A 66,629-nucleotide genomic window follows, 5' to 3' on the forward strand; every position below is an offset into this window, starting at 1 on the left:
AACTTGGGATGTCAACAGGACTGTACATGTTCTGGGAACTCTAGGGGGCAGACTGTTTCCTTGGCCTTTCCAGTTTCTAGAAGTTGCCAACTCTCCTTGGCTCATGGCCTCTTCCTTCATCTTCAAAGCCAATATCATAATATCTTCAGCTCTCTTGTTTTGCTTTTACTTGTACATCTCCTCCGATTCTGAACCACCTGATCTTCCTTTTATAAAGATACTTGTGATGACATTGAACTCATCTAGGTAATGCAAGGTAATCCTCCTATCTCAACATCCTTAATTTCATCATATCTGCAAAGTCCTTTATTCCATGTCAGGTAACATATCCACAGTTCAAGAGGATTAGGGCATAAAAGTTTTGGGGGTCATTTCTCTTTTGACTCCACCTTGTAAGAATAAAATGATCCCAGAGATTCATTTGGAGCCAAGTCTCTAGACAGACCTGGGCTGGACCCAATGCAGAGAAGATGATGGGGTGAAGGGTGATCCTGTTATCAGGCTTTGTAGGCAGTTCAGAACAGCTCTTACATCCTAAACCTACATTTCCTTCAAAGGCACAGGGAGTGAGTTTGGGATAACTTTGTCCATATTTAATGCAAACATGATAAAGCAGCAATTGCCCTTACTCCTTATTCATAAACAAAGGTGACCTATGGCTAACCCTCAATAAAATTCTCCTGATCCCTGTTTTTCAGGTCCTTAAGGCTCAATTGCATATTATCCTGCATCTATATTTATTTGTGTTTAATCTTAGTGCTTGTCATTTTCTGAAATGATCTGGTTTTTGTTTGCTTTCTAAATTGTCTGTCTTCTTTCAACCATTGCCTAATTCAACAAATATGCACTGAAGAGATGGTGGACGGATGGGTGGGTGGATGGATGGATGGCTGGCTGGAAGGGTGGGTGGATGGATGGATGTCTAGATATGTTATATCCATGACCTGATATCCAGAACCATGCATATTATTAATACCTTATATGGCAAAAGATGTGGGGCCTAGAACCTTCACAACGTGAGATGGTTGGATGGCATCACTGACTCAATGGACACAAGTTTGAGCAAACTGCAGGAAATAGTGAAGGACAGGGAAGCCTGGCATGCTGCAGTTTATGGGAGGGCAGAGAGTTGGACATTACTCAGTGAACGAACAGTAATAAAATGGCAAAATACGTCATTGTTGCTGTCCCCAGCTGCTCAGTTGCGGCCAGTTGTGTCCAACTCTTTGTGACCCCACGTACTGTACTTGGCAAGGCTCCTCTGTCACTGGAATATTCCAGGCAAGGATGCTGGAGTGGGTTGCCATTTCCTTCTGCAGGGGATCTTCCCAATCCAGGGAATGAATGTGCATCTCTGGTGTCTCCTGCATTGGCAGGCCGATTCTTTACCACTGAACCACATGGGAAGCCCAAAAGATGAGAGACAGTTAAGCTACAGAAGGAAGCTGAATTTAAGCGCCATCACGTATATCCTCATGAGAGAAGGCAGGGGGAGTCTTAACACCCAAGAGGAAAGGCTGTGACCACAGAGGAGACCGAGTGATGCAGTCCTAAGCCAAGGATGCCAGGAGCCACCAGAAACTGGAAGAGGCCAGGAAGGATCCTCCTCGGAGACTGGAGGGTGCCTGCCCAGCAACACCTTTATTTCAGACTCCTGGCCTGCATAACTGTGAAAAAATTAAGTTCTATTGTTTTAAGCCTCAAGTTTGCAGTGATCTGTTAGAGCAGCCAGAAGAAACTAATACACTTCAAGATTCCTCTGACTTTAAGTAACCTGGCGAATTTAGGATAGGTCTGGGTAGATGGGGACAAGGAGGTGTCAAGAGCCTGTATACATTATTTCTGGACAGAGGCTGGGGCTGGATGGAAGGACTCGGAGAGGATCTGTGCCTCTTCTCACCTTCCCCTTCGCCTGCAGGTCAGGGAGCAGACCCAGCGCACGGCAGGCCTCTTCCTCCTCCCTTGAGTTGAGACGACTGGTTCAGCCCTGAACTTCTGTGCTGTGTGACTCCAAAATATCTCCCTTACTTCTCTGATTTTATCCTCCAAAACCAATGAGACCAAAATAAAGTTCTGTTCTTTCTGACCAATGGCTATTTGTGTTTCCTTGCACACTCTCTGTCTCTCTCTCTCTCTCTTTTATGCAAAATTTACACACTGTCAAATTAACCATAGCCATTTTGAGGTGTACATTTCAATGGCATTTAGCATACTCATAATGTTGTGTAACCATCAACTATATCTATTCCAAAATATTTTCACCACCCTGTAAAAACTTCATCCCATTAAGACATCAGGCCTCAGTTCTCTCCTCCCACCAGTCCCTGACCACCATTAGTATACTTTTGTATAAATTTACCTATTCTGGAGATTTCATATAAATAGCATCTTATAGCTAAAAAGAAGAGAATAAGTCTGGGTTTTTTTTTAAATTAAAAATCACCCATTTTAACATATAAGTGTAAAAAGAGACATGTTTACAAAGAATTATAAACATAATTTTAAGCATTTCAAAAAGTTTTTATATAAAATACATATATAAGCACCTATTTCTGAGGTCTATGCTTCTCCTTAAAATTAGTTACAATGTGTTAGCAGAGTATGTTCTTCAAAATGAGATAAATGACTTCTGTAAAAGTCATCCTCAAGCCTGACTTGTCTCTGTCTCAGGCATATGTCCCACAAATTATTCAGATCCAGAGTTACTTTTTTAGTAAGTGGGATATTACTATTTATTGAGAGGACCACATTACATCCCAGGGAACTCAGGGTATTTTATGGAGAAGCTCTTCCCAAAGGACCCCAAATAAAGACTACAGATACTCAACTCCCAAAACTGAAACAAAAGTAGGGGATTAAGCTCTTGGTAGGGAGCATGTGACCAGCACTATCTGCTCAAAATTTAATGCACCATCAACCTTAATATGATGAGACGTCACAGGATAGGTGGCAGGTTCTGCAAGGAAATTAGGCAGCTGCAGACATGGGAGTTTGAGTTCCCTTGAAGTTCTACTCAGGGGAAATACCTAAATGTATAAAACTCAAAGCCAACCTCCAGCTTCCTTTATTCTACTAATTTGAAACAGCGGAGAGAATTCAATTCACCCACAGAACTGAAGCCCTGCCTCCTAGTGGACTGGATAAAATGAGTGATCCCACTGAATCAATAAAACCTAACCTCCTTTGGAAGGCTTGGTCCAAAAGGAACTTTGAAGAATTTCTCAAATATTTGCCAAGTGCTAGAAGTCACAAGGAATTTAAAGAATGGTGATGACAAAGATGTAAAGATAACAATGGTGGTAATGATGGAATGGAGGTAATGAGGGGGACTATGGTGGTTCTGATGATGTAAAATGATGAAGATGATAATGGCAGCAATGTAAAGATGAGGGAGGTGACTTTTGGTGGTGATGTAAAGGTGATGGAGATGAATTCTAAAATTTAATTGCTTCTGATGACAGGGTTTTATTAGGTCTTTGGTTCAGTTGAGACAAACCTAACCTGAATTATGTCCAACTTTCAAACTGACGATTTTATCCAATAAGCATTTAGCAAATGCCAGCAAAATCCTAGGTATTACCCTAAGCCTCCAGAGCAAATTTTAATGAAATATTGTCTCAAGGAAATCACAATCTGGGAGTAAATACGCAAGAGTAACATGGAATTATTCCAGAGTTTAGGAAGGCCTACAACACTCTGAGAGAGGGGCAAGACTTAGTAGAGACCTGTGAAGAACACGTAAGTGAGCCTACTTATCGATGGGAGTCTATGGAGAGGAGACTGCCATATGCCCTCTGCTCCAGATGACTAGGAAGAACTACCCTTGCCATAGGAAAGAGAAAGTGAGGCATGGGCTGAGAAAGAGTATGCTCCAGTCTATCCCTTAGAGTGGAGGCTTCCCAGACGGCTCAGTTGTAAAGAACCCAGCTGCTGATGCAGGAGACACAGGAGCCCTGAGTGCAATCCCTGGGTCGGAAAAATCCCCTGGAGGAGAAAATGGCAACCCACTCAAGTGTCCTTACCTGGAAAATCCCAAGCAGAGTGGAGCCTTGTGGGTTACAGTCCATGGGGTTACAAAGAGTCTGACATGACCAAGCGACTAACCATGATGGGCAGTAGAACAGTAGGACAGGAATAAGATGTATGTGTGTGTGTGTCTGTGTGTGTCTGGGGAATGGAGGAGAGGATGTTGAAAACTTAAATTAATTCAAAAGGTTTATATGTTGTAAGAGCTGCTCAAACATCAGGATGGTGGAGTAGAAGGACGTGTGCTCATCTTCTCTTGTGAGAACTCCAAAATTAACTCACTTCTGAACAGCTGTCTACAGAAGAATGCTGAATCACACCAAAAAAAGATACCCCATGTCCAAGGGCAAAGGAGAAGACCCAGTAAGATGGTAGGAGGGGCGGAATCATGTTTAGAATCAAACCCCATACCCACCAGAGATACTTAGAGGGCTCAAACAAACCTTGTGTGCACCAAGACCCAGAGACTCCACAGAGATGAGCCAAAAGTGTGTCTGAGTGTCCCCTGCAGAAGTACAGGTCAGCAGGGGCAGGGGCTCTGGGTGCAGCAAACCTGGATATGGCATAAGCCCTCATGCAGGAGGTCGCCATTAACCCCACCATAGAGCGTCCAAACCTTACACAGGACCGCGGAAACAGACTTTTGGAGGGCACAGACAAAACCCTGTGTGCACCAAGACCCAAGAAAAAAGAGCAGTGTCCACACAAGAGACTGACTCAGACTCTCCTGTGAGTGTCTAGGAGTCTTAGGCAGAGGCGTGGGTTGGTGGTGGCCTGATGAAGGGTCGGGGGCATTGAGTGCAGCAGTGCCTGTACGGGACCTTTGGAAGGAGGTCAACATTATCCTAACTACCTCCACCATAGTTTGGCCTCAGATCAAATAACAGGGAGGGAACACAGTTCAGAAAATCGGATTGAAGATTTACTGAGCATGGCACTACCCATCAGAACAAGACCCAGTTTCCCCCTCAATCAATCAGTCTCTCCCAACAGGAAGATTCCATAAACCTCTTATCCTTAGCCATCAGAGGGCAGACAGAATGAAAACCACAATCACAGAAAACTTACCAAACTGGTCACATGGACCATAGCCTCGTCTAATTCGATGAAACTATGAGCCATGATGTGTAGGGCCACCCAAGACGGCTGGGTCATGGTTGAGAGTTCTGACAAAATGTGGTCCACTGGAGATGGGAATAGCAAACCACTTCAGTATTCTTGCTCGGAGAACCCTATGAACAGTATGAGAAGGCAAAAAGATAGGATACTGAAAGATGGACTCCCCAGGTCAGTAGGTGCACAATATGCTACTGGAGATCAGTGGAGAAATAACTCCAGAAAGAATGAGGAGATGAAGCCAAAGCAAAAACACTCAGTAGTGGATGTGACTGGTGATGGAAGTAAAGACCAATGCTGTAAAGAGCAATGATGCATAGGAACCTGGAATGTTAGATCCACGGATCAAGGCAAACTGGAAATGGTCAAACAGAAGATAACAAGAGTGAACATCAACATTTTAGGAATCAGTGAGCTAAAATGGACTGGAATGGGTGAATTTAACTCAGATGACCATTATACCTACTACTATGGGCAAGAATCCCTTAGAAGAAATGGAGTAGCCATCACAGTCAACAAGAGAGTCTGAAATGCAATACTTGGATCCAATCTCAAAAAGGAAAGAATGAACTCTGTTAATTTCCAAGGCAAACCATTCAATATCACAGTAATCCAAGTCTATGCCCCAACCACTAATGCTGAAGAAGCTGACGTTGCATGATTCAATGAAGACCTACAAGACCTTCTAGGACTAACACCCCCAAAAGATGTCCTTCTCATTTTAGGGGACTGGAATGCAAAAGTAGGAAGCCAAGAAATACCTGGAGTAACAGGCAAATTTGGCCTTGGAGTACAAAACAAAGCAAGTCAAAGGCTAACAGAGTTTTGCCAAGAGGACACAATGGTCATAGTAAACACCCTCTTCCAGCAACACAAGGGATAACTCTATATATGGACATCACCAGATGGTCAATAGCAAAATCAGATTGACTATATTCTTTTCAGCCAAAGATGGAGAAACTCTATACAATCAGCAAAAACAAGACTGGGAGCTGACTCTGGCTCAGATCATGAACTCCTAATTGCAAAATTAACACTTAAATTGACGAAAGTAGGGAAAACCACTAGACTGTTCAGGTATGACCTAAAACAAATCCCTTACAATTACGCAGTGGAAGTGAGAAATAGATTCAATGGATTAGATCTGATAGAGTGCCTGAAGAACTATGGATGGAGGTTCATGACACTGTACAAGAGGTAGTGATCAAGACCACCCCCAAGTAAAAGAAATGCAAAAAGATAAAATGGTTGTCTGAGGAGGCCTTATAAATAACTGAGAAAAGAAGAGAAGCTAACGGCAAAGGCGAAAAAGATAAATATACCCATCTGAATGCAGAGTTCCAAAGAATAGCAAGGAGAGACAAGAAAGCCTTCCTTAGTGATCAATGCAAAGAAATAGAGGAAAACAATAGAATGGGAAAGACTAGAGATCTCTTCAAGAAAATTAGAGATACCAAGGGAACATTTCATGCAAACTGGGCACAATAAAGGACAGAAATGGTATGGACCTATCAAAAGCAGATGATATTAAGAAGAGGTGGCAAGAATACACAGAAGAACTATACAAAAAAAGATCTTCATGACCCAGATAACCACGATGGTGTGATTACTCACCTAGAGCCAGATATCCAGGAATGTGAAGTCAAGTGGGATTTAGGAAGCATCACTTTGAACAAAGCTAGAGGAGGTGATGAAATTCCAGCTGAGCTATTTGAAATCCTAAAAGGTGATGCTGTGAAAGAGCTGCACTCAATATGCCAGCAAATCTGGAAAACTCAGCAGTGGCCACAGGGCTGGAAAAGGTCAGTTTTCATTCCAATCCCAAAGAAAGGCAATGCCAAAGAATGCTCAAACTACCACACAATTGCACTCATCTCACACACTAGCAAAGTAATGCTCAAAATCCTCCAAGTCAGGCTTTAACAGTACATGAACTATGAACTTTAAGCTGTTCAAGCTGGATTTAGAAAAGGCAGAGGAACCAGAGATCAAATTGTCAACATCTGTTGGATCATCAAAAAAGCACAGGAGTTCCAGAAAAACATCTACCTCTCCTTTATTGACTATGCCAAGGCCTTTGACTGCGTGGAAAATTCTTAAAAAGATGGAAATAACATATCACCTTACCTGCCTCCTAAGAAATCTGTATACAGGTCAAGATGCAACAGTTAGAATTGGACATGGAACAACAGACTGGTTCCAAATTGGGAAATGAATACGTCAAGTGTGTATATTGTCACCCTGCTTATTTAACTTATATGCAGAGTACACATGGGAAATGTCAGGATGGATGAAGCACAAGCTGGAATCAAGATTGCTGGGAGAAATATCAATAACCTCAGATATGCAAATGACACTATCCTTATGGCAGAAAGCAAAGAACTAAAGAGCTTCTTAATGAAAGTGAAAGAAGAGAGTGAAAAAGTTGGCTTAAAACTTAACATTCAGAAAACTAAGATCATGGCATCTGGTCCCATCACTTCATGACAAATAGATGGGGAAATAATGGAAACAGTGACACATTCTATTTCTTTAGGCTCCAAAATCATTGCAGATGGTGACTGTATCCATGAAATTAAAAGATGCTTGCTCCTTGGGAGAAAAGCTATAACAAACCTAGACAGCATATTAAAAAGCAGAGACATTGTTTTGCCAACAAAATTCCATTTAGTCAAAGCTATGGTTTTTCCAGTAGTCATGTATAGATGTGAAAGTTGTACTATAAAGAAAGCTGAGCACCAAGGAATTGATGCTTTTGAACCGCGGTGTTGGAGAAGACTCTTGAAAGTCCCTTGGACTGCAAGAAGATTCAACCAGGCCTTCCAAAAGGAAATCAGTCCTGAATATTCACTGGAAAGAAGGATGCTGAAACCGAAACTCCAATATTTTGGCCCCTGATGTGACAAACTGACTTATTGAAAAAGACCCTGATGCTGGGAAAGATTGAAGGTAGGAGGAGAAGGGTACGACAGAGGATGAGATGGTTGGATGTTGTCACTGACTCAATGGACATTAATGTGAACAAGCTCCAGGAGTTGGTGATGGACAGTGAGGCCTGGCGTGCTGCAGTCCGTGGGATTGCAAAGAGTTGAACACGACTGAGCTACTGACCTGAACTGAACTGAAGATTCACAAGTCTGAGTTTTCCTGAACTTGGTTAATAGTTAGAATTTTTAGAATCTTTAAGGGAATAATAGATCGAATGGTGTGTTAGGAAATAGAAAGCATTCATGACTTTTTGTGCTTCCCTAGTGGTGCAGTTGGAAAAAATATGACTGCAGTGCAGGAGACCTGGATCCGATCCCTGGGTTGGGAAGACCCCCTGGAGAAGGAAAGCGCAACCCACTCCAGTACTCTTGCCTTGAGAATTCATGGACAGAGGAGGAGTCAGGCAGGCTATAGTCCTTGGGACGGCAAAGAGTAGGACACGACCTGGGACTAACTTTTATCTTTCTTTTTTTTCCATGACTTTTTACAGCTTGCCATGCCTAGTGCCTTGATGCATAGATAATCTCATTGGTCTTTCTCAGAACACCCTTATGACTTGATTTTATTATTACCCCCATTTTGTAGATGAGGAAACTGAGACACAGAGAACTGCAGTGACCTAGCTAGATTCATTAGTTAGTGTTAAGTCTTAGCCTCAGTGGTCTTAACCATCAGGCCCTACTGTTCTTGAACGACTTTGTAGATTCCCACATGTATAAATGAAGTGATCTGGGCCTGGGGGCCCCCTGGACACACAAAAGCATCTGAGTTTGGTTGTGTTTGTCTCTGAGTCAGGGGGAAAATTCACTTTGTCAGCTTTTGCTCAGCCATTCTGTGTTAATAGTTTAGTAGCATTTATTAAATAAATACCGCCTGGGCTCAAAGATGCAAGATGGCAAGCCTGGGCTGGAAGATGGGTGGTGTTCCCCGAGTCAGGCTGGTGGAGACTGGAAGCTGGAATACCTTTATTGTTTGCAAATTGGGCTCCTCTTTGCATCTCTAACCTCCTTCCTCTTTTGCAAAGTGCAGACTTCACAGAGATTAGCATATGTAAAACTCCTGGGGTCTTCCCAGAGCATACTAGGTGTTTGATAAGTAATACTTGCTATCATTCCTATGCAAAATGTCTACCTGATGGGGATTTAATAATTCTCTTTCTTTCAAATAGACTTCCTCTCTTCCTGAAGCTTCTAAACATCCTTAGGTCTTTAAAGCATTCTTTGTGCCAATCCATCCTTCTCCTGATAAATGGACCACTTCTATGAAGCCTGGGCTTCCCTTGTGGCTCACCTGGTAAAGAATCCACCTTCAGTGAGGGAGACCTGGGTTCGATCCCTGGATTGGGAAGATGCCCTGGAGAAGGGAAAGGCTATTCTGGCCTGGAGAATTCCATGGACTGTATAGTCCTTGGAGTCGCAAAGAGTTGGACACAACTGAGCGACTTTCACTTTCAGTTTCTGTGAAGCCTAGTCTGCATCTCCACGTTGGGCTGCAGTTCCATAAATTTCTCCTGCATTCTTGCTGCCCAGTGAGCTTATTTTGGACAGAGGGCACCTGGGCAGATGGGCACATGTTCCCTAGACTCTGCTCACCTGTCTTCCTGCTAGAGAAGCAGCTCTCTGACCCACCCCATGGCCTTGCAGCCACCCCTGCCCACCACCACCAACCCCACCCCCATACTGGAACAGATATGTCCTCTTCCTAGATAGTTCTGGTTAGTGTGTTTTCCTTGTCTGGTCTTTGCACAGATGTAGACTCTCAGTGAAGCATTCCCAAGCACCCCACCCTGACACACACCTGGCTCTTTGTACCCCTAACAGGATTTATTTTTCTCCAAGAGACTCTGACCATCTAAATAGTGATGCATCTTACTTTGGCAGTTTATTGCTGCTAGCTTCAACACCACATTGCTAGCATCTGCAACCGTGGATTTCACCTCATAGGTACTAAAATAATACTCCTCCATTGAAAAGTCTCACCCAGGAGGCCAAACATGCAGGTGATTTCAATAACTAACAACCCAACTAACTCTGATAGATAGAAAATAGACCTGAGTTATTCCTCTGACAGCTGCCCTGGACAGCCTGACAATTACCTACAATGACATAGACCTGAATCTCTCTTTTCATCACTATAAAAGCACTATTCAGTGAGTCCTGTTCCCTTCAGAGGGGGATCAATTTCCCTGGCATCGTTCTGTGAGAATACAGTGGAGTCTGGTTACCCTAAACCAAAATGGTTCCAAAAATCTCTGTTTTGCCGATTGCAAGAGCAAGTTTCAAATTTATGCAACATCAAATTCTGATGTGATTCTTGTAATGAATAATAACTCCCGGGCCTCCAGTTGGGAGGTTTATTATGCCAGAGGCCTCAGAAGAGGCACTGGAATGCGTATTTTTTACAAGTATCCCTCAATGGTTCTAAGCATTTGGTCCAGGGTTGAGGCTTTGAGAACCCAGACACCACCCACTGCTCATCTATTAAAACAGCAGACAAGAGTAGGACTTGGGTCTCTGTTCAACACAGGTAGCCGTTTGTGGTTTTCTCTGTGTGTGAGAGAGAGGAGGGAAAGGGCAGGATGAACAGGGAAGGTGAAATTGACTGGGGGATTTTATTATTTTATTCTTCCCCGCCCCCCAGGTATTTATAGCTCAAATGATGCTCCAAAGAGACCCCTTGACTCTAAACTCATAAAATGCCTACTTGGGAGTCAGGCTGTAATTTACTTTTCTAAAGATGCCTCAATTATATCCAAGGAAAAGCCTGGTTACATTTTTAAAACTCAGGAGCAGCAGCTTTTAAATTTATTCAGACTAATGAGCACGTATAAATTTGGCGAATGCTAATTCACGGGAGTCGGCTGTGGCGATGGGAGAAACACAGCAAGAGTGTCACTGCTGGAGAACAAAGTGAGTGGGTGATGTGAGTGACAGTAGAGATTTCTTTTAACATCACTAAAAGGCGGCTGAAGTGACAGGTGAGAGGACAGTCGCAGAATTCTGCAGCACTCGGAGAATTTGTGTACTATCAAGAAGGGACACATTGACTTGATACCAACTTAATAAGTTCAGCAGAGAATAAGAGCAGGGGGCTGGGGGAGCAGATCTGATGGCAAAAGGGCTTCCACCCCGCTTGTTTCCTACGGAGGCAGAGGATGCTGATCACACAGCCTGAAGGGTGCAACTCATCATTGGACTGCAGACCTCCATCGCCCCACCCCTTGCAGATTTCACAGGAACCAGCCACATGGTTTTAATCTGTTTCCATCGCTCTCCACAATGAACTTAGCATCTCCTGGAGACAGCTTCCACTACGGATCTTCTCAAAGGGAAAGGAATCCTAAATCAAACCCCACCGGTGTACACCTGGATTTCAAGAGTCACTCCCCAATCAAATGTGCAGGTTTCCGAAGTCAGAAACCTCCGGCTCAGGGAGAAGTCAGTGGGAGGCCAAACTTTGAAACCTTGATAAGTGTGGCTTTGTGACCCACTGTTGTGCTTTCTGGGAGCAGGGGTGTCTGAGTGGAGCACAAAGGCCAAAGTGGCTCAGATCTCCTTACTGATTTACTTCTGAGAGAGGTGGGCACCTTCTCCCACCTGGTGCTCTTCATGCTTATGTGGACCCAGGGACCACCCTGAGCTGAGTGCACCCCTGCCTACCCCACCCTCTTCTGTCCACAGGCCTCATGAGTGTCAGCTGTATGCACTTAGACATCATGGATTGGGTTGGCCAATTTTCACAAGATGTTATGGAAACCCAGAACGACATTTTTGCCAGCCCCATATTTTGGGATGAAATGTTTTCCTTCAAGATTCATAGTTTGAAGTCCTGACCTTCAATATGACTGTATTTGGAGATAAGACCTTAAAAATAATTTAGGTGAAATGCTTTCATAATGGAGGATCCCTGACCCAATGAGACCAGTGTCCTTAGAAGGCGAGGAAGATGCCACGGCACCCTGCTCTCTGCAAACACAGGGGAGGGGACTTGTGAAGACACGGAGAATGTCTGCAAGGCAAAACGAGAGTTCTCACCAGAAACCAACCCTGCTGGCATCCTGATTGTGAACTTCCAACTTGCAAAATTCTGAGAAAATAAATGCTGTTTAAGGTTCTCAGGCTAAGGTGCTTGATTACAACAGCTCCAGCTGACTAGTACACTATTCTGTGAAAGATCCTGTGCTTTAAGCTGGGTGTCTATTGTCTCTCTGGATTGCCTTTCTCATATTACCCACCTGATGATTCTCAGATCCTCAGCTCACGTACCTGGCTGGTTCTCCTGGATTTTCCTAGATTGTAGAGGGTGTCCCCATTCTGGGGACTCACTTAGCATTCCATGCTCTTTCTCTTGTAAAGTTGAGCACACGGTCTTGAAAATACGGTTTTATCTGATTTTTCTCACAGCTAATCTTTAAATACTTAGAGACCATTGGCTTGGATTTACATCGTGGTGTCTGCAGGACGGAGCATCTGTATTGAATCTCTTTACAGCTTGTAGAGTAAATTGATGAATAAACAGATGAAATGGATAAATAAACAAACAACTGGATGGACAGAAGCAGATGAATGAAAGGTTGGATGGATGGATGCATGGATAGAACAGGTGATGGAGTGGCTGGCTGGCTGACTGCATAGATGAAGGTTTAATATTTTTCCTGGTCTCGAGCTCCCCACGGTGCAGAGGACAGGTAAGGGTTGAGGTTGGGATGCCAGAGTGTTTTTTCTCAATACACATTGCTCTTTTCATCAAACCTTTGTATTGAAAATTTCCCTTTCTTGTTCCCTCACCACTCAAGGCACTGGCTGCTAAATCTCTGCTGTATCAGATGGATGGCCCTAAATCTTTGCCTACAAGCTGACTGGACTCTTTCTTTATAGGGTACACTGTCACATCCCATCGAGGAGCTGATTTCATTTCAAAGCAGAGTCTGCTGAATAATGTGGTGTAATAATAACTATGGACCAGGCATTTTGACAGACTACCATCTCATTTAATCCTCACAAATAAATTCCTGAAAGTTGATAACATTAACCTCCTGTTATGGCTGAAAACCAAGAGGCTCAGCCAATTGAGGGCAAAGACAAGATTCAAAGTGCATCTCTGCAGCACCAGTCCAAAACCACAAGACGGATGAGCAGCCCTGCTGCCCCGCGTCTTCTTGAAAGATGGACACCCAGCGCTATCTGGGATTGCACCTGCATTTTCTGCAAGAAGAATTAGGCTGGGAGACATATTTCTCTGTGAAATAATTTTACTGAGGGAAATTTCCCACTGTGCTGAAAGCTGACCTCTTGGACAAACACACTGTCATAAAAATGTGCTATTTGCTACGAGTGCATTGGGAGTTTTAAATCATCAAACTAAAGTACCCCAGGCTCTGACAGTAAAATTTTCATTCAAAGAAGGACTCAGCTTCACAACATAATAAATTATATATGACGGGGACATATAAAACATTTAAAGATATACAGAATTTCTCTGCATTTGTGTTCAGTGGATGAGTTCAGCGCTTGAAGTACTTTTTTATGTCAATCCTGCCTATTCATAAGAAGAAAAGACACTCGTCTTTCCTCCCCCCTAAATTGGGCAGCAACAAAACAAGTTGCCTATCGCCTGTGTCCTGAAGTTGAGATTTAAGGTTTTCTTTTTTTTTCTTTTTTTTTTTCCAAGCGTGTGTCAGAATAAAACCATGCCATAGCGGATAGCAAGTAGTTAGAGACACTGTAAGCAGAGCCTTGGGTGACCTCTGAAGCCAGAATAATTAAATATAGACAGCACAGACCCACACCAGGCAGACTTAAGCAAACTATCCAAGACAGGTCAAGGCGAAGTTTGGGGGGATAGTGGTAAAAAGTGGAGCTTATACAAACAAAGTCTGTGATTACTGGAACCACTTTTTTAAAGACACTGAATTTAGGAAGACACCCTATTGTTGTTGTTCAGTCATTCAGTCCTGTCCGACTCTTTGAGACCCCATGGACTGCAGCAGGCCAGGCTTCCCTATCCTTCACCATCTCCTGGAGTTTGCGCAAACTCATGCCCATGGAGTCAGTGATGCCATCCAACCATCTCATCCTCTGTCACCTCCTTCTTCTCCTGCCCTCAATCTTTCCCAGCATCATGGTCTTTTCCAATTAGTTGGCTCTTTACATCAATTGACCAAAATATTGGAGCTTCTGCTTCAGCAGAATTCCTAGATGGAGGTTTACAACATGGTAGCTCCTAAATATGTGATAGAGTTCTTTGCCTTTCTGGACTGAAAGATGATCTTTGTGTAATGCTAACACACAGCTGTTAGCCAGCAATTATTGCATTGATGCTTTATAACCAGGTAACTGCCCCCAAAATTAATGACTTATAGCTTAAACACTCTCTCACATATGGGTCCATAGGTCATCTGTAGTTTGGCTGAACTAGATGAACCTTAGCTGAGCAGCTTTGATTCTAGATGCTGGTCAGCTGGACTTGCACCCAGACTAACCATCAGAGCAATGTGCTTCCTCCTTCTCTTTAGATGGGAGCTGTTTGAGGCATGTTCTACTCAAGGCAGATGGCAGGAATCCCAGAGTGTCAACAAAAACAGACACTGTCTCTTGAGGTCTCGGTTGGGAGCTGACTCACTCTCCTTCCACCATGTTGCATTGGCCCAAACAAGTCACATGGCTGAGTGAGAGATCAGTAGGGCAGGGAAATTCCACTTGGGTAGGTGGTTTTGTAAATCCACATGACCAAAGTCACGAATATATAATTTATTTACTTTTTTTTTTCCATTTATTTTTATTAGTTGGAGGCTAATTACTTTACAACATTGCAGTGGTTTTTGTCATACATTGAAATGAATTAGCCATGGATTTACATGTATTCCCCGTCCCGGTCCCCCCTCCCACCTCCCTCTCCACCCGATCCAATCCAGGAAGATTGTGAAGAACTGCAAATAATCATTTTTTCTACCTCCCCAGGGTTTGATCTCTGCCCTTGGTCTTAAAATGCTGTGAAACTTGGAGGAAATGATTTCTCTATCCCAGTCCAGTGGTAATCGAATGTCCCAGATCAAGAGCATCAGCCTCATGTTGGAATTTGCTAGACTTGCAGACTCTCCTGCCCCACCCAGACCTACGAATCAGAAACCAAACCTCAGTGAAAGTAAGCCACATAAGCACACAGAACACCAAGTCATGGTCTGACCCCAAAGCCTCTTTCCTTTTCTCAGATTTCCCTATCAATCCGGAAGAGGGAAGGGGGAACCAGTGAGTGGAATTGACTAGAAGTATCTTTTAAATGAAAATGAGAGTTAAAAGCATTTCCCAAGGATGCAGACAGATTCGTTCATGTGCCTCTCACCTCTCGCCAAGCCCACATTCCAGCAAAGGCATTCGATTAATCACTGTTTGTGCAGAAACTTGATCCAAAGCCTCAGGTCACTTCACTGTGACTGAGTCTATTTTTGTTTTCTGAAATCCCAAGAGTTTCACAGGTGACTTCCAGATCTGCCCAGCCTTGGAAAGGGAGTGGGAGGTCTCCCCACAGGGAAAATCTTCTTGTCTTCAAATAGAGACTCAGCCTGAGGGTCCCACCACAGTCAGGACACTCAAGGTTCACAGCCCCTGGGAACCCTGGTGAGTGCTGGAAGCATGCAGGGCATAGGCAGCCTTGTGAACGGGTCAGAGATCCTCGTGTGATTACATGGGAGCCCTGTGGATGGGGAGGGTCAGGGCTCATGGCACCAAAGCCAGGGGAGGGGCCTGGACTAAGGGCCAAGAGTGGTTCTGGTACAAACTCTGACCCTCCTGAGATCTGTGTTATTAGACAGTGTTCCTGGGCTTCAGAGGGCTCTATTACCAACATCTGTGATTTGTAATTATTTATTATGTCACATTATCATGTTAATATCGATATACGAAAGGACTTCCCAGGTGACTAGTGGTAAGGAATCTGCCTGCCACTGCAGGTGATGAGAGTTTGATCTCTGGGTTGGGAAGATTCCCTGGAGGAGGAAATGGCAACCCACACCAGCATTCTTGTCTGGAACATCCCATGGACAGAGGAGCCTGGCGGGCTACAGTCTGAGAGGGTCTGGGGGCGGTCAGAGGTTGTAGCATGTGAGTTTCAGGTTCCAATTCAGCAACTGAGGACCCTCAGGCACGTCTCATAAGCTGTTCAAGACTTTCCTAATCTGTATAAAAAAGATCTTAGCCTCCATCTCATGGTCTCATTGGGAGATTGTGACAAAGCTTGCAAAGCACTTGACTCTCAGTTGATCCCCAATACATGATGATTTTTAATGAGCAGCTCTGCTTTCCTGGAGCGAGAACCGGTTACACTGAAGATAGCGGGAAGGACCACGCAGCCTTGTTTTGACGCTCAAAACTGAAGACTCACCCTTTTCTCCATTTCCTAGGACGGTGGGGTGGGTGTCTGCTGAAGGTACCCTGTGCTGCATGATGCCAGGAAGGACAAGAGGCTGCAGCCTGTAAGTTTGTACACAACTCTCCATGCACTCACACTCTCACACTTCAGCATCCTCAGCCACCCAGCATCCCACAGCTGAAAGCCTAGCCTGCGGACTCCACCAGTGAAGCCCCATGGATCTGACGAAGCTCGTCTCCACGGACCTTCGCTCTCTAACCATTCATTTGACAAACATTTATCGTTCATGCATTGCCTCCTCACTCTCAATTCTCCGAGCAGCATAGTGGCTTGCTTATCAACCTTCCCATAGCACTTGTCACGTAGCCTTACAAAGGTGTTCCCTTGAAGCGTTCAATTCTACTTGGCTGGTCTAGAGTGGTGAGTGTGTGTGCTTAGTCACTTCAGTCGAGTCTGACTCTTTACAACCTTATGGACTCTAGCCCTGCCAAGCTCCTCTGTCCCTGGGATTTTCCCAGCAAGAATACTGGGACGGGTTGCTATTTCCTCCTAGGGATCTTCCTGGTCCAGGGATCAAATATGTGTCTCCTGCATCTCTTGCATTGCAGGCAGATTTCTTTATCACTGAGCCACCAGGGAAGCCCAGTATACATGGGGGCCTGGCTAAAGAAGCATGTGCTATGCTTAGTCGCTCAGTCATGTCTGACTCTTTGCAACCCCATAGAGTGTAGCATACCAGACTCCTCTGTCCATGGAATTCTCCAGGCAAGAATACTGGAGTGGGTTGCCATGCCCTCTTCCAGGGGATCTTTCCAACCCAGGGACTGAACCCAGGTCTCCCACATTGCAGGCAGATTCTTTACCATCTGAGCCACCGGGGAAGCCCTAAAGAAACATTGCCAGATGAAAAAGAATGTCTGTGTAAGTGGGCTTGAAATGTATTATATGCACATATAATTAGAAGCAAAATGTGAATAGTCAGTAACCACCTGTGGCTACTTACTTTGACCATCCCTTGCAAAGATCTGACTCATTGGAAAAGACCTTGATGCTGGGCAAGACTGAAGACTCAAGGAGAAAGGAGTGGCAGAGGATGAGATGGTGAGCATTGCCAACTCAATGGACATGAATTTGAGCAAACTCCAGAAGATGGTGAAGGACAGGGGAGACTGGCATGCTGCAATCCATGGGGTCACAAAGAGCTGAACATGAGTTAGTGATTGAATAACAGCAACAACCTGTGGTTACTTAAATTCCAATGAGTCCAAAGGAAACAAGATTAAAAATCAGATGTTAGGTCTCACTGGCCACATTTCAAGTGCTCAGTTGTCACATACAGCTAGTGGTTACTATATCTAACAGTGCGGACAGAACATGTCTATCTTTGCAGAATATTCTATTGGGCAACACTGCTCAAGAAGCTCTGTCCCCTTGGGACCTCTGCTATTCTCGTTCACTCTGTTCATTCTCTTTTATATCTTGTTTGTTTAATGGTGGTTTCCCCCAGTTAGACTGGCAGATCACCGGGAATAAGGATGAAGCTCATCTCTTTCACCACTTCATCCCCAGCAGTTAGAACAGGAATGGCACATAGGAGGTACTGTAAACATATTGTTGAAACGAATGCCTGGGAGAATGAACCTCTGTATTCCATTGGCCCGACTTTTGAGTCTCTTATGCATTGATTTGCCATTTGGTGGGATGAATCTGCTAGACTGTCATAGCTCTCCAAGGATACCACTTATCATCTTGGCAACTGTATCCTTCTCCCACTGATACTCCGTTGACACACCCTGCTCTGGCCACCGGGATCTAGCCGGGTCTTACTTCCCTCTTCATTGTCTTTGCTCATTTAGGATCTCAGGCCCCTGGGACTTCTTCCTACATCCATGCCTGAGGGACTGGAATCTGACCCAGACATCCAGGATCAAGTAAAACACCACCTTCTCCAGGAAGACGCTTGAATTTTCTTCTCTTTCAAACCTTACAGTTCTCAGGACACTTCTCACCTGTCACCTTGTCTGTGACTGTCTTCACACATTTTTGTTCACATTTCTTACCCATTCTTTGAGAGCAGGATTTATGTCTAGTTGAAAGCCATGTTCCCAGGCTCTGAGCAAAGTACTTAACACACAGGAGATGCTTAAAAATATTATTTGAATGTACATGAGTAAATAAATGGTTACTTTTTAAGGCTCTGGGGCTTCCCTGGTGGCTCAGATGGTAAAGAAGCTGCCTGCAATGCAGGAGACCCAAGTTCAATCCCTGGGTTGGCAGATCCCCTGGAGAAAGGAATGGCTACCCAATCCAGTATTCTTGCCTGGAGAATTCCATGGACAGAGAAGCCTGGTGGGCTATAATCTGTAGGGTCACAAAGAGTCAGACATGACTGAGCAACTAACATTCTCACTTTCACTTTTAAAGCTATGATTCTGCTTTTTTTTTTTTCTATTTATAAACAATCATTGCCACTGAAAGTTTAATTCTCCTGAAGTTTTATTTCATGACTCTTTAAATTTTTATTTTTCAAAAAATTATGTTAAACTGTAAAGCATTAAGTTCTATAGTATGTGTAATTTGTAAAGTCAAATTCTAAAATTAAGAATTTATTACAGATAACAATTCAAGGACCTAGGTCTCCACAAAGCAAATTTCCAAAATTTAAATATTTCTTGATGATGGAGGCACATTCATTCTGATTTTGCAACAAAATAAATTAGTTCAAGTGGGGAAAATGTGAACCATTGATATATTTTACTTGTATACTACATCCTTATTGAAATGTATATGTTTTAGACCAATATTTCAATAAAGAAGCTACAAATAGAGGACCAACCCTCCATCCCCATTATCCCCTTTTAGTCTATATTCCAAAGAAGAAGGACAAGATTTCTCTGTGCTTAAGGCTGAGTTTGTGCAAGCATTGTCACTGTTGCATGCAATGATTACATCGGCCCTACATTTGGGGACTTTTATCTTGTAAAATGCTGGCCCCAAATTATCACTAACACAACCTATTACAACAAAATTCTAGGTCTCATAGTTGTTTTTCAGTCGCTAAGCTGTATCTGACTCTTTGCGACCTCATGGACTGTATGTAGCACACTAGGCTCATCTGTCCACTATCTCCTGGAGTTTGTTCAAATTCGTGTCCATCGAGTGATGCTATCTAACCATCTCATCCTCTGCTACTTTCTTCTCTTCGTGCCATAAATCTTTCCCAGGATCAAGGTCTTTCCCAATGAGTCAATGCTTACTAAAGTAATGGAGAAGTTGGAGAGAGTTTAGGCAGTGCTGGTGAGGTAAGGAGGCGAGGCTGGAACTGTTTTAGGATTAGGAATTTGGGTTAAGCAGGTCTTCCAATGTGGAGGCCTTGGTTGAGATTTGGTAAAGATCATATACAATAATCAAGACTGGATGAAAAGAGAAAAGTGAGGCTCTTTGAAGCAAGAGATTAAAGGGATGTGAGAGGACAAATTATCTGCTGCTGTTTTACCTTGAAGAAGAGTCAGTGGTTCTTCCAAGAAGTCACTGAAGTGACCAGAGAAGACTCTCCTGGCATAGCCTAAATATGCTAAGCAAGCCCGCAGACGTCAAGGCATGCTAGTAGGGATTGTAAATCGGGTCAGCAGAGAGAGCTTCAGGCCTCAGAGGTCTGATCCTGCTGTGTGGTTGCATGTTTTCCATAATCAAACCTCACTGGACAGAGAATAACCATGCCTTCTTGAAATAGGATACTGTTTCCATTTTCCATATGATTACATACCTTTAAAACGAGTGCCTGTCTTGTTCTTGAACTCCAGAGTGTGAAGTAAAGACCCCCTCCCCATCCACAGAGAGCCCACCCCCCGTGAGGAAAAGAGGGTTGTAGAGAGCTGTTTCCCACCCCCGAGTCTGTAACAGTATATGCAAATAAGACTTTGAGTCCTTTTTTAAAAACTCGGGTTGATTTCTGATCTATTAAACTGTGTATAAATACACATCGATCAGTATTGTATTCAATTGTCTTTCCCCCTTTGAGCCACCTTCCAGGCAGGTGGCTATCGAGAGTGTTCGGAATTGTAAATGCCTGTTTGCAGCTAGTACTTAGTGAGTTAATTTTATTCCGGTGAAATATGGAAGACACGTGGAAAGGTGCTATTCTCTTTCAGGGAAGTAATCCGTGGGATGAAGGCTAGGCTATGGATGAGGACTAATGGAACCTGTTAATAACATACCAAGTTAACACTGCCGGTTGCTTGTAACAAGGCTGCTGAGAGCTGGGGCAGCAAAGCCCTGGTAGCAAGGATCCCCTTGGGTCCCCACTCCCCCGAAACAACAGAAACATCGTGTCCTGAGTCCATCGCAGTCACGGCACAGCAGGCAACACACCACCCTGCCTTCTCCTTTTTACGCTCTACCTGCTTCTCCTTTGCAAGGGGTTTTAAACTCTCTCCTGCATTCTGTACAAAGAATAGGACCCTCTTCTCTGGGTTGTGATCAAAGCTCCTTTAGAAAAATGGTTCTGATGAACCCATTTGCCAGGAAGGAATGGAGATGTGGATGTGAAGAACAGACTTGTGGACACAGTGGGGGAGGGAGAAAGATGCATCCACATAAATACTCTACCATGTGTAAAGTCGACAGCTGCTGAGAAGTTGCCAAATAACACAGGGAACCCTGCTGGGGGCTCTGTGATGACCTAGAAGAGAGGGATGGGGGGAAGCAGGGAAGCTCAAGAGGGAGGTGATATGTGTATACTTATGGCGGATTCACGTTGTTGTATGGCAGAAACCGACACAATATGGTGAAGTAATTTTCCTCCAATTAAAAAAAGAAAAGAAAAGAAAAGCATGAGAAACAGAATTCTAAATTATGAATGTCAGCAAAGGCTGGAGATGATGTCCCCTAGGGGAGATGCCAGAGGGGAGGCGGCCCCAGGAGAGCCATTCAGCCTCGTGAGCACCAGGGCCCATCATGAAGACAAGGTCTCTGTCTAAACACCACCTTCCTACCCCATGCTATCCTGATGCTCTCCCTGGTGTGGTGAAGACCCCTTCCCTGTCTGCAGGAAGCCCACTTCCAGAAGGAAAGAACAGGTGTGGAAGGCAGTTTTACCCTGTAAGTATGAATTGACCTGGATTTACGTCTTTCTGGATATGACTGTAACACATGTTCTGGATAAATCTGGATTTGGCAAAATAGCATATGACCTGCTCTTTAATATTATGCTCTAGTTTCTTGGTGTTTGGAGAAACCACTTTTATCTATATCCATAGCTGTATTCCTCCTTCCGGGCTTTCCAGGTGGCGCTAGTGACAAAGAACCTGCCTGCCAATGCAGGAGACGTAAGAGATGCAGCTTAGATTCCTGGGTTGGGAAGATGACCTGGAGGAAGGTATGGGAACATGCTCCAGTATTCTTGCCTGGATAATCCCATGGACAGAGGAGCCTGGTGGGCTATAGCTGGTAGGATCGCAAAGAGTCAGACATGACTGAAGCGATCTAGCATGCACGCATGCACTCCTACTTACACCTGTGTTTATCCATGTGTATCTAGGTAATGCGGCAACTAAGTAGATCCTGAAAATGAGCCTGGTGGATAAAAGTCATGAGCTCCGTGTACTGGATTCAGAAGAAGCAGGTTTGAGTGCCAGCTTAGCCATAAGCAGCTGCTGACACAGGCAACAGCGGAACTCTCCCTTCGACTCAATCGGCTTATCTGAGGATGAATCTGACAATCCTGTCTAACAGGAACGTCACATGCAGTCATGTATGTTAAAGAACTTCGTAAATGATAGAACTTAGAGGGCAGCATAATGAATATTATACACCAACAGTGGATTCGTCTGAGTTATGGGATTATGTCTCATTTTAATTTTATTCTTTACAGGTCATTTGGCCCCAAGCCACAGGCTTTTTCCTCACCTAGGAATAAACATCTTAATAAGAGAAATGTGTATGTTTGTATGCACTTATATGTGTGTTTCCTGGGAGGGCATGGCAACCCACTCCAGTATTCTTGCCTGTAGCATCGCATGGACAGAGGAGCCCCGAGGGGCACAGCCCATAGGGTCACAAAGAATTGAACACGACTGAAGTGATATAACACACACGCATGAATGTGTGTGTGTATGTGTGTGTTAGTTGTACTTGTATGTGTGTCTTTCTATGTGAATACATGTGCACACATGTATGCAAATATTGTGCACATGTGTCTATGCATAGGATGTATGCATGCATGTGTATATGTATATATGTGTGTGTATATATCTGTATATGTGTGTAAAGGAAAATTTAATGATGGCATAGTCATTCCAACTAGTTAGTGTTTTACATCTATCACTAGCTGGCATGTCTGTAGCCCACACAGCTCATGGAGAGCAGTGGATCCTTGCCCACTGGGGGCACCATCCTCCCAAGAGCCGGCAGCCATGGAGGAGACCTGCAGAGGCAAGTAAGCTTGGGGCTTCGGGCAAGGAATTCTAGGAAGCAGGTAGAAGAAATAGGCTCTGGAAGGGTTCAGCCCATTGGCCCCAGGAAATTTTCATGCACATTGAGGCTGGAGGAGGGCTCAGGAGAACCTTCTAAAGATCAGGGTCCAAAGCTGGCGCCTGCTAAGTCACTTCAGTCAGGTCCAACCCTTTGCGGCCCCATGGACTGCAGCCCACCAGGCTCCTCTGTCCATGAGACTCTCCAGGCAAGCGTACTGGGATGGGTTTCCATGCCCTCCTCCCGGGGATGTTCTCAACCCAAGGATCAAACCCGCATCTTCATGTCTCCTGCATTGGCAGGCAGGTTCTTTACCATTCATGCCACCCAAAGCTGGGACCTGACACTATCTGCGGGTGACCCTATGCTGGTGTCTACTATGGTCCGTGTCTGAGATGTACCAGTAAACTTCGACTAAATAAATGAAGCCACGAAGTGGATTACCAGGTGGCCTTCATGGTTCTAAGAATGACTCAAAAACTGAAAGTGAAAATATAGGTGAACTTCCCTATAGTTATTCTAGAGCTGAGAAAATTGAAGTTTGGAGGTGCCCCATTTTAAGCAGCCCTGTTAACTCTAGAGGGCCTCCCTGGTTGCTCAGCTGGTAGAGAATCCACCTGCAATGCAGCAGACCCTAGTTGATTGCTGGGTTGGGAAGATCCCCTGGAGAAGGGATAGCCTTCCCACTCCAGTATTCTTGGGCTTCCTTTGTGGCTCAGATGGTAAAGAATCCACCTGCAATGCAGGAGACCTGGGTTTGATCCCTGGTTTGGGAAAATCCCCTGGAGGAAGGCATGGCAATAGAAACCAGATTTCCTATCTTCCCAAAGGATATTTTGATTCATATGTCTTCCTTCGAACAAATATCCATCATGATATATGGATATGTGGCCCTATTCCACAATCACTCTGTGATCAGAGGTATGTGTGTCCTAATCAGAATTTAATCACACAGAAGTTGAAGTAGGATGATACGTAGACATCTCAATGCTGCAAAATTTGGTAGAATAAAGTAGAGAGGGGGAAAAAAAGACATTTTGGAATGCTGTATTTTTTTTTTCCAGCTTCATAAGTTATGAGGGACGAGTGGGCCTAGGAAGGAAACACTTTGTCACACTCAGCGTCCTAGGACAGATATTTATCACCTGATACACTCAGCCTTGTAGAATGAAAGCAGGAGCCATAAACTGTGCAGAGAGGAAGGTGCAAACTGTTGCATTCTCTGAATTCATTGAAGATGACGTGAAAAAGTTGTTTGGATGCTTTATTATGTGTGGAAGGGTCATAAAAACCAGGCTGATCCACCAGGAAGAAAGTGCGGTCAGAGATAAGAGTGAGCATGAAGAGGATGACGCTGCAATTAAACTTGAAAACCTCTCTTTATAGACGCATTAAAAATCGTACTCAAACCAATAGAATGAATAAGCAGCCTCACTGTATCAAGATCCCACAGCTATGAACACACACCCTTGGAAAATAAGATCTGCAATGTTTGCTCTCTCTCTCTGTCTCATTTATGGAGTGATGGTGTGCCAACTCTATTTAAATACCATGCAAATGCCAGATAGGCATTTATTTATCCCTTTAACTAATAATTATTAAGTGCCACCTATATGCCAAGCTTTGTACAAGAGGCTAGAGATATAAAAATGTAAATTCACGGCCCCCATTCTGGAGACGCTGTAGGATGAGAAAGAATGAGGAATGACCAGCGTGGCAGAGGAATGGATGGAAAGGTGTCCCTGACTTGGTATTTTTAGTTTGGAGTGGGATAAGCCCTAGCTGGGCTTCCGTGGTGGCTCAGGCAATAAAGAATCTGCCTGCAGTGTGGCAGACCTGGGTTCGATCCCTGGGTTGGGAAGATCTCCTGGAGGAGGGCATGGCTACCCAGTATGCTTGCCTGGAGAATCCCCATGGACAGAGAGCCTGGCAGATTACAGTCCATGGGGTCACAAAAAGTCAGACACAAATGAGTGACTAAGCATAGTATGGCACAATCAGCTTGTTATAAGTTCTACACACACTCTTTAAATTATAATTATTATTAGTCATACATAATATTCATGGGGTTCTTGAGGCAAGAATATTGGAGTGGTTTGCCATTCCCTCCTCCAGTGAACCACATTTTGTCAGAACTCTCCACTGTGACTCTTTCATCTTGGGTGGCCCTACATGACATGGCTCATAGCTTCATTGAGTTATACAAGTCCCTTATCCATGTATAGTCAAAGTTATGGTTTTTCCAGTAGTCATGTAGAGATGTGAGAGTTGGACCATAGAAAAAGGCTGAGCGCCTGCTGAAGAACTGATGCTTTCAAACTAGGGTGCTGGAGAAGACTCTTGAGAGACACATGGACTACAAGGTTATCAAACCAGTCAATCCTGAAGGAAACCAACCCTGAGTATTCATTGGAAGGATTGATGCTGAAGCTGAAGCTCTAATACTTCTCCACCTGATGCAATGAGTCAACTCATTGGAAAAGACCCTGATGCTGGGAAAGATTGAAGGCAAGAGGAGAAGGGGGCGGCAGAGACTGAGATGGTTGGATGGCATCACTGAGTCAACGGACATGAATTTGAGCAAACTCCTGGAGATAGTGAAGGGAAGAAGAGCCTGGTATGCTGCAGTCCATGGGATCACAAAGAGTTGGACACGACTGAGTGACTGAACAGCAAGTATCCTAGAAGCCCAAGAAAGAAAGGATGCAAAGTTCAGACAAATAATAAGAAAAGCAAAAACAGCCTTACTGCTTACGAACAATAAGTTATGTTATATTACATTTCCTTCTGATGTTATGCACATATTTTGACTCTTTTATTTTTTATTTTATATTGGCATATAGCTGGCTTCCTTGGTAGCTCAGATGGTAAGGAATCTGCCTGAAATACAGGTAACCTGGATTCTATCCCTGGATCGGGAATATCCCCTGGGGAAGGAAATGACCACCCGCTCCAGTATTCTTGCCTGGAGAATTCCATGAGCAGAGGAGCCTGGTGAGTTACAGTCCACAGGGTCACAAAGAGTTGGACACAGCTGAGCAACTAACATCTTCACTTTCAATAGTTTCAGGTGGACAGCAAAGCTACTCAGTCATACATATGCATCCATTCTTTCTCCCCTAAACTTCCCTTCCATCCAAGCTGCCATATAACATTGAGCAGAGTTCCCTGTATTTTGACAGTGTTGATGTTTGAGCCTTGTATATGTTTTACCAAAGCTCAGTAACATTATTTTTATGGTTTTAAACACATATAATATTTGGGATGTGGCAATTGAGATGAGGGGAAGGGAGCTGGCAAAACTCGGGTACCTGATACTGCCCCTCTTCCCACCACAACCTGATCAATTTATTCAGAGTCTCTGGGATGGAATGCAAGTATCAGTATTTTTTAGTTCTTTACTGACTTATGTGCAACCAGTACTAAGAAGCTGTGTGTTTTCTTTATTATTCCACAATTGAATGCATAATGAGAAGATTATGACATGGTTTTATTGTCACAGACAAGGTCTGACTAACAGACAACTATCTCTATAATCTAACTGTTATCAGACCACCTTACCTGCCTTCTGAGAAATCTCTATGCAGGTCAAGAAGCTACAGTTAGAACTGGACATAGAACAAAGGACTGGTTCCAAATTGGGAAAGGAGTACATCAAAAATGTATATTGTCACCCTGTTTATTTAACTTCTATGTAGAGTACATCATGTGAAATGCTAGGCTGGATGAAGCACAAGCTGGAATCAAGATTGCCGGGAGAAATATCAATAACTTTAGATATGCAGGTGACACCACCCTTATGGCAGAAAGTGAAGAGGAACTAAAGAGCCTCTTGATGAAAGTGAAAGAGGAGAGTGAAAATGTTGGCTTAAAATTCAACATTCAGAAAACTAAGGTCATGGCATCTGGTCCCTTCACTTCATGGCAAATAGATGGGGAAACAGTGGAAACAATGAGAGACTTCATTTTTGGGGGCTCTAAAATCACTGCAGATGGTGACTGCAGCCATGAAATTAAAAGATGCTTGCTCCTTGGAAGAAAAGCTGTGACCAATTTAGCCAGCATATTAAAAAGCAGAGACATTACTTTGCCTACTAAGGCCCATATAATCAAAGCTAGGTTATTTTCAGCAGTCATATATGGATGAGCTGGACCATAAAGAAAGCTGAGTGATGAAGAATTGATGACTTGAACTCCAGTGTTGGAGAGGACTCTTGAGAGTCCCTTGGACTGCAAGGAGAGCAAACCAGTCCATCCTAAAGGCGATCAGTCCTGGGTGTTCATTGGAAGGACTGATGTTGAAGCTGAAACTCCAGTACTTTGGCCACCTGATGCGAAGAACTGACTGACTCATTGGAGAAGACCCTCATGCTGGGAAAGATTGAAGGCAGGAAGAGAAGGATATGACAGAGGGTGAGATGGTTGGATGGCATCACCGACTCAATGGACATGACTTTGAACAAGCTCTGGGAGTTGGTGATGGACAGGGAAGCCTGGTGTGCTGCAGTCCATGGGGTCACAGGGAGTTGGATACCACTGAACGACTGAACCAAACTGAATTATTACCAGAAAGAAAAAATATTAGAATAAAAAACAAAAATCCAGTCCATCACTTTATTATTACATTCACTTTACAGTTGAAGAAGTTCCGGTGAAGAATTTCCAGTTAATAAATTAAAGTAACTTTGTCCCTGGGATGTATATATGGCAAGCCTGACTCCCAGATTAGAAGTTGTTCTACTCTGCTTTGATCTGGAAAAAAAAAAAATCCTGGGAAAATTATTAAAAATGTAGGATCCCCCAAAGATTCTGATTCCACAGGCCAAAAAGTTCTAGGAACCTGTATTTTTAAAAATTTTATATATATTCATTCATTTATTTTTGGCTGTGCCAAGGCTTTGTTACTGTGCAGACTTTTCTCTAGTTGTGACAAGTGCAGGCTACTCTCTATCTGTGGTGCACAGGCTTCTCATTGCGGTGGCTTCTCTTGTGGAGCATGGGCTTAGAGCACAGACTCAGTAGTTGTCACGCATGGGCTTAGCTGCTCTGTGGCATGTGGCATCTTCCCGGATCAGGGATGGAACCCAAGTCTCCTGCACTGGTAGATGGATTATTTACCCCTGAACCTCCAGGGAAGCCTGGAATCTGCATTTTTTATACGTAACACAAAGTTCTGATCCAGCAGCTCTGGGGGCCTCCTTCACCTGGTTGTCCTCTACTTACGTCCTGCTGCCTTCAGATGTGTGGTAGTCGTGTAAGGAGTTTCTCAGATCTCCTTTCAAGATGAACCTTCTGCAAGGGGTGTAATGAGCTGACACGCTCCAGGGGCCACACTTTCTGGGTCCAGGATTCTGCATGGTGCTCACACCAAGGTCATCTCTTTCTCAGCTGCTTTCAGCCAATGACCAGAAGTCATGGAGGACTTCAGAAGTGGGACACTTCTGCCTCTAACAGAAGTCCACTCATGGGGAATCTTGGCTCGGGAGCTCCACCAGCCTGAGCAAGACTTGCTCAGAGCTGCGCTGCAGTCTGACGAGGGTTCTTGCCCACCCTCCTTGCTCCTTCCGCTCTATTTGCAAGTGTCTGACCCTCATCGCAGCTGGAAGGCTCTCTCCTTTGGCTCCAGCTCCTCCTCTCCTTTATCGTCCATGATCATTTCCCCTGATCCATCTCTCCCAGTTTAGATTCAGTTTTGCTGATTGATTCCTAGAGGACGCTCAAAGTAACACAAGGTGCTCCCAGGAAAGTGAAGTAAAGAAGCCCCAAAACAGTGGCAGGCTAGAGGCCATGCATACCACACACAGGGTCATGACAGCCACTTGGGTAAAATTCTTACCAAATCCGTGTTCGGCCACACCCCACTGATGGCTTGAAACTGGTCGTGGTGGAAATGTTTACACTACAGAAATTGGAAAATGCTGCAGATCAAAACTAACTTTTTTCCTCTTAGAGCCCCTGTTGTTAAATGTTTCCTGGCACACCATCGTCCCCAGTGTCACAGCAGCTAGGATTCTTAGACATTCTGGTCCACAAATAACATTTCCCTCCTTTGAGGCAGTAGCAATGCATACAGCCAAAACCTGTCCTCTTGTTATTTATATCCCATTGACTTCTCTCCTGATGTAGGATAAAAATCCCTGTGACTTTATATCCCAAGAGTTCATCATGTAAACACTTGTCTCCACCTGCTTGCTGGTGGAGTTTATCTGTTCAAGTGCTTCTTGTTACCTGCAAGCTCAAAATTCTCTAGTAGCCAACAACACTCCATAATTTTGTAATCAATAAGAAATTGTACCTGCAAGAAGACAATTATTGGTACTATGCATCAAATTCAAAATGATACGCTCCAGATGTAATTCCTCTCCTCTTTTTTTTTTTTTTCAGTTCAAGCAAGTACATCTCAAAAGACTGGAACAGAGCATTTGTATTCATAATGAATACAAATGTTCAGGAATCTGTGATTTAGTTGCATCTTGGTGTGAAATGAATCAACAGTCAAAGGAGTGAGATTGGCCTAAAATAAATAAATAAATAAACTAATACACACACACATGCATTGGTTTCAAAAGAGAACATTCCTTCTAGACAGGGAGAGAGGAAAAAAATTTTCCTCAGGGCGCTTGATAGAAATACAAATCAAAAAATCATACTAGAGGATTTTAACTTAAGTTTTATTAGCAAAATGTAGGCATCGGTTTTCTTAAAAGCAAATTAAGTTTTATACCAATGTGAGAGTGTTTGTTTGTGGGCTCAGTAACATTATGCACATGTGTGATGTGTTTCCTATGTGTATTTGTGTATGTGTGTATGTATGTATGTATGTATACATGTCTATGTGTGTTTGTGTACTTGTATGTATATGTGGATGCATGTGCATTCTGTGTTTGTGTGTCGTGTGTATCTAGGTGGGTGTGATGTGTACATAGTACTAAGTCACTTAGTAAGTGTTCAATAAAAGCAAATCTATTTCCTGCTTCTTTTTTAGTTATGAGAGTCTGGAGAGTAAGGCACCCACGTTGCCTTGCCAAGTGTATTCATTATTAAAGAAGAGAGATTGCTTTCTGGTGTTTCTGTAAGTGAACGTTAATGCATTAAAAGTTGAAAATAAATAAAACAAGCAGACAAAAAGACAAGGCAGAATTCGTAGTGAAAACAGCTCTATTAAACCTTGCACAACTGGAATGTGGCCATGAGGAAGCAGCAGGGAGTTGTTTGTCAATTACACCAGGAGATGCAAGATGTCAGAGTGTGCAGGACGCCTCCCAGGACAAGTGTGCGAGGGCACCATCACGGAGTAGCTAGCTTTACACACAATCAAGATCTTCCAAATACTTGCTCTGACTTTGTGCTACAGATCTGGGCACAAATACTGAGCAAGATCCAAGTGGTACACGGCGTCCTGGTATTAGCGCCTTCCATCAAAATTGAATTAGGACAGGGGTGTAAAGATGGGGAAGTTGCTTGACCAATTGCCTTGGATTTATTTTTCATCATTTACATTATATTACATAATATTGGAATGCAACTTAATGGATGGACAGTCTAACAATTTACATTTTTAATATAATTTCTGCTACAGGCAAAAACAGTACTAGGTAAAGCATTCATATCTTAATGATAGGTAAATAATCCTTTAGTGTCACCGCGAACGTGCAACCAGCCAACATTGTCTATATATGAAAACACCTTTATTTTTGTTCCTCGTTACAGCAGAAATATTACTACATTGGTAGCTATAACCCCACACTGCTAGAATAAACAATTCACACACACACACTTACTCAGGCGCACGCACACACACACACACACACACTAGCAAGATGAGCAGTATAGTCACACAGTAATCCCCTCCCACCCCGCCTCCCAGAAGCTAGGGGCTTCCCAGGTGGCACAGTTGGTAAATTATCTGCATAACAATGCAGGAGACACAGGAGATGCAGGTTCAATCCCTGGGTCAGGAAGATCTGCTAGAAAAGGAAATGGCAACTCACTCCAGTATTCTTGCCTGGAAAGTTCCATGGACAGAGGAATCTGGTGGTCTACACTCCATTGGGTCACAAAGAGCTAGACACAACTGAGTGGCTGAACAACAATAAGAAGCTAGAGAATTTCTGCCTAATTAAAATATATATATATTTAAGAATGCTAGAACGTATTCTAGTGTGCTTTGCATGCTAGAAAGAATTCTTGGGATCAGAGTGCAACTCTGAGGTGCTCTCCTGACTAGCTGTGTGACCTTGGATGTTGTTCTACAAGCTGTGTTGTGCTCATGAATCACTCAAGGTTCCTGTTAAAATGCAGAGTTTGTTTCTCAAGGTCTGGGGGCAGAGAGGGTCCCTGAGACCTTGCTTTTCTCACAAATTCCCCTGTACCTGGGCTCAGGATGGTGATTCTTGGACTTGACTTTGAATCTCAGTTTCTTCATCTGCAAAATGTAGAAGCTGATGTTTAATAAGGCAGTGAGGACTGTGCCAAACAACGCTTACAGAAGTCCCGGCCGAGAGGCTGGCACACACTGTGTTCCATCAGTGGACACAGTTACCACTATTATGAATGACGTGTTCACGGAACCAGGGCAGACATTAGCCACCTGAAGATAGCAAGGTGATGTCAATTAGATGCGTGTGGTCCTCTCGCCGTTTTCATCCTACAGCTAATGGCAACGTTGCAGATTTACTTAGCCCTGTAAATTCTGACTCCAAGGCATTGTGTATTCCGCCATCTTCCCCAAAATAATAAGAAAACTGGGAAAAAAATAAAAGAGAAAATCTGTTTGCCTTAGAAAGTTTCCACGGCTCAGCAGAGCCCTGCATGTACTCGACGGTAACTTCATTTCCCAGGGTCTGGCAGAGGCTGTAATCCATGAAAATGGAACACAAGTCCTTGCATGATGTACTTTGCAGTAAGCCGCTAAGATTCACTTGCAGCTCTGCGTGAGACCCCTGGGTTCTCTTTGATAAGTTGCCCAACCTGAGGAAGCTGAAAATGTGTCTATTATTGTGGGGGGCTGTAGGGAGGAGACAGCATTAGAAGTGGAGAGGGTGGTGGATCACGGACCCCAGGGTGCGCAGCCTGCCTCCTGACCTCATATGTAGGACAAAGAGAGCCTGAGTTGGTTTTACAAAGCACTCAGAGTGCTGGCGAGGCACAGTAAGAGGTGTTTGGGGTTGCCTTCCATCAAATGCATGTGGATGAGGTGATCAGGGTGTTAGGGAAGATTTTAGCACCTGTGTAAATGGTGGGGGGGGGGGGGGCAGCCCCAGGCAACTCTGTCCCTCCCCTACAGAGGAAAGAGCACCCTGGTGTTTACATTGCAAAGCTGGGAAAGAATAATGTGTAGCGCAGGCAAGGCCGTGGGGGGCTAACCCTCTCAGCCCCGGCCTGGGAGAGGATAAAGTATTTCTGCTTTTCTGGAGGCAATTTGGCATTCCTTTTCAAAACCTTTAAAACTGTACATACATTTGGACCCCGCAGACCTACATCTGGAAAATTATCCCAAGGAAACAACATAAATGTGTGGAATATTTTAGCTTTAGGGTGTCATGCCTGGAACTGGGACGTGGGATTTTTTTTTTCTGTAACCTTGATGGATAGGGATACATGAAAACAAAACAAGCAAACCAAAAAACCAAACCAACAATGACAGCAATACAGAGACAAAGAAAGTTAACTCGTTTCAAAGCTGCAGGAAGCTTTCTCTCCCAGAGAGCTGGAGTATGAAGCTGGCCTTTGGTGGAATCTGCTCTACTGCTTGGAAGCAATCCCCTTACATGGGGAAGAATATTAAGCAAATACTCTCCCCAGTATTCCCAGGCAAATCTGAGAATGCAGGTGTGTTAGACTCAGTGGTTAAATGCCCTGCATCATTATGGAAATTGTTAAGTGCTGTTTTTATCCAGACTTGGATGCTCTTTTGTACAGAGCTCAGTTTCTCTACTCAATAAGGTTTCAAACTGATTGCAATTTGCCTGGAAAGAGAGAGCATTCAGGGCCTTCCCCAGTGGCTCAGCGGTAAAGAATCCACCTGCAATGCAGAAGACATGGGAGACACAGTTTTGATCCTTGGTTTGGGAAGATCCCCTAGAGGAGGGCACGGCAGCTCTCTCCAGTTTTCTTGCCTGGAGAATTCCATGGATGGAGGAGCCTGGTGGGCTATAATCCACGGGGTCACAAAGAGTCAGACATGACTGAAGTGAGTGAATGGGTAACATATGCAGGGATCTTTCAGGCATGCTATATTCATGTGGTGCTAGGCAAGCCAGGGCTGCATAGATAGGCTGAGAACCTGCCGTCGACTTGCTCATATTCTAATAGACTGGTAATGAACACACATATGAGTAAGCAAACAGATGTGAGCAGAAATAATAATTATATGTTCTATGTAAAGGAAAGTATAGTAACAGTAGAGAGTATTGGAGATAAGCTATTTATTTAGAATGGTTTCTGAGGGAACAGATAAGGAGGTAATGAATCAGTGAACAGGAACACAATGTCCGTCACTACACAGAAAGAAAGCTCTTTGCAGGAGGTGTTGCTGTGAACACCTATAGAAAAAGGCCCTGACATTTAGAGGGAATGTGGAGGCATGGGAGATTTCATTTTGGATGAATATCTGACGGCAGATCTTTTGGCTTATGAGAATGATGTAGTAGACAGGGAGAGGGTGATAAAAAATATCTGGAGGAATGCAGTCCTTGAGAAAGCAAGGGGTAGGGGACAGGGAGCATAAGAAGGGAGTCTGTCCTAGGGCTGAGATGGATGCTCATTCCATTACATGGAGGAAGCCAGGGATACAGATACAGGTGGCCAGTGTCACTGAAGAAATAAAGATGGCAAATTTATGTCTGATTGCATCCACCTTCTTTGAGATAAAAGATGAGGTCACCAGTAGAATTTGGTGGAGGAAGGAGTGATATTTGAAGATAGATAAGGTGTGAAACCATCATCTCCAGAGCTGGAAAATAAATTCACCTGGAAAACATGATTGTCTAGTTGGATTGAATGCCTACTTCAGATGTGTGGTCATCTATTGAAATGCATCCATTCAATCCCATTTTGCAACATTCTTCAGCCACAGTCAGCTCTTTGGCAGCAGATGCAGAGAAAGAAGACAATCCATGTAACTAGGTATGATGAGCAATTTTATGTGTCAACTTGGCTGTACCACGGTACCCAGATATTGGAACAAACACTATTCTAGATGTTTCTGTGAAGATTTTTTTAGATAAGATTAACATTTAAATCAGGAGACTTTGAGTAAAGCAGATTTCCCTCCATAATGTGGGTGGACCTCATGCAATCAGTTGAAGACTTTTAGAGAAAAAGAGTGACCTCTCTGGAAGAAGAGGGAATTTTGCCAACAGACTATCTTTGGACTCAAAATGTCATGCATCCCTGGATCTCCAGCCTTCTGGTCTACCCTGAATAACTTTTAACTTGACAGCTTCCAAAATCACATGAGTCAGTTCCTTAAACTGATTCTCTCTCTATGTACATCCTATTCAGTTTGTTTCTATTGAGAATACTGACTACTCCACCAGGTTTTAGGCAGAACTGTGGTTACTAAGGGTGTCTTATGAGCAGGGAATGGCCAAGGTCATGTACCCTGTTTTCAAGGGATGGTTATGGTCATAGTCAGGGAAATTGTACATGGTGGGAGTCTATACCCCTAAGAAAAGAAATACACCCCAAATCTCAATGGCCTATCACAACAAACACTTATTTCTCAAGCAGGATGGCTACAGCTGTTGTTCATCACAGTCACTCAAGGACCTGGATTGATGAAGACTCCATCTCCATGTCGGCTTCCACAATTGCTGCAATGGGAAGAAGAGAGGGCCAGGGAATTGAACTGGCAATTAAAATGCATATATCACTTCTCAGATTTGCTTGTGAAAGCAAACCAAACGACTCCATCTAATTTCAAAAAATTGTCATGAAGCAGTTCTGCTATGTTTTAGAAAGGAGAATAATCAGAAATGTGTGAAATAGCTTTAATAATTCCTAGCAATGCCAGATAATAATAATAATAATAATGTGGTAGGATGGATGGACTAGAGGTCTCAGTGAGGCTGCAGAATTTCTAAACTAGGAGAACTGCTATGTTCTGGAACTTGGAGGCTTCCCTGGTGGCTTAGGCAGTAAAGACTCTGCTCGCAATGTGGGAGACCTGGGTTTGATCTCTGGGTCAGGAAGATCTCCTGGAGGAGAAAATGGCAACCCACTCCAGTATTCTTCTCTGGAGAATTCCATGAACAGAGGAGCCTGGTGTGCCACTATCCATGGGGTCACAAAGAGTCCGACACGACTAAGCAGCTAACACTTTCACTTTTATAAAAAACACCTTCACTACAACACATAGATGAGTATGTGATTAAATAACCGGGACCACAGCTTAGCCAAGTTGATACAGAGACTATCACATACATCAGTAGAAAGTTAAGGCACATTCACTGATGTCAAAGGAAAAACTTTAAAATAGTCTAAATAAATCTTCAAGTGCTGAGCAAGGTATAGAGCACACTCGGTGTCTGCTTTTAGTTGGGATCACCATTCTGAAAGTTGAAATTTTTAAACAATATATATTCCCTGTATCCAAAAGGCAATACGATAGGAGGGAATAATTTCTAGACACAGAATAAGGATAGTTGGTTCCAGAATTCATCAGCTCATTTATGTTGGTCAAGTCTTTTAACTCCTTTTCTCTCTTGATCTGCAAAGTGATCTTACTTCACAGCAAAATAAGATTAATTAATTTGAAAGTTCATCCTATGCCCATATATCCTCAAAAAATGATTCAGAAAGATTTACAATAAAATATACTTTAAGATGGTGAAAACAAAACCAGAAATTTAACATCCATTCAGAAGGATGGGAGAACACATTTATTTTGAGGGCTAATAAAATTATTGTGATTGAGCAATGAATTTAGCCCATAACTTTGTAGTAGTTAAGGTCCAAAAGAGAAAGATGCTGACTTGCATTTATTTATTATTTCAACAACAATCACAAAACCCTATTACATCAGTCAGTTAGTTCATTCACTCAGTCCTGTCTTTGCAACAGGACTCTTTGCGACTACGTGGCCTGCAGCACACCAGGCTTCCCTGTCCATCACCAACTCCCGGAACTTGCTCAGACTTGCATCCCTACAGTCAGTGATGCCATCCAACCACCTCATCCTCTGTTTACCTCTTCTTCTACTGTCTTCAATCTTCCCCAGCATCAGGGTCTTTTTCTAGTGAGTCAGTTCTTCCCATCAGGTGGTCAAAGTATTGGAGCTTCAACTTCAGCATCAGTCCTTCCAATGAATATTCAGGACTGATTTCCTTTAGGATTGAATGGTTAGATTTCCTTGCAGTCCAAGGGACTCTCAAGAGTCTTCTCCAACACCACAGTTCAAAAGCATCTATTCTTTGGCACTCAACTTTCTTTATGGTCCAACTCTTGCATCCATACACAAGTACTGGAAAAACCATAGCTTTGACTAGACTGACCTTTGTAGGCAAAGTAACATCTCTGCTTTTTAATATGTTGGCTAGGTTGGTCATAACTTTTCTCCCAAGGTGCAAGTGTCTTAATTTTGTGTCTGCAGTCACCATCTGCAGTGATTTTGGAGCCCAATAAAATAAAGCCTGTCACTGTTTCCATTGTTTCCTCATCTATTTGCCATGAAGCAATGGGACAGGATGCCATGATCTTAGTTTTTTTAATGTTGAGCTTTAAGCCAGCTTTTTCACTCTCCTCTTTCACTTCATCAAGAGGCTCTTTAGTTCATCTTCACTTTCTGCCTTAAGGGTTGTATCATCTCCCTGTTATATAATGGGAGTAAATACACATTTACTAGGCCAGAGAACTTTCTTGAAAATACTTATGTCATGACTCATAGAAGGGACATGGATGTGTGTGCTCCAAAATAATAGATGTGAGTCACACTGGCCTAAATGCAAGGCCCAGATCTAGCAATTTCTAGATGCCACTCTGAACCTGGGAGAGATTCTTCACATCTCTGAGCCTCCATTTTCTCCCCCCGCCACCATTGGGCAGACTCATTGTATCTTCTTCACTGAGTAGTCATGATGTCTTTAATGGACTTGGTACATCAAAAAAGCTTAACACAGTGCATGATATAGAAGGAATTCAATACACATTACCTAGTTAATTAGAATGTTGATTTTCATTGCCATGTCAGATACTTAAAAGTTCTTCACACGGTCTTCAGTCTTACAAACCCACGACTGAGGTCAATCCATCATCAGAAGGAATATTGATTTATTCCCTCTACTCATATCTTTTGAGTACACTATTCCAGGGACTACTTTATAGGATGTATAACCATTGTGAGTCTTAATCTTATTACCTATAAAAGTTATAAGTAAGGGGGTAAGTATGCATACCTACCTTGTCAGGTAGTAAAATAAAGCTAAAAATTATTACAGATGAGACTCAAGCCTAGAGTTTCTGGAGCATTCCAGCCTTCAATTAGTTTTTCACATTCAGGCTTCACTTCACCCTACCTACTGATTCAAGATCATTTCAATCTGGGAAAACCGATGGTTCCTCTCCAGGATGATGTTCATATATATATGAACCTCACATCTCAAAAAACATGTGTCTGACAGGAAATTGATGTCAGGGCACGCTGCACTTCAGCAACTGTAATAGCACAAAATTAACCTCTGCCCAAGTAAACCCTTCCCCACTGCAGTGATGGACATTCATAAGCTGAGAGCTTATTTTTGTGAGACTTGCATATGCTCTAAAAATGGAAGTTCTTCTAAATATGAGACTGATGTACACCAGTAAGTAATTATCCAAAGGGAAGGTTGTTTTATTTATTTATTTTTTCCTTAGTATATCAGACCCAGTAGCCTACATTTCCACGGGTTCATAATCATTCAATTAGATACTCAGTTGAATATAAATTATTTTGCAAGTGATCCTTGCAGAGGAATGTTTGGGGGAAAAAAAGAGAAAGAGAGAAAAAAAAAGCTTTGCAAACAAGATGTCTCATCAGCTCAATATTACACTTTGTCATTAATGACACTGACTGTTTTCATTCATTATTCAGCCCAACTTAACAGTAATTTGTGCCTGAGAGCAGGAGCAAAAAGGAGGAAAATGAGGGCTGGAAAATATGTGTTTATATTAGAAATAATTTTAAAATAGTATCTCTAATGCATAGTGAGAATGAATATTATTTTCACCATTAAGATTCAATTATATGCACAGTGGTTTTGCCTTTCTCTTAAGTGGTAAAATGGTACTATTGAGCCTTAAATGTGGTGATGAGTTTGATACGCATTTCCTTCCTTTTTTGCACTGCATCCTATATATACTATTCATTTCCAAATTAATGATCCTTCTCTGGGAAGCTTTGCAAAGTGCAAAAGGTGCTCTATAAAGAAATACTTCAAAATGCAAAGAACATAGATGTTAAGATCCCAGGTTGCATTGGTTCATTCCTCCCAAAAGCACATGTTATAAGTCTAGTCAGCTTCAGGCATGGTGTTAGACACAGAATTGGCCAGGAAGTAAAGACAGACCCCTGCTCAAGAGGACAGGTTCCCAAAGGGAGCCAACTTTGGAGCGTACATTCACAAAGAGGTTATAAGAAATGGCCGATAGTACATAAAGAGGATGCACAATGGAGGAGGTCACTTTTATTCTAAGACACTGGTGGGCTATAATGTTGAGAGAGTCTGTTTGGGGTCCAGAGCATATTCATACAAATAATACGGTGTGAACTTGGGACCCATAAAACGATCCAGTAGTTATATATAGATGTGAGAGTTGGACCATGATAAAGACTGCACACCCAAAAATTGATGCTTTCAAATTGTGATGCTGGAGAAGACTCTTTAGAGTCCCTTGGACAACAAGGAGATAAAACAGTCAATCATAAAGGAAATCAACCCTTAATATTCATTGGAAGCACTGATTCTGAAGCTCCAAATACTTAAGACAACTCATTGCAAAAGACCCTGACGAACTTCTCCTGAGGGCAGATGGAGAAGGATGTGACAGAGGATGAGATGATTGAATGGCATCACTAACTCAACAGACTTGAGTTTGAGTGAACTCCGGGAGATAGTGAAGAATAGGAAAGCCTGTTGTGCTGCAGTCCATGGGGTCACAAAGAGTTGGACATGACTTAGTGACTGAACAACAACAACAACATAAGAAGATCAAGGTTATAGAAGGATAAAATGTGAGAAAGGAGTTATTGATGGGAAGAAGGATGAGCAGCTTGTTGGGCCCCACATCCTGATGTCTAAAGGATGCTCAACAGATGAATAAGAACATGGTTGAAACCTGAACAAACTCTGTGATTTAGTTAATAGCACCAATGTCAATTTCCTGGTAATCACTGGGGGAAACTGAGTGTCAGGTACATAGGAACTCTGTGCACTATTTTTGCAATATCTTTTGATTATTTCAAAGTAAAAGTACTTAAAGTGTTTTAAAAAGTGCATGTATTGTAAATAGGATACTAAGACATGAAGTTAATGGAAAGCCAGCACAGACTTCAGTGCAGAGATGTGTTTCCTAATGAGGTTAGACTTGGAATCAAACTTGAAAGATTTTTGAAAACACTCCTCTTATTCTTTGTTCTGGAAATGAAATAGAAGCCTAGACCAAACTAGAAGGGTTGCACAATACATTAGTGAATTAGGAATGAAATAAGTCTTGTTCAATGATTGCCTGGGCTATTTCAGTTTTTGTATTGATTTAGTCATGGATGCCAAACTGTATTGGAAAGATCTCACTCTATTGAGACAGAAACCTCTGCATTTTATGCTCATGTTGACCACTGTAGACCTTGTTGGTTGTGACCTGAAGCAGTTTTAGGCACACTCTGGAGTCAGCTGGCCCAACACCAACCCCATCTGCATTGCTGGTGGACTAGGGTTCAAGTGTGCTTCATGTTCCCATTTGTAGGGTGGAGGGATTTATGGTACCTTCTACGTAGATCTGTAACAAGGATTAACCTGATGCTTGTGTGATTGATTCTCAGTGTTCACTGTGGCACATGAGCATTCAATAGTATTTTACCAATGGTTACTATGTGAGCTGACTGACTCTGAACACATTATTTAATCTTTGTTTTTACTGCAATTCTTGATTTTATTTTTTTAATTAAATTTTGTTGGAGTATAGTTGCTTCCCCGGTGGCATTAGTGGTAAAGAACCTGCTTGTCAATACAGGAGACCTAAGAGACATGGGTTTGATTCCTGGGTCAGGAAGATCCCCTGGAGAAGGGCGTGGGAACCCACTTCAGTACTCTTGCCTGGAGAATCCCCATGGACAGAGGAGCCTGCTAGTCCATAGGGTCACAGAGTCAGACCCAATTGAAGTGATTTAGCATGGACTTAGCGTAGTTGCCTCACAATGTTGTGTTAGTTCCTACTGCGCAGCAAAGTGAGTCAGTTACGCCTATGCATGTGTCCCTTCTGTTTTGGATTTCCTTACCAGTTAGGTCATCACAGAGCACTGAGCAGGGTTCTCTGAGTTACAGGGTACATTATCATTAGCTAACTATTTCATACACAATATCAATAGCATAAATATGTCTATTCCAATGTCCCGGTTCATACCAATCCCCTTTCCCCGCCCCCTTGGTGTCTATACATTGTTCTCTACATCTGTGTCTCTATTTCTGTTTTGCAAATAAGATCATTTATACCATTTTCTAGATTCCACATATATATGTTTAATATGTACTATCTGTTTTTCTCTTTCTGACTTATTTCATTCTGCAAGTCAATCTCAAGGTCCATCTACATCTTGGCAAATGACCAAATGTTATTTCTTTCCTATGGCTGAGTAATACTGCATCGTATATATGCATGGCTTCTTTATCCATCTGTTGATGGACATTTAGGTTGCTTCCATGTCCTTGCTATTGTAAATAGCGCTGCAAGCGCATTGTTTAATCTTTATTAACTTTCAAATTCACATCTATAAAATGGAGATAATCATCCATACTTGGCAAGGCCATGAGAAGATTGGGCAAGACAACATCTCTCATAGGTCTTGGGCAGAGTGAGCAGCATACCTAGATGCTAGGGTGTCTTTTTCCTGCCCCTTGGCTCTTTTCCATGCCTAGAAAGCTTCTCTGTGCCCAATCCACCAACAGCACATGATGGAGACATTGCGACTCCAACAGATAGTCCGCCTTCTCCAGGCTCCAGGCCCTCATCTCTCCTCTTGCAATATATCCTAATTTTTAAAACATAGATATTTATTGCAGACAAATGAAAAGATTTACCTTCAAATTTTCTGTCTAGAGTCCTACATTGTGCATATTTTGGCATGATTTCCTCCAGGTTCATTTTAAATATTTTTTTTTTATGCAGGTGAGTTTATTTAGATAGAGAACAGCTTTGTATCCTATTATTTGTTGGGGAGGTGGGTAAAGGGGCTTAAAAGTATCTTTCCCTTGTCTTAACTTTTTTTAACAATTTATAATAGCTGCATAATAGTTCCTTGGGGAAGGGCTATACATAAGTATTTAGTGATTCTTATATGGTGGTATATTTATGTAAATTTGGCCAATATAAATGAACAACAATGTGATGAACAGATCTTCATGCATGTAACCAGGAGTTGCCAATGGACTTGTCTAATCTGAATTCTTATCTCTCTCCTGGGTTTCCAAATGTCATTTGCTCCATCCCTGGGGTTCACTCCTTTGATTTTCTGACATACATCTTTGCTGAAAGCAGCCTTTTGGTTGGCCTACTATGTGGCTCTGTACCTCTTTGGGTATCATGTTCCTCTCAAGGATTGAATCTCCTACTCAAGAGGCAGGGCTGGCCTGGGCTCCTGTCACATCTCTGCTTACCTGATCCTCTTAGAGTTAATATTCCTAGTCTCAGATTATCAAAAACAGAAACAGATAAAACTCCACAACTGACTCTGTCCATTCTATCAGGACGCCTTTTGAAAACATTGTTGTTTAGTTGCTAAGTCATGTTGGACCCTTTTGTGACCCCCTGAATGGTAGCCCACCAGGATTTCCCTGGCAAGAATAGTAGAGTGGGTTGCCTTTCCTTCTCCAGGGGATCTTCCCAACACTGGGACTGAACCCACACCTCCTGCATTGCAGGTGGATTCTTTACCACTGAGCAGCCTGGGAAGCCCTTGAAAACATTGTAGCCCTCACGTTTTCATTGTTTTGATTTTGAATGGTCAGTATCAGGTACTCCAAGAGATATAGAATTAAACAGAGAGAGCATGCTTTATAGGTGGATTGACTTTCAAAATTAAAACTCTAGCTTAAACCAGCATGAGCTTTGACCTTCAGTAGAATGGAGTTCCAGTCTTGACAAATCCAATAAACTTAGTGAACCTGTCTGAGCTTCAATTCCCTGTCTGAAAATGAATGATGGCAATAGCTATTGGATGAGTCACTTTGAGGACTTCTGATTGCTGGGTTTGTGCTGGTCACTAGGCACGCTGGTGGCTAATCCAGCCTCAGTGATGATTGATATGTTGAAAATCAGTGCAAGAAAATTGTGAATATCCATGTGAACTCAGACATGAAAATTACCCCCCCCCCCCATAAACCTCAGTTTCTCTCTGAAAAACATTAGAAAAACACACACTTATCCCTCAGGGCTGTTCTATCAAAAGAGATAATGCATTTAAAGTGCCTGACATATGCCAGGAACTCAATAAATATTCATATCTTCTCACTCTCCTTCTCCTCCCCTAATGCCATCTTGGATTTCACCACAAGGCATTTGACCAGGCGAAGATGGTCACATTGGAGACACGGGCGGTGAGGAGCCACACTCCTCCAGACTTTGTAGAAAATGATTGAAAGTTAAACTGGGCCAGGAGTCTGGTGACGTTTGGGTGAGAGACAGAGTTAAATTAAGGTTTAATCTTAGCCCCTTCCATGTGTTAACCAGGCTGTGCAGAGCCAAGAGCTTGAAAGAGATTCAGTGCTGAATTTTCTCACTAATCTGATAAGAAGAGAGAGGCATGGGAAGAAAGAGAACGGGAGAGAGGGAGAAACAGAGTTCAGATGGCTAATTTTCTAGCCAGCAGCGACTGGAATGTTTCCATGAGGAGATATGAAAAGAGACAAAAAGAAATAATAACTGAAAATGGGCTTTGTTGGCCAGAAAAACTTATCCTGCTGGGGTGGAGGTCAGTGGGCGAGAGGATGGATAGAAGCAGGTACTCAGGGGACATGTTTCATTTTAATGTAGTCACTTTGGTACCCCTCTATCTGCTCATTCAATTAGCATTGGAGGGAAAAATAAAAGTTCCTCGTGTGTCAGCCTGCTTTCCAAGCTCCAGGGACAGAACTTCGTAAATGCAGTGACCTTATATTGCTCTCCTCGGAGAGCATGCTCCATCTCTGTGTTGGCCTCTGATGTTAAAGAAAATGGATAGTTCATTCTTTTCCTTTTCAGTTTCTTTCAGGAAAGAAACGATCTAAGTGTCATTTTAAACGAAAACAGTTGAGTAATTGTCTTTTTCATAGATGCTCTTGCATCCCCCAGAGTCATAAGAACCAACCTTCTAGACCTGTCCCTTTTCTCCCATCTTCTCTCAAGTGCGTTTGGCTGATTCACTGCAGGTTAACCTGAAATATAGCCCGTGTGTTCCTCCACCCACTCCAAGTCATGTTGATGGCAGCATGACCTTGGCATGGAGCTTCCAAAGTCACAACATCAACAAAGGACATTTCTTCTTCCCATATTTGTTTGTTTGTTTGTTTTTCACTTGATTCCAGTTTTCCTGTCAAACCAACTTACATTGTTTGGACTTGTACTGCCCTGACTCATTCCTTTAGATCATGTTTCCTAGAGACCTTTCACCCCTGACTTATAAAGTTCTACTGTCTTCAACGTCCCTATCAAAGTCTACACCACAGGCCCCCCTGCCCCCACTCTCCTAGAATCTCTGTTTCAATCTCCTCACCTCTGCTGACTTGAGTAAATCTGAACTCAGGAGCACTCACTCATTTATTTGTTCATTCATCCCTTTATATCTGTTATATTTGTGAAGGATTTTCTACAAATGGATATAATATTTCTAGCCCCAGGTGCTCCTCCAAAACCTCATCCCTCCTCAACAACAGGTGGAGGTTTTACCCTCTCCTCCTGAATCTGGTTGACATCTGTAACTGATGCCTCAACTAAAGCAGAGTGGAAGCAGTCCTGAATGACCTCTGATGATGGTGAGCAAAGAGGGCACAGAAAGGAGATCAAACCAGCCAACCCTAAAGGAAATCAACCCGGAATATTCATGGGAAGGACTGATGCTGCAGCTGAAGCTCCAATAGTTTGGCCACCTGATGCAAAGAGTTGACTCACTGGAGAATCCCTGATGCTGGGAAAGATCAAGGGCAGGAGGAGAAGAGGGCGGCAGAGGATGAGATGATTAGATAGCATCACCGACTCAATGAACATGAGTTTGAGCAGGCTCTGGGAGATGGTGAAGGACAGGGAAACCTGGTGTGATGCGGTCCATGGGGTAGCAAAGGGTTGGACACGACTGAGCGACTGAACAACTGAGGGGATGCCATCCTCACCTGGATCTCTTTCATGAGATGTCACCCTTAGAATCTCCAAGTTGTAAGCAAGCCCAGGCCACATGAAGAGGCAGCACGTAGGTGTTCCCATCATTAGCAGCTGATAGCCAGTACCAAGTGCAAGACACATAAATGAATGAGCCTTCAGAAACTTCTAGCCACTGAGTCACTCCTTACTCAAGTATTCCAGATGAGGTCTCAGACATACCAGAGCAGAGAGAGCTACTCATGTTGTCTAGTTCATGCAGCTGATCTGCAGAATCTGTGAGCTGCTCATAGGGCTTAAACACGGAGCACCATTCATTGAGTCATCCAACATCTAAGTCACATTCACTGATGACCACTGTTTGTGGTCATCACAGACTGTCGGCGTGTGTGGGTACGCACACCCTGAGATCATAGACATGCCAATTATTCACCTATCCACCCCTGAAACCCAAACAATCACAGAGCACCTTCCTAATACCCCATTTCAGAAATTTTCAGCCATTCAATTATGAAAGTGTTTCTGCCTTTTCATTCCAACTCAGCTCCTTTAAAATAAGGGACTATAAGCTCTATATTTCCCATGGTACATAACACAGTTTTATAAACCTCATAGATGTTTGATATAGATTTGTTAATTAAAAAATTCAGTTCACTACTGGTATTAGGTTGTCCGGGCCCCAAACAAATAAACTGAGTACATTTTGGAGAAAGACTTGAATAAATGTAACCATTCTGCAAATAGGAGAGAAGGAAGACATGAACAGTTTTTTTTTATCTTTTATGACAGGCGACTGCTGTTTCATTTTAACCCACAAAGCAATCCTATAAAAGAAAAAAACATGATAATCCTCAAATTACAGATTTGAGACTTCAATCCATGTGACTGGCAAAGTCATGTGGCTACTGAGCGTGGTGCTAGGATTCTAGACAATGCCGAGAAACCCTTCCCAATCACAGTGGTGGCTTCCACACATGAAGACGCAACACAGATGACGTTTGCTTTCAAGACCATTGAATAGGCTGTCTCCAGAAGAATGCTTTTCAATGTGCAACATTGTGTCCCATGTGCCATTGGTAAGTGGAGACGTGATTGCTTTTGGACATTCTGGATGCCTCCTCTCTCAATGGTTTCCAAGCCTCACAGGAAAGTGTTACCGATTAATGTTACTCTTATTTTTATACATGGGAAGAAAGAAGGCATAAGACTTAGGGGAAAACAGTTTAATATTCTCAAGAAGCCTTTAAAGTTAAAAACCAAGTATGTTCATTACAAAATCTCTGCTTTGACTTTACATTTCTGCATTGTATGAACATTGTTAAATATACTTCAGTGAACACGGGGATGAAGCTGAGGGGTATGGAGCATCTCCTTTAGAAGCTGAATGCGCACTTTGCCCTGCTCTGCTCTTTGAGTAGAAGAAACGGAGCTGAGAGCTAGGAGGTTCCAGTCTAATACCTTCTTATTCTGAGTGACCTTGGCATCCAAAGACTTCATTTTAACAAATGACCCATTTGTTTCAAGGCTGTGGGTGGTGGTATCAAGAAAGATGATGTAACTGCTTATTAAAAGAAACTGTGGTGTTGGGAATTATTCTCTGAATAGTGGGACTTGCAAAAAATTTCAAAAAAAAAGAAAGAAAGAAAAACACATAGAGACTTCTGGATAGCATATGTGGATCTATGGATGAAGAAATACCCTTCTGACAAAGTCCTTCTACTCTGCCTGTAGAGAAGTGTGAAATTGCAATCAGAATCTGGATGTAATCATCTTGACGCCATTTACCCACACTGCTTTAAAAATGAGGAAATTGAAGGCTGCTGGAGGTGGGGGAGGGGGGTCATTTTCCCCAGGTAAGCCTGTGGTTAAGAATAGTTGTTATCAGCTCTGAATGGACCGGTAGCTAGCATACACTAACTTCCACATGCCTTTCTCTGATCTTATTACCCCATCCACATTCTAGTCTGCTCTCCACCTCCCTGGATCCTGACTTCATTTTGAGTCTTACAGTCCAGACCTCATTCCTTCTGTAAGGTTTGGCCACTGTCCCTTTTTTTAGTAACATCTTCCCCCAGAAGAGGGTCCAATATGTAAACATGTAAATATACCACGGATAACTCCTATAAAGACCACAGAGTTAAAAAGCAGGAGACCATCATTCAAATTCAAATATGTAGCTAATTCTGGCTAAAATAATAGGTCTGCTGGTTGGGACTGGCTACATGAAGCACATCTGAAAACCAACATGGACCACAAGTGAGGTCAGATGTTTTGATTGGCAGGCTGGTCTAGATGAACATTGAGATATTTTCATCTCCTAGAACATTCTTTCTATCTTCCCTAACTCAGTCCAAAGTTGCTATCATATAAAGCTATTCTTCACCCCACCCCTTTCCCCAAGATAGAACTATCCTTTTATCTTTTGTGTATCCCCATTGCTATTGCTATGAAAATATGAAGAAGAGTAAATGTATTCATAATAACAGCAGTAAAGCTATTGTCGAATGTACACATATCAAATAAAATACTTTGTTGCTGTTTAGTCGCTCAGTCATGTCTGACTCTTTGTGACCCCATGGGCTGTAGCCCACCAGGCTCCTCTGTCCATAGCATTTCCCGGGCAAGAATACTGGAGTGGGTTGTCATTTCCTACCCCAGGAGATCTTCCCCACCCAGAGACTGAACACTAGTCTCCTGCATTCTCAGACATTTTCTTAACCACTGAACCACCAGGGAAACCCTGATAAAATACCAGATATGTTATTTAATAGCCAGACTATCTTTGGGAATGAGAGTTTCCCTGGTGGTTCAGATGGTAAATGCATCGCCTGCAATGCGGGAGACCTGGGTTTGATCCCTGGGTCAGGAAGATCCCCTGGAGAAGGAAATGGCAACCCACTCCAGTACTCTTGCCTGGAAAATTCCATGGATGAAGGAGCCTGGTAGGCTACAGTCCGTGGGGTCGCAAAGTGTCAGACACTACTGAGCGACTTCACTTTCTTTCTTTCTGTCTTTGAGAATGGAAATCATCTATTTTCTGTTTTACAAATTAGGAAATTGAGGCACAGTGGAGTTAAATAACTTTCCCAAAGTCTAAAAAATGGAGTAGCCAAGACTCAGCTACAAGCACGTTTTATTCTAGAACTCAGCTTTTTCCCCAGCAGCTGTCTCTCTCCATGACCCATCCGCTAGTCTATGAAAACCTCCCGAACACTTGAATTTTGTTTAACATTTCTCTCTTCTACTTCACTATATTTCTCTCTTATACTTCACTTCTGAGTGAAAAGACAAGGAGCTTCACACATATTAGGAAATTTTTTTTTTTTTTTTTTTTGCTTTACTAAGAGGCCAGTGATGCCCTTGAAAACTTTACTTGGAATTGTATGTTGGCATCATCATGTATCATGGTGTTGTTAATGGAAAAAATACAGAGGCTTGCATGATGGGGCTTCCCCATGACAGGGTGGTGTAGGGGTAAAGAATCCACCTGGCAATGTAGGAGATGCAAGAGATGTGGGTTTGACCCCTGGATTAGGAAGATTCCCTGGAGTACGAAATAACAACCCACTCCAGTATTCTCCAAGCCAGGCTTCAACAGTACATGAACTATGAACTTCCAAATGTTCAAGCTGGATTTCGAAAAGGCAGAGGAACCAGAGATCAAATTGCCAACATCCGCCGGATCATTGAAAAAGCAAGAGAGTTCCAGAAAAACATCTACTTCTGCTTTACTGACTATGCCAAAGCATGGTTGTGTGGCTCACAACGAACTGTGGAAAATTCTTAAAGAGATGGGAATACCAGAACAGCTGACCTGCTTGCTGAGAAATCTGTATGCAGGTCAAGAAGCAACAGTCAGAACTGGACATGGAACAACAGATTGGTTCCAAATCGGGTTGGAGTAGGTCAAGGCTGTATATTGTCACGCTGCTTATTTAACTTCTATGTAAAGTAGATCATGCAAAATGCTGGGCTGGATGGAGCACAAGCTGGAATCAAGACTGCTGGGAGAAATATCAATAACCTCAGATATGCCGGTCACACCACCCTTATGGCAGAAAATAAATAAGAACTAAAGAATCTCTTGATGAAAGGGAAAGAACAAAAGAAGCTCTTGATGAAAGGAGAGTGAAAAAGCTGGCTTAAAACTTAACATTCAGAAAACTAAGATCATGACATCTGGTCCCATCACTTCAAGGTAAATAGATGGGACCACAATGGAAACATTGAGAGACTTTATCTTTTTGGGTTCCAAAATCACTACAGATGGTGACTGCAGGCATGAAAGTAAAAGACACTTGCTCCTTGGAAGAAAAGCTATGACCAGCCTAGACAGCATATTAAAAAGCAGAGACATTACTTTACCAACAAAGTCCATCTAGTCAAAGCTATGGTTTTCCAGTAGGCATGTATGGATGTGAGAGTTGGACTATAAAGAAAGCTGAATGCCAAAGAATTGATGTTTTTGAACTGTGGTGTTGAAGACCCTTGAGAGTCCCTTGTACTGCAAGGAGATCCAACCAGTCCATCGTTAAGGAAATCAGTGCTAAATATTCATTGAAAGGACTGATGCTGAAGCTGAAGCTCCAGTACTCTGGCCACCTGATATGAAGAGCCAGCTCATTGGAAAAGACCCTGATGCTGGGAAAGACTGAGGGCAGGAGGAGAAGGGGAGGACAGCATGAGATGATTGGATGGAATCACCAAGGTGATGGACATGAATCTGAGTAGACTCCAGGAGTTGGTGATGGACAGGGAAGCCTGGCATGCTGCAGTCCATGAGGTTGCAAGAAATTGGACATGACTGAGCGATTGAACTGAACTGAACCAGTATTCTTGCCTGGAAAATCCCATGGACAGAGGAGCTGGTGGCTTACAGTCCATGGTCTCACAAAAGAGTGGAGCATTATTGAGTGACTGAGCATGCACATGCATGAAGGGAACCCATGGCAGAGTCAATTTCTTGTTTTCTTTGCTTTTGTTTTTTAAATTCACAACTGGTGCTTTAAATGATAACTGTGCTATTACTAAGTTTTGTCGCCTAAAAAGACTTTTCCTAAAATGGGACACTTCATTCTGATTGCTTCCAATTACATCCTTGATTTGATGTGAATCAAATCAAGACTTTGCTGCCCAACACCTCATTGATCCCACCTCAGGAAAAACCCACTGATAAATATGACCAAGGAGGAGAAGAGGTTGCCAGGTGTCATCTCTGATGCCCATTGAGGGCTCCAGGGTCATCCCGAGCTTATCAGTACAGCCCAGAAAGTCAGCAGGAGGAAAACATTAATGAGAATCAGGGTTGTCCTCAAGGGATCTGATGAGGGAGCAGGGTTGAGGTCTCTGGTTGAGATCATCTGACACTTCATCAATAGCCAAGAATACTTGAGACCAGCACATGCAGTTCTCCTCCAAGTTATTTCATAAGAACTAATTTGTATGTGATGTTCTGAAGTGAAAAGAATCTGTAATCGAATAACTATGGGCCACAGCTCATATAGGATGTGTCACAATGTACATTTGGATATACAGATCTCTGAAATGTACAGAAATCTACTCAGCTATAGTTCACTTGACCATTATAGCAGAGATGGTTTGCTTCCATTGGGCATCCATTTTCTTCAACCTCCTTGGTAGTAGAACTATGATGTTATTCACATTGGCAATACTCTTTTCACAGTTTTTTTTTTTTTAATTCTTTTTTTTTTTTCACAGAAATACTACATTTCACAGTCTCCCTTGCAGTTGGGTATGGTCATATGACCATATATTCTGGCCCATGAGGTAAAAATAGAGTGCCGCAAGGGAATTCAAGAAGAGTTATTTAAATAAAATTGATTTATCTAGAATACCATTGTGTCTGCCATGCTTTATAATTTTTCATTTCTGTTACTTGGAATGCAGATGTAATGACTGGAGCTGTGGCAACCATTTTGAACTATACAGTGACATTGAAGATGGACGTCATTGCTAAGGATGGTGGAAGAGAAACATAAAAAGATCTGGGATTCTCATCATACTAGCCCAGGATGGCTTACCTCGGAATTTATTCCACTTGAAAGAAAAATAAATGTTCATCTTTTAAAGTTCTGGAGTTTTTTAATAGCACTGGAACACAATCCCTGTTTAAATTAATCATTGAAATCCTTTTGCACATAACTTACTATCCACGTGCTTTAGAACACATTTTGGAAAGCATGAGTTTGACTTAACCCTTAATACCTACATCTGCAGAAGAAAATCGAAGGCCAGGGAAGGGAAATGCTTTGTCAATGGTCACAGCTGTTTAGTAGCAGGACTGAACTTTGGCCCAAGTAATCTGAAAATTGGTCCCTTGCTCTCAGCTATCTCATACTTATTTTTTATATATTGTGAAACCATTTTAGATGCACAGTAGATAGGACCCAGTATATGAATTACAGATCTTCAGGTGCCTCAGAAAGAAATTTATAGTGCCCTAGAAAGAAAATAAGCCATTTCAGGCGACCTTGTCCTGGAATGTTCGCCACTGGGCATTTGGGGAGACTTGAAATCCCCCTGTCAGTTAGGCATGGGGAAGGCGATGTGATAGCTGGCCAGAATGATACTTTTGTCTTCTCGCCTTTCAAATCCAAATAAATCATGAAGGCCTTCATATCTGCCTTTTAAGAATGCTGCCCTGGGTGACTTGTGGTGGTCTATCAACTTGTCTCACAGCTAACAGCCAATTAAAACACCTGGAGGAATCTGCAAGTTGCTACAGAGGCAAAAATGTGGCCCAGGTCTGATGGGGTCTCAAGGAAATAAATCCATGTTTAAACCTCCACAGATGGGCTCCTCCCATTGAGTCTGGATGAGTGCAGACACACACGCACAAACACACACACACAATGCCTTACTGACCACACACACACACACACATCCCACTCCACACACACACACACACATACAAGCACATCACGCATTGCACACAAACATTCCAAACCACACGCATACCACACACACACACACACACACACCCCACACATACCTCACACCCCAAATCACACACAGACCACACACACACACCCTCTCACATATGCTCCCCACACACCTCATGCCATGCTCACCACACACACCCCACACTCATGTGCACACCCACACCACGTTTTGCTAGGCAGAAATGGAACACTGTATCATTAATTACTCCCCCATTGTTAGAAAAAAAAACTTAAATTATGATGTTGTTACCTGAGGGCTTGCTGACAGACTTCTTCAGGTCTCCTCCACCTGGCTTAAATCCAAGGTTTTTTCTCCCTTCCTTCTTCTGAATTCTGGAATGCAGACAGCAGATTCTTCCATCAGTAAACGAATGTGTCTAAAGCCCATTTATCATGCCGTGTCAGGAGAAGGGCCCTCCACCATCTTCTCACTCCACTTCTAAGCAATGAAACACCAAATCCCTGGCGTATTCACAGATTGCATCTCCCCAGAAGTTTCCAGCATTTGGGGGGTTTTTCCCTATAAATTTCCAATCACATTCATTTCTTTTTTTTTTAATTTTATTTTTTTATTTTTCATTTATTTTTATTAGTTGGAGGCTAATTACTTCACAATATTGTAGTGTTTTTTGTCATACATTGACATGAATCAGCCATGGATTTACATGTATTCTCCATCCCAATCCCCCCTCCCACCTCCCTCTCCACCCGATCCCTTCGGGTCTTCCCAGTACACCAGGCCCGAGCACTTGTCTAGAGACACGTGCACCCCAATGTTCATCACAACACTGTTTATAATAGCCAGGACATGGAAGCAACCTAGATGCCCATCAGCAGACGAATGGATGAGGAAGCTGTGGTACATATACACCATGGAATATTACTCAGCCATTAAAAAGAATTCATTTGAATCAGTTCTAATGAGATGGATGAAACTAGAGCCCATTATACAGAGCGAAGTAAGCCAGAAAGATAAAGACCATTACAGTATACTAACACATATACATGGAATTTAGAAAGATGGTAACGATAACCCTATATGCAAAACAGAAAAAGAGACACAGATGTACAGAACAGACTTTTGGACTCTGTGGGAGAAGGCGAGGGTGGGATGTTTCGAGAGAACAATCACATTCATTTTCAAGGGATTGTTTAAAACCTTTGGTGGGATTTCACATCTTTTATTCCATAGGTTTTCACATTTTCAGAGGAACATGGGGAAATTTAAAGCCTTTTTTTCTTTCCATGTCGCTCAGCTGGTAAAGAATCTGCCTGGAATGCGGGAGACCTGGGTTAGTTCCCTGGGTTGGGAAGATCCACTGGAGACGGGAAAGGCTACCCACTCCAGTATTCTGGCCTGGAGAATTCCATGGACTGTATAGTCCATGAGGTCACAAAGAGTCGACATGACTAAGCAACTTTCACTTTCACTTTCTTTCGTTTCATATACAACAAAGTTAACTGGTATAACAGATAGATTCTAGGTCTCGGAAGTTTAACAAATAAAAAATTAGCATCTTGTGTCTCTTGTCCAGTGAGGTCAACGGGAGGGGGTATCTTGCTCTGAGCCAGGGGTTGGAAAACTATAATCAGCCTGACACCTATCTTCATAAATAAAGTTTTATTGGAACACAGCCTCATCCATTCATTGGCATGGTGTCTAAACAGTCAGCTGACCCTTGTTCTAGGCAGGCATTCAAGGACACTGTCTTCTTGCATCTCCCTGCTCCTCTGAGTTCTGGAAGTCTCTCCATTCTGCAGGCAGGTGGAGATTTTGGGGGGAGGTTTTTTTAACAGGTTAGGCATGGAAGTCCTGTCTAAAACTCCCACTTGTATTTACTGGCCAAAGCTCAGTCACATGGCTACAGTGATCTCTCAGGGATGCTGGAAAATCATATTACCTTTGTTCCAGATAGAAGGAGAAGCAGGATCTGTGAGCACCTAGCTTCTGCTTCCGGTGTCTCTTGACTTCAGCACCTACATCTAGGCATCAGGATTCCCCTAGTTTCTATCACCCTAATAGCTCTGGATCCTTCCTTCATCTCTCACCATGTCGGCCCTGCCCTGGTTCAGGCACTGGGGTTTTCCGCTTCTGTTTTCGGGACTGCAGTCTCTCATCAGTCACAGTTCCAGTCTCCATCTCTCTTTTCCCTGTGAGGTCATGCTTGTCATTCCATGCCTTTGTTTCCTGAAACAACTTTAGGGTCTGCTTAGGGAGAGGCAGTCACGTTTCTCCAAACCTGACGAAGCCCTGGTTCAGCTTGACGTCTTTTCTCCCATGATCCCGGAGCTTTCTCCTCTACAGAAGGTTCTATCTTCTTTTCACTCTTTGGCCTGTAGCCACTTTGTAGCTTCTTCTCACATTGCTCCTTCTGCCTGGAAAATGTTCATCTCCCCAAATCTCAGCCATCTGACCCATTTCAACATGTCCAGATATAACTCAGACCTTCATCCATCTACACTAAGGACCTCACAGGAAGCAGGAGCTGGGTCATTTTTATTCATTCATTGTACCCATAGAGCTAGCACACTTCCTACACACACACAAACACACACACACACACACGGTTGCTCAGTTGTGTCTGACTCTTTGCAACCCCATGGACTGTAGCCGGCCAGGCTACTCTATTCACAGAATTCTCTAGGCAAGGATACTGGACTGGGTTACCATTCCCTTCTCCAGAGGATCTTCCCTATCCAGAGATCAAACCCAGGTCTCTTGTATTGTAAGCAGGTTCTTTACCATCTGAGCCACCAGGGAAGCCCAGCACATTTCCCAACACATTGTAATGACTAACATTGTTTTAAATGAATGAATGAAAGAATGAATATCCAATGGATTATGTGTGTACATGTATACCCAGTGACCTGGATCTGTTTTCCCTCTGAAGCCTCATAATTGTACCTTTTTAGAGTAATGCTTATCACTCTTATTTAGCATGAGCTATACATGTGTACTTGGTATCACATTTCCTGGACTGCTCAATTCTCATGGATAAGAGAATCACCATCAGCATCACAGCATCTATCACATGGTAGGTGCTGAACGAATGTGAGATAAATAGACAGGTGAACCAAGGGAGCTGAGGTCTTTCTTGAAGATTCTGCTCCATACACATTTGCTAAGCCTCATATTACTGCCTTCAGGTGAGAATGTAGAGTGATGATATTAATCTTAGAATGAGAAACGTCTTTCTCTCTTAAAATGGGCTTGAAAGGCTTTAAATCAAGAGCCAAGAAGATTCAAGGTTAAGTAACAGCTTAAATTCTTGAGCAGTGTAGCTCTTCCTGCTTTTTTTATGCAGAGGCAGGAATTAAGAGCCTAATACCAGGATGAATAACTTTGGACTTAGTTGTGATATGAAGAGACAAGGGGGAAAAACAAAAAAGAGGGGAGACTGGACTCTGAATAGGAAATTGTTGGAATGTTATATCAAGTATCACACTGTGTTCAATTGAGTGGAAACAACTAGCCCTGAATCATTTTTCCTATCCATGTAATGGGTATCGCTTCATTAATCAAAGCTTAGCATTAGTGTAAAGAGGGTGGGTGTGATCACAAAGCCTCATTATGTGGTTGATTCAGACATGAAACGCTAAGAAGCAATTCATTGAAACCACAGGCTTTTCAACTCTGGAAACTTAGAAATAGATTACAAATAGGCAGGCATCTCTTCCTATATGTTTTAATTTGTTTTTTAATTTTATATTGGAGTATAGTTGATTAACAATGCTGTGTTAGTTTCAAATGTACAACAAAGTGATTCAGTTATATACAAATATGTATCTATTCCTTTTCAAATCCTTTAGGTTATTACAGAATATTGAGCAGAGTCCTCTGTGCTATACAGTAGATCCTTCCCTTGGTTGTCTATTTTAAATATCGCAGTGTATACATGCCAATCTCAAACTCCCAATCTATCCCTTCTCTCCCCCCCTCCTCCCTGGTAAGCATGTTTATTCTCTATGTCTATGATTCTACTTCTGTTTTGTAAATAAGTTCACTTGTATCATTTTTTTAGAATCTTCATATAAGTGATATACCATGATATTTGTCTTTCTCTGATTTGCTTCATTTAGTATGATAATCAATCTCCAGGTCCATTTATGTTGCTGCAAGTGGCATTATTTTATTCTTTTTTTATAGCTGAGTATTATTCTGTTATATTTAAGTGCCATATCTTCTTTATCTATTCATTTGTTGACAGACATTTAGGGTGCTTACATGTCTTGGGTATAGTAAACAGTGCTGCAATGGACGCTGTGATGAGTGTAACCTTTCAAACCATGTTTTTCTTCAGATACATGCTCAGGAGTGGGGTTGATGGATCATATGATAGCTCTGTTCTTAGTTTTTTAAGAAATTTCCATGCTGTTGGGCTTCCCTGGTGGTACAGAGGGCAAAGCATCTGCCTGCAATGCGGGAGACCTGGGTTCCATCCCCAGGTCAAGAAGAACCCCTGGAGAAGGAAATAGCAATACCCCACTCCTGGAAAATTACATGCCTGGAATTATTGGAAAATACCATGGATGGAGGAGCCTGGTATGCTACAGTCCATGGAATTGCAGAGTCGCACAGAGTTGCCAAGTCGACTAAGAAACTTCACTTCTTCATACTGTTCTCCTTAGTAGATATATCAATTTACATTCCCACCAACAGTGTAGGAGGTTCCCTTTTGACACACCTTCTCCAGCATTAATTATTTTTAGATTTTTTGACAATGGCCATTCTGATTCCTATGAGGCGACATCTCACTGAAATTTTGATTTGCATTTCTCTAGTAATTAGTGATGCTCACAAGTGAATTCTATCAGAAAGTTAGAGAGCAGTTAACACCTATCTTTCTGAAACTGTTCCAAAAATTGCAGAGGAAATACCTCTTCCTGTGCTTTTTTCATGGGAGCACTTTGCTGAACAGGCTGGGCATTGCATAGACAGTGGGTCTCAAATATCCTGTGGGCTTCTCTGTATTTTCCATCTCACTCATAGTTGGATGGGTTTGTGGTGTGAACTCTTCCAGAGGCAGACAACAGGACAGGAATTAATGTACCCCTGATAACTTCTGATGGGTTTCCCTGGTGCCACAGATGGTAAAGAATCTGCCTGCAGTGTGGGAGACCAGGGTTCAATCCCTGGGTTGGGAAGATCTCCTGGAGAAGGGAATGGCTACCCACTCCAGGATTCTCTCCTGGAGAATTCCATGGACAGAGGAGCCCAGCAGGCTACAATTCATGGGTTTGCAAAGAGTTAGAGATGACTGAGCAACTAACACTTGCAACTTTATCCTGGTAAATTCCTCATCACACGATTGGTCCATCTGAGCCATGGGGCTGGTTAGGCTTTTTCGGTTGCATCTGACTCTTTGTGACCCCATGGACTGTAGCCCACAAGGCTTATATGTTCACTTTAGATAAATTGATAAGTGGAAGTGAAGGCAACAGAGAGTGTGGTATTGAGTCAGCTTCTGCTGTGGTCACCTGGAGCTTAATGCTACTGAAGAACTCTGAAAATCAGTGTGGAAGGAGCCTCAGAATGACTCAGACAGAGGAGTGAGGAAGCTGGGGTATTTATCTACCACTTCTCCTATCAGTGGCTGGGGCTGCTCTCAGAGATCTGGTTTCCTGGCAAAGCAGAGGCTGGCATAGTGAGTGGCATTGAGAATGCAAAGATGATAGGGCACATAGAGAGGACATTCATGAAGAGAACCATGCACCAGCCTCTACCCACCTGACCCCGAGAGAAGTGGCATGGCCTGCTTCCACCATCTCTTCTTCCTTCTCTCCCTTTGGGTTTCCCCAGTGGGTCCACGGTAAAGGATCGGCCTGTAATGAAGGAGACACAGAAGCTGTGGGTTCAAGCCCTGGATCAGGAAGATCCCGTGGAGGAGGAAATGGCAACCCACTCCAGTATTTTTGCCTGAAGACCCCATGAACAGATAAGCCTTTTGGGCTACAGTCCATGGGATCACAAAGAGGCAGACACAACGGAAAAAGCCTATCCAGCCACATGGCTCAGATGGACCTACCGTAGGAATTTTCCAGGCTGGGGACCTGAATGACAGTGCGACAACTGCCTCCATTCTCAATGTTCTCCAGTTGCTGGTGAACTTGTAGTGTGAATGGGAATAAAATTCTTGCTGTTAAGCCACTGAGATTTTAGGACTGGTCTGTTATGGCAACTGGCATTAATTACTGCGGTGAATATGCTAGATATTAAAGATTTAGTCTCCAATTAACTCATATTCATCCATCATTCAGTTCAGTTCAGTCTCTCAGTCGTGTCCGACTCTTTGTGACCCCATGGACTGCAGCACATCAGGCCTCCCTGTCCCTCACCAACTCCCAGAGCCAATTCAAACTCATGTCCATCACATTGGTGATGCCATCCATCCATCTCATCCTCTGTTGTCCCCTTCTCTTTTTGCCTTCAATATTTCCCAGCATCACCGTCTTTTCAAATGGGTCAGTTCTTCGCATCAGATGGCCAAAATATTGGAGTTTCAGCATCAGTCCTTCCAATGAATATTCAGGACTGATTTCCTTTAGGATGGACTGGTTGGATCTCCTTGCAGTCCAAGGGACTCTCAAGAGTCTCCTCCAACACCACTGTTCCAAAGCATCAATTCTTCGGTGCTCAGTTTTCTTTGTAGTCCAACTCTCACATCCATACATGACCACCGGAAAGACCGTAGATTTGACTAGATGGACCTGTGTTGGTAAAGTAATATCACTGCTTTTTAATATCCTGTCTAGGTTGGTCATAGCTTTTCTTCCAAGGAGCAAGTGTCTTGCAATTTCATGGCTGCTGTCACCACCTGCAGTGATTTTGGAATCCCCCCCCAAAATAAAGTCTCTCACCGTTTCCATTGTTTCCCCATCTATTTGCTATGAAGTGATGGGACCAGATGCCATGATCTTAGTTTTTTGAATGTTGAGTTTTAAACCATTTTTTTATTCTCCTTTTTCATTTTCATCAGGAGACTCTTTAGTTCCTCTTCACTTTCTGCCATAGAGTGGTGTCATCTGCATATCTGAGGTTATTGATATTTCTCCCAGCAATCTTGATTCCAGCTTGTGCTTCTCCCAGCCCAGCGTTTCTCATGATGTACTCTGCCTATAGTTAAACAAGCAGGGTGACAATATACAGCCTTTATGTACTCCTTTCCCAATTTGGAACCAGTCCTTTGTCCCATGTCCAGTTCTAACTGTTGCTTCTTGACCTGCATACAGATTTCTCAGGAGGCAGGTCAGGTGTTCTGGTATTCAGAATTTTCTGCAGTTTGTTGTCATCCACACAATCAAAGTCTTTGGCATAGTCAATAAGGCAGAAGTAGATGTTTTTCTGGAACTCTCTTGCTTTTTTGATGATCCAACAGATGTTGACAATTTGATCTCTGGTTCCTCTGCCTTTTCTAAATCCAGCTTGAACATCTGGAAGTTCATAGTTCACTTACTGTTGAAGCCTGGCTTGGAGAATTTTGAGCATTACTTTGCTAGTGTGTGAGACGAGTACAATTGTGCAGTTGTTTGAACACTCTTTGGCATTGCCTTTCTTTGGGATTGGAATAAGAACTGACCTTTTCCAGTCACTAAGCCACTGCTGAGTTTTCCAGATTTGTTGGCATAGAATGCAACACTTTCACAGGATCATCTTTTAGGACTTGAACTAACTCAGCTGGAATTCCATCATCTCCACTAGCTTTGTTCGTAGTGATACTTCCTAAGGCCCACTTGATGTGGCATTCCAGGATGTCTGGCTCTAGGTGAGTGATCACACCATCGTGGTTATCTGGGTCATGAAGATCTTTTTTGTATAGTTCTTCTGTGTATTCTTGCCACCTCTTTCTAATATCTTCTGCTTCTGGTAGGTCCATACCATTTCTGTACTTTATTGAGCTCATCTTTACATGAAATGTTCCCTTTATATCTCTATTTTTTCTTGAAGAGATCTCTAGTCTTTCCTATTCTATTGTTTTCCTCTATTTCTTTGCACTGATCACTGAGGATGGCTTTCTTATCTCTCCTTGCTATTCTTTGGAACTTTACATTTGAATGGATATATTTATCCTTTTCTCCTTTGCCTTTCACTTCTCTTCTTTTCTCAGCTATTTGTTAAGCCTCGTCAGACAACCATTCTGCCTTTTCACATTTCTTTTTCTTAGGGATGGTCTTGATAATTGCCTGCTTAAATTTCTATTAAATATTGGCCATTATTCTAAGGGTTTTCATAATCCTTGACTCATTTAATACTTATAATTTTATCAAATGGGTCTTATTCCATTTTTAAAGGTGAGGTGACTGAGCCTCAGAAATATTAAATTGCCCACATCACACAGCTAGTATGCAGAGAGTGCCAGCCCTATTCATAGTGTCATTAAGGTAATCAGATCAGACCACTGTGAGTAACTGTGTCTCAGCTAGGTCACTAAAGCAAACCCCACCTTAAATACATTCATTTCTGCTATTAAATCACTGTGGACAGTGACTGCAGCCATGAAGTTGAATGATGCTTGCTCCTTGGGAGAAAAGCTATGACTAACCTAGAAAGCATATTGAAAAACAGACATCACTTTGCTGACAAAGGTATGGATAGGTAAAGCTATGGTTTTTCCAACAGTCATGTATGGATGTGAAAGTTGAACCGTAAAGAAGGTTGTATGCCAAAGAACTGATGCTTTCAAACTGTGATGCTGGATAAGACCCTTGAGCACCTGGGCAACAAGGAGATCAAACCAGTTAATCCTAAAGGACATCTATCCTGAATATTTATCGGAAGGACTGATGCTGAAGCTGAAGTTTCAATTTTTTGGCCACCTGATGCAAAGACCTGATGCATTGGAAAAGACCCTGATACTAGGAAAGATTGAGGGCAAGAGAAAGGGGTGACAGAGGATGAGATGGTTGGATGACATCATCGATTCAATGGACGTGAATTTGAGCAAACTCTGGGAAGTCTGGCATGCTGCAGTCCATTGGGTCACAAAGAGTCAGACACAACTGATCCACTGAACAACAAGACTGTGACCAAATGCAAAATCCTCCAGGCTTCCCTAATTCAGGGAAGTCCCTGTCTGTGGAATCCAAAATGTAGAAGCTTCCACGGCAGTTTCAACTCTAACATTTGAGAAGTGGCCATCACAGCAAGTAGCATAGTTTATTATCATAACAAGATCCCTCCTTCTAAGCTTTCCCTTCCTCCACTTCCTTCTTTCTTTTGTGAAAACTGCCAAACGTTTCTCAGTAAAACTGGATAGCACCAATTCCGGGAGATGTATAGAAAAGGCATTTTCCATGTTTCAATTAACTTTATATTTCACTGATTAAAGGAAATATATTTTACTTCCATGCTTCTCAAACTTGAGAATGCTTGAAAACTTGTTAGAAGAATTGTTAGAACAAAGACTTCTGAGTCCTGCATTCATAGACCCTCATTCTGTAGACCTAGAATGGGCACTGAGAATTTACATTTTCAGTAAAGTTCCCAGGAAAAAGATGCCACCACTGCCGGTCCAGGGGACCACTCTGAGTAGTTGATGCATAGGTTTATGGACTTCATTTCTGATAACTCTTAAACTGTACTGAATCCCATTGTCTCACCTTCACTTTGCTTTTCTTTACTGTTTATAAAATTTTTATCTTTGTGACAATCTTTGATTATCACTTGGAATCATCTCATTCATTTTCCATTCATACAACAAATGTTTATGGACTGCCTACTCTGTGCCAGGCACTGCTAGGTGCTGAAATTTTTAAATACAGTTAAAAAGGCTATCGTTATCTTCAAGGGGCTCATGGTCAAATGGCTGGAAGGGGATTGAGGGGTATGGGTCAGAGCATAGTGACAGGAGTGAAGCCTGGGAGTAGTGTGGGTATCACAGCAGAGGGAGGACCACTTAAAGAGGGTTTCTAAAGTTGCTGTTGCTTCCCTTCTTGCTTCTTTCCTCATCCTCCCCTCCTCTTGTTCTCTTGTCTTCATCTTCACACTTGACTTGAAGTGCTCTGCATGTATCGCCCTTTCATTTTGGGGTGGAGGAATGGACCTCACATCCTCCATGCTCCCAAATAAATTCAAATCATCCACAATCATTAGCAAGCACACCATGGCCACCTCCTATTTAGAAAAGCAGCTCTTTAATCACTGGAAGCTAATACAATGTACAAATCAAAGTGCAAATGTTTTGTATTATATTATACACACACACACATATGTATATACAGAGATACCCTTGAGGCAGGAATGTTTCTCTCCCTGTCTTGGCAATCTGAGATGTTCTACAAGTCTATAGGAGAAGATGAGTAGAGAGAGACTCCGATGTCTTGAGCATCTTAAGGATCCAGGGATCCTGGACATAACTGCCTTCAAAAGCCAGACTACCTGGGTTCTGCCATTGACTGAGGCATGTTCATTTATTACACTTATTAAAAGAAAAATAGCCAAATGAAAGAAAGGTTGACTTTAGGTAATGGACAACATTTTGTTTTTTATTCTCACCAGCAATATTTTTTAGTTATTTTGGCTCCAGCTGAAAGTTTCAAAGTTTGTAGTCATAGCACAGTTTTCACCAACAAGCTAAATGAAATGGTCCGTTTACTTCTAGCTAGAATGAGCTGGTCCAAACAATAAATCACATACGAAGGCACAGCTTAGAAAGAGCTCAGTTCTCCAGCTCGCTTCTCCAAACTTCTTCGAGTCTAAAGAAAGGTCTCAAGTTAACCGGTTCTTTAGCACATCACTACTGAATAGGCAGATGTTGGTAAGAAGAGCACTGGGGGGAATACATTATTTTCTAAAATGGTAAAGCAAGAAGAGTGGAAGAAATGACTTATTTTTATTGATCAATTTATTTTTAATTGGCTGATAATCATGTTGCAATATTGTGCTGATTTCTGCCATACATCCACATGAATCAGCCACAGGTACACATATGTCCCCTCCCCTATTAAAATGTATACATTACCACATGTAGACAGAGAGCCAGTGGGAATTTGCTGTATGAAGCAGGGAGCTCAAACCTGGTGCTCTGTGACACCCGAGAGGTGTGCTATGGAGTAGGAGGTGGGAGGGAGCTTCAAGAGCAAATGACTTACTTTCAATAAGAACATGCTACATTGATAACTCTTTGCTGTCATTTTGTGGGGTGAAAAACATTTGCCCTATGAAAACACCTGAAATCTGAAAAGTAGGAATGGATGTCAAGTAAAACAAACACACTTTCAGTAAACTTTCATTGGCTAGTGTACTTCTAGAACTTGCCAGGCAACTGAGTCACTTCCTTAAAAAAGGCCAAAGTCTTCTAGCTTATCACTCCTTGCCTTGTTCTATCTCTGGATTTTGGAAATATCTATCTTTGTGGGTGAATCCTCTTAAGATATTCTAACATTTATTTCCATTTATCTCCTATAGTTAGCTGTGGGATCACTACAGGAAATGAACTGTGCTTAATTAATTCTATTAATGTGCAAAGTCTGGGAGACAGTGAAGGACAGGGAAGCCTGGTGTGCTGCAGTCCATGGGGTCGCAAAGAGTCAGATATGACTTAGGGACTAAACAATATCATTAATATGCTTGCATATAACTGATGTTCAGTATGCATTTAGTAAATGAAACAGAATGAAGTGGATGAATAGATGGATGAAGGAGTAAGTCAGTGAATGAATAAGTGGGTGTATAGATGGGTGAATGGATGGGTGGGTGAGTGGGTGGTGGATGGATGGATAGAAACATGAACAGACAGAAAGATGAATGACTGGAAAGACAGAAAGATGGAAAGTTCAGTGGGTGAGATGCTGGCTTAAGGGGTAAATAACAAAATAAATGATCAATAAATGAGTGAGCCTATGATTTTCAACTTATTACTACTCCTGGACTCTTTATCTTCACAAACTATCTCATATATTGGTGAAAAAGGAAACCAAATACATATTCAACTTAGTGGTAGAAAGTAGAGAATTCAACAATTAAATAAAAACAGATGCTTTACAGAATTTCAACCACTTTTAGAAGACAGATGCATTTTTTGGAAATCTAACTTCCTTTGAACCCTAAGTCCACAAATAGTCTATTAACAAAATTCAGAAATATTTGTCAAAACATTGAAGACTTAACTTCACAAAAGGACTTAACTAGAAAACTACACCTCTCTCTCTCCATCTCTTTTCATGTCTCTTTCTCAATCTCAGTCAGTCCCTCTCCATATCATTCTTTATCATGTCTATCCTAGTCATCTTTTACAACTTAAGTCTGGCCAAAACACCCCCATTCTCCTGTTATCACTCTTTGGTGGTCCCCCAATAACTGTAGGACAGAGTCAGCAACAGACGTGAGTTTTGAGGCTGTTCCGCCCACCCTTCTCTGCCCTTCCACTCTCACTGGACACCAGCTGCCTCGGACCGCCTGCCATTCCAGTCACAAGAGACGGATCAGGAGTAAAGACGATGCCCTCTGGTCCATAGCTCAGACCTGTCATGTGAAGCCTGCTTCTTTGTGTGTGGAAATAGTACTTACCTCAGTAAATGTTAACACATTTTAAGCTGGAATACCCTTTTCCCCTGCCTTTTGGGGAAAGGCTCACTCTGTTGGATTTGAAGCCTTGTTTATGTCTCCAAGGGCTTGCTGCAGGGCGGACTTCAGTGGCGCCACATCCCCATGCCTCTACCTTTATCACACTATAATGTAAGTATGCTGATGTTCAGTCGCTCAGTATGTCCAACTCTTTGAGACCCCATGTACTGCAGCACTCTAAGCATCCCTGTCCATCACCATCTCCTGGAGCTTGCTCAAACTCATGTCCATTGAGTCGGTGATGCCATCTAACCCTCTCATCCTGTTGTACCCTTCTCCTCCTGCCTTCAGTCTTTCCTAGCATCAGGGTCTTTTCAAATGAGTCAGTTCTTCATATCAGGTGGCTGAATATTGAAGCTTCAGCTTCAGCATCAGTCCTTCCAATGAATATTCAGGACTGATATACTTTAAGATTGACCGGTTTGATCTCCTTGCAGTCCAGGGGACTCTCAAGAGTTCCAGATCCACAATTCAAAGGCATTGGTTCTTCGTCACTCAGCCTTTATTTGTTTATGATCCAAATCCGTATGGACAGTGGGACACATTATGGTCACATCCGTACATAATGTAAATAAGCTCCCCTGCAATTTTCTTGGCCCTCAGCAAATAACAGTGAAAGCTAATGTTTAGTGAGTACCTAGTATGTGCCACTTTTAATAGATTAGGTTTATTAGTTTATTTAATAGTCATGACAGCCTATGATGCAAATATAACATTATTGGCATTTCAAAGATGAGGAAAATGAGAGTAAGAGAGGGTATGTAACCACTGTGTGCTCCCTGAGAGCAGATGCAAGACTTTTCTCTATAGTGCTTGGCACATAGTAGGTGTTTCTAAGTATTGATTAAACAAGTGTCAGATAATTTGATCTCCAAACAAGTGTCAGATAATTTGAGCTGAGGCTGAAGAATGAAGGAGCAACCATCTTTTCATGTCATTTTCTGTGTGATATTAAACAGGCTTCTGCAAATTCCCATTTATTAAATTTCTCATATTTTTCACTTATGATTCAGTCCCTCAGGACTTTTACAATATTTTTAAGCTGAAAATATGACATTGTTTTCTCATATGGCAATCCAGGGTTTCCTTTAAGATTGTATTTAATAATCAGGCTGCAATATATGTCCCCTAAAAGGTCTTCACCAGGTGAAACTTTGTTCCAAAGAGAAACTGACATCCTGGTTTAACTGTTTGGAGGAGCAATTATAATACCAGTACCACTGTGCATTTCTCCTTTTGATTTGTGTGCATGCCTTATTCAATTTACTATATGCTTAGGGTTTGGAAACTGAGTCTGGTCTGAATTTTATACCCCCGTGGTCAGCAGAACACCTAGCAGAGAGTAGATGCTCAATAAATGATCAAAATGGCACTGTGCTGCAAACAAATAGCTTGGAATTTCATCTGCAAGATGGGTATGATAAGAGCAACTTCAGGAGACTCTGGGGAATTGAACAAGGGAAGATGAGGGTGGGGCCATGTGCATCAGGATTGATGCATTGGTAGAAAGCCTCCTGTGAACAGTGTGAACACCACTAGAATGAGCTCTAGAATAAATCGATTTCAAAGTCTGAGATTCTAACCCAGTTTGAGGTCTGACCTCAGATTTTACCCTTTAAGTTTCAATGACCTTATTGTAGAATGTGAATAATAATAGAACTTGCTATATATTTCCCAAATAAAGACACAAGTCTCCCAGTGAAATCTGCATTTGAGATACACAGCAAATAATTTTTTAAAGAAAACTATGTCCCATGCAATATATTCAGAACATACTGCTACTAAAAGATGTATCTTTTATCTGAACTTAAAATTTAATTGGCATCCTGAATTTTCTGACAACTAGATAAAATAATATGTGTAATCCACTTGCATGGGATAGATACTCAATAACGTGCACCATTATTTTATACTGTGTGTTCAATAAATAGTAATTCCCAGTCTGTCTTCCCCCTTTTAAAAGAATCAGCATTACTTCCATCCCTGCCTCCCTGCCATCCTCTACCCCATTCTCTGCTTCTTAACATACATTGAGATGTCAGGAGGGGTCTTGGATATAAAAAGGGAGCAAACAGCTGCCATAGAAAGAAGTTGCTGTCAGTTCAAATGAATGCTGAGCTAATAGGCCTATTAATAATGAGCTTTATTATAGGAGGCCACTTACGTTAATAATTCTCTGTATTTAGTATTTGACGCTGTGACATTTATACTGAGCTGAATGGTGGCTCTGTGTGTATGTGTGTGTGTGTGGTGTGTGTGTTTAAAGCCATTTAGCTCACTTTTACTTTGAATACAGCTGCAACATTGGGACATAGAAAATGTTTTATTTAACACACACACACACACACACACAACTCATCTGACTCTACTTCTCATGGGTGTCTCTCAGCTTGAATGCATCAGACACACTGCCGAGAGATGAACAAATGGGAATCAGCCCTTACCTTCTCGCCCTGGGATTGTCAGTCCAATCCCCCACCCCTTGCCCTCACAGCCCAGAGAAGCTGAGGGTAGATTTAATCTGATTTGCATACTGTGACTTCTCACAACAGTAGCTGGAATTGTGACAGGGTCTAATTAGCATTTCCACCCCCTCT

The 66,629-nt window shown here is 42.5% G+C and overlaps 1 long non-coding RNA gene across 1 annotated transcript; it reads right to left on the minus strand.

The window, feature by feature from the left end:
• Positions 1-34,662: 34,662 nt before the first annotated feature.
• LOC110140595 (uncharacterized) lies at positions 34,663-57,260 on the minus strand. Its single transcript, XR_002314792.2, has 3 exons — positions 57,199-57,260; positions 51,721-51,803; positions 34,663-34,784 (listed from the first exon to the last, which is right to left on the minus strand). It is a non-coding gene; the product is annotated as an uncharacterized lncRNA (long non-coding RNA).
• Positions 57,261-66,629: the final 9,369 nt, after the last annotated feature.

This window comes from Odocoileus virginianus, chromosome 16, assembly GCF_023699985.2.
Source record: "Odocoileus virginianus isolate 20LAN1187 ecotype Illinois chromosome 16, Ovbor_1.2, whole genome shotgun sequence".
Lineage (NCBI taxonomy): Eukaryota > Metazoa > Chordata > Mammalia > Artiodactyla > Cervidae > Odocoileus > Odocoileus virginianus.